This window comes from Daucus carota, chromosome 2 (genome assembly GCF_001625215.2).
Source record: "Daucus carota subsp. sativus chromosome 2, DH1 v3.0, whole genome shotgun sequence".
NCBI classification, from domain to species: Eukaryota; Viridiplantae; Streptophyta; class Magnoliopsida; order Apiales; family Apiaceae; genus Daucus; species Daucus carota.
In genome coordinates, this window is record NC_030382.2 from 4,838,927 (window position 1) to 4,911,015 (window position 72,089).

Genomic DNA, 72,089 nt, shown 5'->3' on the forward strand with positions numbered 1-72,089 from the left:
TATATATATATATATATAGGGTTAATTATCAAACTCATCACTGAAGTGGACAAATGGTATCAACTTCATCACTGATCTCCACGGGGTCTCAAGTTGCTCACTAAACTCGCTTAATGGTATCAAACTCATCACTGCCGTTAAAAAAAGTAACGGAGGTTAGACACGGAGTGACAGATTGGCGGTTGACGTGGCACATTAATAAAAAAAGACTGAAGAAAAACAAATGAAAGAAAATAAAAAAAAAATAGAAAATAGAAATACCACATAATTTGAAGTTTATATGGAAATAAAGTATGCAAACTTTTTATTAAATTAATTTTAGAATATAATTATCTAAATAAATGTATGAAACTAAATTTTAATATATAATTAACTAAACAATTAAGATTAACTTTTATGTTTTTCATTAGATTATAATTATTTTTGAATAATATTGAATTGTTTTCTCTTTTAATAAATTTTATTTATGTGAATATTATTGTTGGTAAAAAATATTTTTAAATTTTTTTTATATCACCAACATTTTAAAATTTTGAGAAAAATCTAGAGATAGAACATAAAGAAATTCATTTCGATTTTTAACAATTCTATTTCTTTTGGAGTTTCTTATACCAAACAAAAACATGGAAATATATATATATATATATATATATATATATATATATATATGTATATATATATATATGTATATATATATATATATATATATTTAACATATGAAACAGCACACATTGTCCAAATCTTCAAAAACAACACATAATGTTTAAAAATATTTTTTTGCCAACAATAATATTCACATAAATAAAATTTATTAAAAAAGAAAACATTTCAATATTATTCAAAAATAATTATAATCTAATAAAAAAACATAAAAGTTAATCTTAATTGTTTAGTTAATTATATATTAAAATTTAGTTCCATACATTTATTTAGATAACTATATCCTAAAATTAATTTAACAAAAAGTTTGCATACTTTATTTCCATATAAACTTCAAATTATGTGGCATTTCTATTTTTTATTTTTTTTTCTTTCATTTGTTATTCTTCAGTCTTTTTTATTAATGTGCCACGTCAACCGCCAATCTGTCACTCTGTCTAACCTCTGTTACTTTTTTAACGGCAGTGATGAGTTTGATACCATTAAGCGAGTTTAGTGAGCAACTTGAGACCCCGTGGAGATCAGTGATGAAGTTGATACCATTTGTCCACTTCAGTGATGAGTTTGATAATTAACCCTATATATATATATATTTAATTTGACTATTTTCATGTCCACTTTTTTCGAGAGCCAAGAAAGTTCAGGGCAAGAAAACAAAGAAAACTTTTTAAATGCAGATGTTGAACCTGAGCTTGTAGTTCAGATGGGTGAAAATTATCCGTCGGCATTGAAACGCTTGTGGACATGGGAAAAAGATGCGTTGACTGATGGCCGAACAGTTTCATTCGAGTCAAGCGAAGAAGCCTTTGGCTTTACAAAGAAGCAAGTTGTTTACTTATCAGATATACATGCAATTTGCTCTATAGGGGAAATGGCAGGGTCAATCATTTGCCTTTATATTCAATTAGTTCAAATTTAACCAAATAATTTTTTTATTTTTCTCATAGAATTGTGGTGGAATTAATATAAGAATCTTTGCTCACTACTGCTTAATAATATGTGTAGCTTCTTGAATGATCATGTCAAAAAGAACAAGATGACGAGCATGATAAGCTTTGTAGAATGAAGCACAATTGGTGCCATTGGATGTGGTAATGCAGCGTAGAGGTCACATGCACTGGCTATACGATTCATGGATGCTACGAAGGGTCAATACTTTATCATGCCTTATAATGATGTGTGAGTATATATACAATTGATAGCTACGGTATATAACTTCCAAATTCTAAATGCAATGGTTGAAATATTGCTGTCAAATCTAATAATATTTCTTTCCATTTAAATGTTGAATTTTACTGAAATTCATGTTTCCGTATATAGGAAGCACTGGACCTTGACAGTTGTCAATCCCGACGCTAAGACAGTCTACTATATGGACCCACTTAAACGTCGCATTGCAAATGGGGAGTGGGTGGATGTTGTCGACAAGTAAGAACAACTTCCGTAGTTTGTGTGTTAAGTATTGTACCTTTGTGATCGACCGTACTTTGCAATGCTATATTAGTTTGGTGTATCTTCTTTTCTTTACGGTGGCATTAACTTGTATAAGGAGGATGAGAACAAGGTTCCCAATAAAAAAGTGTTATGGAAAAATAGGCAGTACTAATGCATACTTCTAGTTATTTAATTTCACTTTCTTTAGTTTGGATATTCTCACCCATTCTGTATTTAATCATACACTGGTAAAACCATTGACTTATAAAAATTATTATATTTTTCACTGGCTACGTAGGTTGAACATGGTTTATAGTGAAGATCATATTAATGAGGTCCGGACTGATCTTGCCAAATACTTTATGAAACATCATGAAAGTTAGGTTCTATTGTGGCCATTTATTTTGAACTAGTTATAAATTAAGCTTGCAAAGTTGAATGTTTGGTATTTTGCTCATCAGACTTGTATTTTGATGATGATGATGCTTGGTTTGTGGTTGATGAACTTAGGCTAGACGTTGGTTGTTTAGTTTGTGGATTACTCATTGGTCGGATTGTGTGGATTACTGCTCGGTCGGTTTTCATGTTTTGATATTTTGATTGTGGATTGTGGTTGGTTTATATATATGTTTAAGAAGTTGGTTTACATGTGTTTTCAACAGGTGGTTAATATATACATGCTTGAGCATGTGGTTTATAGAAATTGAGAAATTTATATATAAAAAGTTTACATATTAACACATAATGGGTTCGGAAATAAAAAGCAACCATTGTGCCCACGACAATCTAATAACTGGTAAAATACTAAAAACTTATTGCTCGATCAACATTACAACAACTAGGAAATATAACAAAGACTTGTCTCAAAAGCTAAACAACTATGATGGATAACCAAAACATTTTTCTGAACAACTCTCAAATAAATGGACAAAATGATAAAAAGAAGTGGTTGCTTGAAGGACCTCTCACAATGGTACTTGCTCCAACTGTTGTCTACAACATGCTATAACAAAGCTTTGTTTTACAAAGTAGTTGTTGTCATGCTTTGACACTACGGGGAAAGAAGTTACCATTGTTTAAAGAAATATAAAAGAAAATAGATAGCTTTGGTTGACACTAATTAAACGTTGTGTGTAAGTTAGAAAACTATTGTTTCAAAACCTCTTGCATACATGTTTTTGTCTTAAACCGTCGTCTACAAAAAGCTACTACAAGGCGTCTTTTTCAGACCTGTTGTTGCCATGTTTTCCGACCACAGGGAAGTCGATGTAATGTTGTTTAACATAAAAATATAAAAAAAAAATAGAATGCCTTACTTGACATGTATACCCCGTTGTTTGTCACTTAAAAACCGTTGTATTATATGTTTTTTAACAATTGTCCTTTATAAGACAATGTTGTTCATAAGTAAATTTAACAAGTAACACGAAACTATTTTGCTATATTGTTCTAGCAATGGTTAAACCGGACTTGTTTGATATAAATGAGAGGGCGGTCCCATAGTCAAGGGGAAATTTCAGAGACATCGGTGAAAAATAGTTGTGGGAACCTGTTTTCCTTGTAGTGATAACTATAAACAATCACTATTGAGAAAACTAGGATTTAAAACACAACATTAATACCTATTTTTGGGCTCGGGCCATATAACATAACCAATTTTAAACCTCAATCTATGGATAGTGGATAATCCCCGCTAGTTAACCTACATGACGAGTCTAAAAGTGTTTTTAATTATACCTAAAATATAAGTTGGGGGTAAGCTGGACTTTCCTCTAAATAATTGACAGGGGCTTTCTTATGAGTAATGGGCTGTCGTCTGAGTTATTTTGTACAACTACCGCAGTAGATATGACTGTTTACCGCCTCAAATTTACTAGCTATAATAAAATAATGAAAACAAACATGCAATTACTAGGTTAGCAAAAAAAGAGAGCATGCCATTATTAAATGATAAGGAGATTTTGAAAATATATAGATAGCATTATATAGTATATCTTGTTCTACCATACATCTTTGTAAATAATCTAATGAATATACTTTTTATGTTTTCAATGAAATATAAATATAAATCATGGAAATTAGATCGTCTTGATTCATCATACAATCAGTTGTGTGTATGCTAATTCTATCACGATTAATATTTTATTAAAAATATTCTTGAAAAGTTAGGGGTGTGTTAGTATAATAATGGAGGTGAACTATACTGTATATCTTTTTCAGATTTTAATAATTGAATGGAAAATCTAATTTTCAAAATCTTGTAATATATATATTCTAATTTAATGGGATATCGGTTTTAACAGGAGGAAAAATAGGATTCAATAAATTCAAAGTAATTACGTATATTCAAGTTTAGTTTATAAATTACTATTTAATTTAAGTAGTGTTTAATTCATTCCCGTAAATATTTATGATTTGATTAGCATCGTCTTTTTTTTTTAAATTAATTAGTGGCATCTTTATAATATTAATTTTAACTTTAAAATCTATAAACATGTTTCTTTCTAAAAAGAAGTTTATTTCAACATCATAGAAAATATAATTCAATTCACCTATTAGTTCTCAAAAAAAATATATTTACTTTTACTATCCCCATAAAAGGATATTTAATAACCTAGTAAGGGATCAAAGAGTACCATGAATAATACTTAGTGCTGACTTAAAAGTTATTTACATGATAGCCAAAACACTGTATATTATATCAAATCTACACAACCTGACCATGTGAAATCATGATTCTTTGAAGTCATATATGTAGATCAACCTAGAACTAGAACATTCTTTTGGCAAATTTTCAGTAGTCAAAACGGTGCTTCAATGCAGATTTACCAACACTATGAAAGAGGCATTAAGACCACATTAGACTCTTGTTCTAAATAATAATAGAGACAAGGGTGTTCAATATGGAAAATTTAATTTGTAAAGGCTACTGCATTTTGTAAGTACTAGATAACATTCACAGATGATGAAGATTCCAATGCTAACATACACCATTCAAAAATTCTACAAAATTTCTCCATCTCTTCACCAAAACAAATCAATATAAAAATAGATACGTCAAATCTAAACAAATCATGACCCAATATGTAAAGAGTATGCAAGTCCTTATTTAACAAATTCTTCATCAAACAACAGAGAAGTGATGGAAGAAGAAAGAGGAGGATCATGTCATAATATCCATGCAAACCAAGATGTTGAGAATACTGTTTGAGGAGAAATATAAGGAAGCAGTCCACCATCTGGTAGACAACGTGAGGACCCTATCCTATAGAAATAGAATGAAAAAAGCAAGGAGATTGTGGAAATTAGAAAGCTGAACGTTACAGTTGAGAAAAAGGTGAAAAATCTTTTGGATGAGAACCTCGCTTGGACAAAATATGCAATATCTTTTGAAATGAAGGCAACATCTCTCAGTCAGTAAGCAGGGTGCATGGGCTTTTGCCACCAATGGTGCTTTAGTAGCCCCCGCTGAAGAGCAAAATGTTGCTTCTTTTGTCGATACTAGTGTTCTAAAAAGAACACAAACACACAAGGAAAAGCATAGGTAGTAGCACTGCAAGATGTTCATGAAACTGAGGCCGAAAAGGTGAAGGCTGGAGCTGCTGAGACGGGGGAAGGTAGTGGGGAGAAGAAAAAGGGCATGATCTGCGGTGAGTTGGAAATGAGCTTTTTGGCCTAGCCAGGCTGGCATCTGTGCTTTTGCATCATTTGTGGGAACCAAACCATGAATACAGGATTCACCGGTCCCACAAACACTGCAAAAGCATCGATGCCAGCATGCCTAGGCTAAATTGCTCATTTCCAACTCAGCGCAGATCATGCCCTTTTTATTCTCTCCACTACCTTCCCCCGTCTCAATAGCTCTAGTCTTCACCTACTCGGCCTCAGTTTCCTGAATATCTTGCACTGCTACTACCTGAGCTTTTCCTTGTGTGTTTATGATCTTTTCATAGAAATTAGTATCGAGAAAAGAAGCAAAATTTTGCTGTTGAGCGGGGGCTGCCAAAGCACCATTTGGTGGCAAAAGCCCCTGCAACCTGCTTACTTTAGCCATGGCAGTTTCCAATTTGTGACTGCGAGATGCATCCTTGATTTCACAAGATATTGCATATTTTGTCCAAGACAGGTTTCATCCAAAAGAATCTTCACATTTTTCTGAACTGCCACGTTCAGCTTTCTAATCTCCACAATATGCTTGTTTTTCCAGTTCAATTTCTATAGGATAGGGAATGCTCGACTGCTTCTTTCTGTTTCTCCTCAAACAGTATTCTCAACCTCTTACTCTGAATCAATTACCTTATTTGAGCTCGTATAGTCAGAACTTGGATAGTCGATAAACAAGCATGAAAGTTAAAATCCTAGTTCTGAACAAAGTCTAGTACTCCAAATGGAGGTAAAAATACTGATGTATCTTGAAGTATCCGATCTCGATTATCTTGACAAGATCTAAGATGGTCTATTCATTTCCACAAAGACGGTGCCAAAGAATGATATAGTTCCTCAACACTATGTCAAGAAAACAAAATGAGAGATGGCACCAAAAGAAAAGAATGAATTACGCAGCGATGCCAAGGTGAAAAATATACTCCACAATGGTCTTGACACTATCATGTCAAATTGGATAATTACTTGTAAAAAAACAAAGGAAATATAGGATACACTCGAGATTCAATGTCAAGGAACAAACTTAATCAAGAAGAATAGAAGGGATCTCTTAATTTAGAAAATATGAACAATTTGAGGCTAAAGCTTATGAAAGCCTTTCAGATATATTTGACATGTTCCTTACTTTACTTAATAACTTGTATTTAGTTGATAAAGAATATGATTGTGAAGATTAGAATCCTAATTTTTTGAGAGCTGAGGAAGGCGATACAAAATCGTGTATGATGGCCTAAATCTAACGATCTTGATATTGTGTCATTAGTTGAAGTTTATAGATTGGTGAGAACCAAGATCTCGATGTTCAAACAAAAAGAACAAGAGGAGTAGAAGGGCAAATTCTAATGCCTTTAATGTTGAAAGAAAATTTTAAAGTCAAAGATTGTGAATTCCTATAGGAGGAAAGCTTAAAAAGTTGAGTCAAATATTCATGGTGAAATTGATGACTCTAAAATTCAAGAAATGAGTGTTATGCTAGTTAAGGGCTTCAATAAAATGAAGTTGAGAAGAGCTCAAACCCAAGGCAACTTCCAAAAGAGGTCTTTGGATGTTCACAAGCAAAGGTACTAGAAGAAAAACACTAGTGATGCAAAGAAGGGTAATATAAATTATTCCAAGGTGAAGTGTTATAAATGTGAAAAGAAAGGCAAGAGAAAAGCACGTATTTCTTCTAGCATGAATAAGGTGGATTCATTACAAAGAGTAAAATGTGAATTATACTCGCACCTCTACTATAATGACCATGTAACACTTGCTTCATCACCTACTAATAAGGTACCTAATACCATCTTTAATTTTATGCAAATAATATCTTTTAGTTAAATCTTAACTAAAGATTATTACGACCAAGTATTTAATCCAACCAACCTCATTAGTTTGGGCATTACTGACAAGAAAGTCAAAGTTCTTCTTATTGCCCAAATGAATCTGCAATATACAGAATACAAAATATTTTAGTCGAAATTAACCAGATATCGGGAATAAAGAAAAAAGAATTTGGAATTTTTTAGGTATTGGTGTCACATGCAAATAATGAAGGTCATTACAAATTGTTATTATCGGCTCATAAATTTCAAGCCTCAAGAGACCAGAACTATATTATTAGAATATTAGGTAGGTCATCAGTTGGCGATACATCATTATTTGTTGCAAAAAGGAATGTCCATTATATTACTATGCAACCTACGTTAGCCCCCTCAATGTAAGCTCTACAAGCTAATAACATAGAAGGGCCGCCAGTATGAAAATGACAAAATACAAAATCTTTGAAATGCTGCATTAATTCATAAGAAAAGGATAAATACACTTGATAAGTTTTAAAAAACAACCAATGATCATTACATATACAAAGGTAGTCAATAATTCATATATGAAGCATATAACTGATCACACATAATATTGGAAGAGGCATTGAAAAACATATCCACGGGGCTTTGTAGGGAATGAATCATTGCTTTCAAGAATAAAATGAAGATTTCTTCATTGTACAAATTGGATCTTCTCTCTCCCCTCACTCGCGGTATAGGTGTTACCGTACAGAGGCTCATTAAAGAATTATTTTTCATTTAGTACTAAAACTTGTATTGACACCAAAACCTGCGGTACTTGAGCCTCTTTGGCAACCAATTCTCATTCCAACAACCTATCCAAGAGTTTAGAAGGCTGATGCAGACTCTTCAATAGCCGTACTAGTTTGGATTAATTTGAAGCACTCTAGAGTATTAATGAATCTCTTGAATGAAAAACTTTGACACAATAATCGTTAGTAGTGCCACATTTGAAAATAGTCAATAAATTAAATTCATAATAACAAATTAAATGCAGTAACCCATCATGGTACGGCGGGTTGGTGCAAGTCCAATGATGACAAGTCGCAAAAGCTCCATCCTACTCTCGGACAATCGAACGTATATTGTATATATTGAGAAATACTGTAAGAATCACATAGAAAGTTTCTATCCGAAAATCTCCTTTCCTTATTAATAATCTTTGTCTAAGCATGTGTAGGCTACAAAGAGAATAATGCTATAAATTAGGGCAACAATAAGTAGTAATCCTGCATACTAAAACAACAGTAATAATGATCCCAGAAATAATCTATAATATTAAATGTCTTAAAGTTTTGATAATTTTCATAACAATTATTTATTTATAATTATTTCTAGACTTTTTACTTAATTTATCATTATTACTTGAAAATTACGATAATCGATCTACTACTCCTATTTATCAAAAATTCTACCATAAATCACCGTAAATCCTGATAGGTCAATCGATTATTAGTTGAAATTTCGGATTTCTGCAACCATGACCGAAACTACTAGACGTATATTAATGCTTCAAAAAGCTATGAGACATAATTACTGCGATAGAATAACATAAAAGTGTTGATAAAAAAGAACATATAGTTGAGAATATATATATATATATATATATGTATGTATATATATATGTATGTATATATATATATAAACTGAGTTAAGTTCTATGGAGACAAAAAAAAATTGGAGTATTGGAGTACAAAGTTTGATAAAATGTAATCTAGTCATCTAAATTCCAATTTTTTTTGTCCAATAATATTTGTAAATATTTGACAACCTGCACATTATGTTCTGCAACATAAACATCGTGATCAAATGATAGAATAATTACTTTTATAAATCATAGGACTCTATGTTCTGCAATATAACTAATAAGCAGAACAATAATCTTAATACATGTTAAAGTTGAAAGATATTAATGATTAATTGATAATTATGTGCAAGACAACTTATAAATGATAGATTATATCAAAATTTGGATAATCAAAGATATTATATAGGATCAAACTAAAAAATTATGATTTGTAATCCAATACTCCAATGTTTTTTTATGTACTCCATAGAACTTAACACTCTCTCTCTCTCTATATATATATATATATATACCTGATGCTTGAGCAAATATTTAGAGTGCCATATAGTAATAGAAAGGAAGTAGATGCTTAGCCACCTAAACAAATCAAAATCTCTAAAAAATTGGTCAAATTGGGCACCTAAACAATTTCAACGAAAATTTGTAGAAAATTGGTAAATTATGAAAAAAAATATTCTGGAGTGGGAATCCATCCTATGTCATCATACACATGAATTATAAACTTTAAAAAGGTCAAAAAAATAAATGGATATGTGATAAGGAATACATATTCAGATTCAACTACTAGGAAAATAGTTATCTACACTTCCAGCTTTCAACTTGGTTCTTCGGATTTCAGCTCATCTTCACAGTACAGGTATGAAACCCTAAACACTCATCAAGTTTATGAAACCTTCCTGTAATTTGTGACTACGAGATACATATGACATGTGTGATCAGATATATATGACATGTTCCTTACTTTACTTAATAACTTGTATTTAGTTGATAGATAATATGATTGTGAAGATTCGAATCCAAATTTTTTAAGAGCTAAGAAACGCGATACAAAATCGTGCATGTTCGCCTAAATCTAATGATCTGGATATTGTGTCATTAGTTGAAGTTTATAGATTACAGAGAACCAAGATCTCAAGGTTCAAAGAAAAAGAACAAGAGGAGTAGAAGGGCATAATCTAATGCCTTTAATGTTGAAAGAAAATTTTAAAGTCAAAGATTGTGAATTCCTATAGGAGGAAAGCTTAAAAAGTTGAGTCAAATATTCATGGTGAAATTGATGACTCTAAAATTCAAAAAATGAGTGCTATGCTAGTTAAGGGCTTCAATAAAATGAAGTTGAGAAGAGCTCAAACCCAAGGCAACTTCCAAAAGAGGTCTTTAGATGCTCACAAGAAAAGGTGGATTCATTATAAAGAGTAAAATATGAATTATACTCACACCTCTACTATAATGACCATGTAACACTTGCTTCATCACCTACTAATAAGGTACCTAACACCATCTTTAATTTTATGCAAATAATATCTTTTAGTTAAAGCTTAACTAAAGATTATTATGGCCAAGTATAAAATCCAACCAACCTCATTAGTTTGGGCATTGCTGACAAGAAAGTCAAAGTTCTTCTTATTGCCCAAATGAATCTGCAATATACACAATACAAAATATTTTAGTCGAAATTAACCAGATATCGGGAATAAAGAAAAAAGAATTTGAAATTTTTTAGGTATTGGTGTCACATGCAAATAATGAATGTCATTACAAATTTTTATTATCAGCTCATAAAGTTCAAGCCTCAAGAGACCAGAACCTATATTATTAGAATATTAGGTGATCAGTTGGCGATACATCATTGTTTGTTGCAAAAAGGAATGTCCATTATATTACTATACAACCTACGTTAGCCCCCTCCATGTAAGCTCTACAAACTGATAACATAGAACAGCCGCCAGTATGAAAATGACCAAATACAAAATCTTTGAAATGCTGCATTAATTCATAAGAAAAGGATAAATACACTTGATAAGTTTTAAAAAATAACCAATGATCATTACATATATAAAGGTAGGTAATAATTCATATATGAAGCATATAACTGATCACACATAATATTGGAAGAGGCATTGAAAAACATATCCATGGGGCTTCGTAGGGAATGAATCATTGCTTTCAAGTAGAAAATGAAAATTTCTTCATTGGACAAATTGGATCTTCTCTCTCCCCTCACTCCCAGTATAGGTGTTACGGTACAGAGGCTCATTAAAGAATGATTTTTCATTTAGTACTAAAACGTGTATTGACACCAAAACCTGCGGTACTTGAGCCTCTTTGGCAACCAATTCTCATTCCAACAACCTATCCAAGTGTTTAGAAGGCTGATGCAGACTCTTCAATAGCTGTACTAGTTTGGATTAATTTGAAGCACTCTAGAGTGCTAATGAATCTCTTGAATGAAAAACTTTGACACAACAATCGTTAGTAGTGCCACATTTGAAAATAGTCAATAAATTAAATTCATAATAACAAATGAAATGCAGTAACCCATCATGGTAAGGCGGGTTGGTGCAAGTCCAATGATGACAACTCGCAAAAGCTCCATCCTACTTTCGGACAATCGAACATATATAGTATATATTGAGATACTGTAAGAACTCACATAGTAAGTTTCTATCCGAAAATCTCCTTTCCTTATTAATAATCTTTGTCCAACCATGTGTAGGCCACAAAGAGAATAATGATATAAATTAGGGCAACAATAAGTAGTAATCCTGAAAAGAACACAAACACACAAGGAAAAGCATAGGTAGTAGCAGTGCAAGATGTTTAAGAAACTGAGGCCGAAAAGGTGAAGACGGGAGCTCCAGAGACCGGGGAGGGTGGTCAGGAGAACAAAAAGGGCATGATCTGCCGTGAGTTAGAAATGAGCATTTTGGCCTAACCATGCTGGCATCTGCGCTTTTGCATGGTTTGTGGGAACCAAACCATGAATACAGGATTCACGGGTCTCACAAACCATGCAAAAGCACGGATCCTAGCATTCCTAGGCCAAAATTCTCATTTCCAACTCAGCGCACATCATGTAGTTTTTATTCTCTCCATTACCCTCCCCTGTCTCAATAGCTCTAGTCTTCACCTTCTCGGCCTCAGTATCCTGAAAATCATGCAGTGCTACTACCTGAGCTTTTTCTTGTGTTTTTGTGTTATTTTTAGAGACATTAGTATCGACAAAAGAAGCAACATTTTGCTCTTCAGCGGGGGCTACCAAAGCACCATTTGGTGGCAAAAGCCACGGCAGCCTGCTTACTTCAGCCATGGCAGCTTCTAATTTGTGACTGCGAGATGCACCCTTGATTTCACAATGCATATTTTGTCCAAGACACGTTCTCAACCAAAAGGATCTTCACATTTTTCTGAGGCGCCTTGTTCAACTTTCTAATTTCCACAATCTCCTTATTTTTCGATTCAATTGAACGTGACGGTGTCTAACGGATGATCTAGACTTAAATCTAACACCACCTTCAATTTTGTTGCAAATAATATATTTTAGTTAAATCTTTCCTAAAGTCTTTGCATGTTAGCTTTAGGATTGATCCCTTCCAAACACTAGACTTTTAACTTAGATATGTGATTAAAAGAAAAGGAATCATTATATAGAAGCTGAGTTAATGCTTTTGTTAGAGGTTAAAAGGGATTGTGAACAAGCTAAGTACAATGAACTCAAATACAAAAAGATGTGCGACCTTTAACTTGAGTTAGAATGGGAGAAAGAAAAGATTAAAATATGGACTATCTCTAGTAGGAAAGTTCATGAAATTCTTACTTATAAGAATTAAAAAGAGGGTCTAGGATATAAAAACAATGAAAAATGAATTTAGTTCCTGTGAGAAACTAATCAAGATCATTAAATCTAAGATGACTATAATTAAATTTGTACATAGTGCTAATAATGATTCCAAATCTACTTTTGAAAATGAACCTACATTGAAAGTAGATTCAAATAGTGATGTCAAGATAAATAAGTAAGCAGGCTGCAAGGGCTTTTGCCACCAAATGGTGTTTTATTAGCCCCCACTAAAGAGCAAAATGTTGTTTCTTTTGTCGATACTAATGTTCTAAAAAGAACACAAACATACAAGGAAAAGCATAGGTAGTAGCACTGCAAGATGTTCATGAAACTGAGGCCGAAAAGGTCAAGGCTGGAGCTGCTGAGACGGGGGAAGGTAGTGGGGAGAAGAAAAAGGGCATGATCTGCGGTGAGTTGGAAATGAGCGTTTTGGCCTAGCCATGGTGGCATCTGTGCTTTTGCATCATTTGTGGGAACCAAACCATGAATACAGGATTCACCGGTCCCACAAACACTGCAAAAGCATCGATGCCAGCATGCATAGGCCAAATTGCTCATTTCCAACTCAGCGCAGATCATGCCCTTTTTATTCACTCCACTACCTTCCCCCGTCTCAATAGCTCTAGTCTTCACCTACTCGGCCTCAGTTTCCTGAATATCTTGCACTGCTACTACCTGTGCTTTTCCTTGTGTGTTTATGTTCTTTTTATAGAAATTAGTATCGAGAAAAGAAGCAAAATTTTGCTGTTGTGCGGGGGCTGCCAAAGCACCATTTGGTGGCGAAAGCCCCTGCAACTTGCTTACTTGAGCCATGGCAGCTTCCAATTTGTTACTGCGAGATGCATCCTTGATTTCACAAGATATTGCATATTTTGTCCAAGACAAGTTCCATCCAAAAGAATCTTCACATTTTCCTGAACTCCCACGCTCAGCTTTCTAATTTCCACAATATGTTTGTTTTTCCAGTTCAATTTCTATAATATAGGGAATGCTCGACTGCTTCTTTTAGTTTCTCCTCAAACAGTATTCTCAACCTCTTACTCTGAATCAATTACCTTATTTGAGCTCGTATAGTTAGAACTTGGATAGTCGATAAACAAGCATGAAAGTTATAATCCTAGTTCTGAACAATCCCAAGAAGAACAATCACCTCACCAATCATCTAACCAATCATCATATCACTCCCCTCTTCATCAACAACAACCTGACTTTTCATTTGAAGATCAACCACTAGAATATGATTTCTTCGAGAATCAACCATCTTCATCTGAACCACTACCACACCAGACACACTCCCAAATCATACCACAAACACAATCTACCTCACAACCTCTTCATTCTGACTCTCCTATCAACCAGGAGCTGCAGTCCTTTCGTCAGGACCTACAGGTAGCTCAGGTACTTACTAACATCTCATCTAATTTTAATGTTGATACATCAGATTATGGTTGTGACCTTGATTTTGTTTACCAGCATGCCAGCATTGAACCTGAGAACACACAGGTTCATAACCAAGCTGATGATTTTCTTCGACCAACTCTCGCTTCTCCAAACACATCAACCAACACTTCTATGCAACCGGCTCGTAAAGTTGCCAGGAAACGGAGTATGAGTAGTTTACTGGGTCAACCCGCAGCTCTGTCTCCCTCAAAGAAGCAAAGAGTGGAAGCCGTGGAGACAACCGCAGCCTCATCTTTACCTTCCCAACAAGGTTTAGATTTTGAAATGGCAATAAAACAGTCTCTGGACCCATTCTCTCTACAGAATGAGGCCATTAAAATTGACCGTCCTGCCGCGGTACCTTGTACAGAGTCAAGCACTGCGCTAGCACTCACGCTAGTGCAAGCCCAAACAGATTCACAGGTTAATATGTTTACTGAGTGCATAGATTTTCAAAATCAATGTCTTATGTATGAAAACTTTTCTGATCACTCTTTCTTTTCTGATCAGGCGGAACTTGGCAGCGTGCAAGTTAATCTGCCTTCACAGGCTTCCGGAGGACAATTTGTTCCTCCACTACTTTTGAACCCATCTCAGGGGACATTGGTAGTATATACATGTACAGCAGGAAGAGTGAATGAACAGAGTGATGTAAAGCAAACACCGAGCGATACACATGCACGTGAGGCTAGTGAAACAGCTTTGAGTGTACGTGAGGTGAGTGCACACACTGATCCTGCTCTGTTCGAGGAACAAATGGCAAAGCTAAGAGCTGAGCTTGCCAGAATGATAGCTGAAAATGAGAAGTTGAAGGGTGCACAGTTGGTGACCCTAGCAGAGAAAGCTGAGGAAAGGCCATCCAGTTCTTACAGGAATGAGCTTAAAGAGGAAATTCATGAGTTAGCTGTTTAAATGAGATCCAATCATGAACATTACATGGTTAAATTTGATTCTATCGACAGCAAACTTGATCAACTCCTAAGGAATTCAAAGTCTGATGATCAACCCTCGAGAGAGGATCCCTCAACTAAGGGGGAGAATAGAGGAGACTAAGGGGGAGAATAGCTCAAATCAAATTAACAAGGGAAATACCACTTCTGGCTCTGCCCCTGACAAGGAATATGAAAAGTCTAAAGGCAAAGAACCGTTACATCAGTCCGACAATGTCTTCAACGCTGATAGTTATGATGACTATCCAAATGATATGGATGATGATGACGTCTTCGATGCTACTTACCGTCAAGCAGAAGAAGAAGGTAAATTTGATGAGAGTTACTTGTTTCAGGAAGAACCTGTTGATCTAGAGCATGAGGAGAATGTCCGGAAGTTCAAAGCTGAAAATGAAGCTAGGAAGTGTAAGCTTCGTGATTATTAGAAACTTCTAGAGGACAAGCTGATCACAGAAGAGCAAATCAAGATCGAGAAACAAGAAATCTATGATGCTGCGTGCAAACAGAAGAATCTTGATATTAAAAGAAAAGAAGGAAAAAGTTGGGACATTGCAAGAAGAATCTTTAACGGACCTCAAAGGGAATCTTTCGATGACAGAAAGTTCTTATCTCTGATCTATGATCTCCGAGAGGTAAACCCTGACGAGGATGTCTTTATGCATGCCTTTGCTTTAGAATTGGAATATGTAACTGTTGCAGTTAAGGGATTGCTAGAAGAATGGGAGCTGATTGTCTATACACAAAGGAATGGTTCATTCAGACTATCTGTTGAATTTCTCAAATCATTCTCTGTATCTGAGCTCTGGGTACTTCGCAACAAGGTTAAGCGTTGCTCCAACCTGAGCGAACTCCTTCGAGACAAACTACTGGATTGTGATGTCTTCAATGGTCCTCAGGTTGTTAAGAATCCTTACTGTGTCAAGTTCGTTCACAAGGAAGTCTTCTGCACTGTCTATCTCAACGAAGAAGCCTTGCCAAAGTATCCTGCCAAGCGTCTGGCTCTAGCATCCACTTTACTAAGAACCAAGGGCTTCGCTTCTAAAGCCAAGTCTGATGCTGATGATGTAATCCTATCCTACTGCAACCGAAGAAATATTTCTCAGTACTTTCGGAGGATGAAGGGTGTCACTAAATCTCAGCCATCAAACTTCCGCGAAGACCCTGTGGAATTGGAAGTACTGCATCACCTGGCTCTGGCAAGGGAACGAAAGAAGCGTGGTGAATCCACTACATCTGATGTGCCAACCAGGGAAGAACCGTCAACTCCTATCCTTCACAATTCTGATATCGAAGAAGGGGAAGTTTATCTTTAGATTCATTAGGGAATTGTAATATATGTTCAGTATGAAGATCCTTTTGTAATCTAATGTAATCTTTTGAATTCTGGTGAATGTTTAATTAAATACCAGAAACTTTTTGCTATTTACAATTCATGTTTAATCCTTTGTCTTATCAGTTAGTTGAGTTATCCTCTCGATAATTTGCATGTTATATTAACAAACAAATAGGGGGAGATTGAAAGGCACATGTTTAGCCTAGTTGTAATAAAAGAGGTACCAACTCAACTCTGATAAAAAAGCAAAGTAAATAGCAAGTACTGTTGAAGGAATCCGTACGAAAAACGTCAAGTAATTTATTGAAATTATATGTCTGAAGAATTATGCTGCTGCACACCACTGGAAGAAGTTCATTAATATGTTCAAGCCTCAGTGTACAAATAATCTTTTGTAGCACGTCCAGAAGTCCAGAAGGTATAAAGTTTTAATACTTTATTTATTCAGAAGATTCCATATTGTTACTTATGAAGAAGAACTACGGAGACAAAGACTCGACGAACAAGCCACATCTCAAATGTTTATTTGATAAAGAATATTTAATTCAGCTAGATACAGATGAACCAGACAGTACATTTGTGTGTCAGCTACTCAGATTAAGTGTTCAGCATCAACTATAAGTGGCCGTTCAATCAAGACAAAGATCTACAACGTTCAACAAAGTCAGAAGTCTCTGCTGCTGAAGAAATATAATTTTATAAGTATTTATTTAATTATTTCACTTATCAAAATAATTACATTAGTTGTATAATTTATTTATTAAATTGATTCACCTTTGAATTAATTTAATTTATGAATTCATATGATTAATATAATTAAGTGAGTAATTATTGAATATTTATATAATTAATAAAACTGATTTTATGCACTAAAAGACTCGGTATGACATTATCAAAGAATGTCATACCGTGTCCACCTATATGACTTTCCATGCCATGACATTTAAATGTCATTCTGATGCATTTAACATGGTTTATTCAGTCGGTATGACTTTCTGAATGAAAGTCATACCGTGTGCTTGCATATGACATTCACTGGTATGACATAAAATGTCATACCGTGTCCTAGATTTAGGAATTCTCTTTGTGTGTTTATGACTTGTGTTTTATGACTTTAAAATGTCATACAAAGCTCAACCGAATGACTTTATTTGGTTAAGTCATGCCAAAAGAAGAGTAGTGACCAAGGAAAAATGTCATACCGCCCCCAGCAGTATGACATTCCTTAAATATGTCATTCCTTCTTTGTTTTATGGAATGACTTTGTGTAAAAATGTCATATCTTCCATTGTAATGTCATTCCTAAGCTAGAAAGTCATTCCTTTCAATGTCATACCTAGTTTCCAAGTGATTTGCCTATAAATATGGCTTCACTTCTTCATTTATAAAGTGTTCAAGCATTGTAAAAGCTTTCAAGTTGTTTGTAACTTGCAATAGTTATATCCACAGTCTTCTGTGCTTTGATCACTCGGTTGTTTTAATCACTAAGCTAGAATACATCCTGTCGAATTTATTCTACAAACTCTAGTGGACATTAAAACGAACCATATTAATTATATAACGACTTAAAACATTGTTATATTAATTAATTAAAATCTGATTAACAAGTTTAATTCAAATTAGATTATTCCGCCGTGATTTTTAGTGACGATAGTATTCAACCCCCTTCTACAATCGTTTCAGGACCTAACAGAATTAGTGTAAGAACTCGCATAGTAAGTTTCTATTCGAAAATCTCCTTTCCCTATTAATAATCTTTGTCCAAGCATGTGTAGGCTACAAAGAGAATATATATATACCTCATGCTTGAGCAAATATTTAGAGCACTACTAGAAAAATGGGCATTTCCGACCAAAATTTCCGACCAAAATTTCCGACCGACCAAAGTGGTCGGAAAAAAAGCGGACATTTCCGACCGACTTACCGACCAAACGTGATCGGTCGTAAAAAATGGCGTCATTTACGACCGCCATTACCGACCACACCAAATCGGTCGGTTATAATGGGCGTGGGTCCCGCTCAACACCGTTCCTTCAGCTGACATGGACGCCACGTCGGTAAAACCGACCGACACATTTCCGACCGCCTATCGTCATTTCCGACCACCTTGGCTGGTTTAAAATAATTGGTCAGCTTTGAACTTGTTGTCGACTTGTGATTGGCTGAGTGGGGACAAGGTGGAGCCCAGATTATTTCCGACCGATTTTGGCGGTCGGAAATGGCCTGCTTCGTTTCCGACCGAATTAAAACCCGGGCGGTTGGTTTTGACTTCTTAAAAAAACAATAAATTCTATTCGACTAAGTAAACTATTTAAAAAAAACTAAAAACATTGTACATCCGGAAAACCGACCACATTCAATATATTCCCGACCAAACTCATAATATTAACACAGAAAACCGACCACATGCAACCCATTTCCGACCAAACTCATAATTTTAACACAGAAAACCGACCAAATTTAACTCATTTCCGACCACAAACTCAAGTGCAGAAAACCGACCATTTCGTTCTGTCATTTCCGACTGATTTACTACTATGGCGGTCGGTTTTGACTTGTGAGAAAAACAAAAAAAAATTATCCAGCTAAGTAAACTTAAAAAAAATTAAAAAAATTGAAGCTAACTTTTAGTCAGTTAATAAATTAATAAAATATTATTCATCAGTTAATATTTGATTTTTAAAATTTTAGTATTTCTATAACAAAAAATAAATACTGACTAACTAATTTCAAATTAATTATGCAAACAGCAGAAAAATGTAGAATCTTTGTGATATGGTCTAATTTAAGGTACTAATCATGATAGCAAAAGAAGAAAAATATAAAAAAATTATAAAGACACTATTATGTTACGAATCACGCATTGCAGTGAATGTCGGAGTTCAGGGTTTGGATTTATCAGAAGTTATCCTAGGTTGTATACTTTCGAAATATCAATTTGTTTTTTAGGTGATCCAACCGTACGGATCGTAAATTAAGTAGTCATAGCAGTTGTATACCAAAAATCAAATCAATACGATTTTATCCGCTGAGATATTATAACGAAAATATTATGTTATACTTAAATATAGACGTAGGGTTATTTTTTTACAAAAAAATAAATTTGTTTTTTAGGCGATCCAACCGTACGGATCGTAAATTAAGTACTCATCGTACTTATATACCAAAAATCAAGTCAATAGGATTTAATGTGTTGAGATATTATAGCAAAAATGTTATGTTATTCTTAAATATGGATGTAGGGTTATTTTTTTTACAAAAAAATAAATTTGTTTTTTAGGCGATCCAACCGTACGGATCGTAAATTAAGTACTAATCGTAGTTATATACCAAAATTCAAGTCAATAGAATTTTATTTTTTGACATATTATAGCGAAAATATTAGGTTATAGTACTTATTTATTGACGGAAGGTTATTTTTTTTAAAAAAATAAATAACTTATTTAAATAATCCAACCGTACGGATATGAATATAATTACTCAACTTATATTGGTCCTTAAAATCAATAGTTTTGAACATTAGTTGAAGGAATATTATAATGAAAAATTGATTTTCTAGTTATATAATTTTGTAAAATAGGTGTAGGTTTATATTTAAGTTCCATTGTTTTTATAACAATGTTGTAGCTGGTCAGGTGGTTGAACACTCTACGCACAAGGCTGAGGTCGCGGGTTCGATTCAGGGAGCTGTGTGTTCGTTTTTTTTTCACAAAAGTTAAATCACGCGCTCTCCCAAAATGCAGCTTTTCACTCCCTACACGACGTCGTTTCCTTAGTTTTCAGTATTATCTCAATCATAACATTCATCTCTCCCAACTCTCCCATGACTCTCTCCCTTATACGTGCTTTTGATCGCTCCTACTCTCTCTCAACACTCTCTCGAATCTCTCTCTGTAAGTGCTTTTCACCCTCTCTCGATTCTCCGTCTCTCTATCTCTGTCTCCCTCTCTCGATTCTCCGTCTCTCTATCTCTGTCTCCCTCTCTCTCCCCCCCTCTATCTCTCTCGCTCTCTCTTTCTCTCTCTCTCTCCCTCCCTCCCTCTTTCTTTCTCTCTGTACTATGCTCATTTTAGGGTTTCGTATCTCTCTGTATATCATCAGTTAGGGTTTTGATTTTTTATGGCTCAAATTTGTTCAAAGATGCTTTAATCTGGTTTATATATGTTTATATGTCCTTTAATCCGGCTCTATTTTAGTTGTCTTAGTTGTTTGATCTGTTTTATGAGATTTTGTGTAAATTAGTTTGTGTTTGTGTTTTTGTTTGTGTAAAGTATAGCAAATTAGCTTGTGTTTGTGTTTGTAAAATGCGTATGCATGGATTTTCTGGGTGTATCAGTTAGGGTTTTGATTTTCTTATGCTCAGTGGTTTGGATTTTATTAAGTCTGGTTTATTGTGCAAGCACCCCTGCATAAGTCTGGTGTTATTAAGTTTGTGATTCCGTTAAATGATCAAGAATGGTTGCGCGTTGTCTAGTACGTACATTTTGAGTTCTCTGCATATATATAGTGCAGAGGGTTGGTGCAAAAGACATTTGGGTATGGATTGGTTTGATCATTAGTAGAGATTTTATGCCACTGTCATTTAAAACAATTTCTAGTCCACCATCCTCAGCTGTTCTTAGCCTCCCAGCTAGCATTGGCTTCTCCGATAATGCAATTTCCATCGATGTCTTGGCCCAACCAGCTACTATCCAACCAGAATCTTCATCAGAAGCCTTCTCATAACATAAAAACATATGGACAAGACTAACTTGTGTTGATTTGTAGTGCACATCTCCTCTAAACCTTTGATTATTAAACCTTTGATCTGCACAAAAAGTTTGTTAAGATGTGGTTACTCTTTACTCTATTATCTGACAGAAATATTTGGGATCAGATTTTCCTTTGTAGAATAGTCTGCTGCATACTATATGAAGTCATTCACTAGAGCTAATTAAGTATCAGTCAGAGTCTACACAGAACAATGCCCTCTATTTGGTATGTGGATCTTCAACATATATTTACATACCGAAAGTTGCAAGAATCATAACATACCATGATATAATAATTATTTTGTAGCTTACAAAGATATTTTGCTAATATATTAAGTTACTAATAGTAGTGCTGCTAATGTAATATCAGTACCTATAATAGTAGTTGGTATTTTGATAGCGTTGGCTTTAGGTCAATTAAACAAAACATGGAGCAGCTTTGTACTTGAGAAAATATATATATTTCATTCTGTTGGGTATGAATTTTGGTGAAGATATAATTTTGCTAGTCTCTAGATGCATGCTTCTACTATTCTTGTTCTTTTATGTAGTGTATCTTTTCTGTTCTTTTTTGACTAGGCATCCAGAGAACACTCCTATAAATACTGATCCATAGCTCCAAGTTATTCACAAATCTTCTCAACCTCATCTGCATCCATTCTTGTTTTACAGTAAAATACAAAGTAAAATATCCATGGCCTCAATCAGTCCCAGATCCCCAATAGTGGCACTAGAGCTTGAGAAGAATAGTTTTGGTCTGATGATATTAATCATGTCAAGAGTACTTTAAATTCTGTCATCTCTACTATTTACATTAGTACTAGGTCTGTGGAATTAGTTATTGAGCTTGAAATATTTTATTTATACATTTTAATTCATAAGAAAGATTCTAGATCCAGTGTATTAAATACTCGGACAGGAACATATAACTACACAACCTTTGTCGAGCTTTTGAGGCATTGAATAGAGTCACACAAGCTAAGATATACAGATACTACATTTAATCGTTGGCTATGTAGGAATTGAATTCCACCAGAAACAGCTGCAGGTCCCTTTCCTTGTATTTTTTATCATCTTATAATTAGGAATTTAGTTTACAGACTCTGTTTTTTGAATTTGACACATAATTTAAGTATCTAGATATTGTTTATTAGAAAACATAACATCTGAATATATGCTTTGTATGTGAGATCTGCGTGAGGTACTGCATTCAATTCGACATCAGTCCTGTATAGTTTATGAATGAATCTGAATAACATCTGAATGTATGCTTTGTATCTGAATAAAAATGTAGTATATGATTACCAGCAGCATCTTTGATTAAGAGTAGTTTAGTATTGGTTTTGTTGTATTCAGCTTGTTTTAAATTGTGAGCAAGTCAATTTGATTAATATATATTTTCTGCATTCACATAATGGTACTTTGAACTTTAGTTAGTCACAGAAAGAAATCAGTCAGAGGTTCAAGTGCAAGTGATAAGACAACCAACAGAATGTATAAAGGCGATAAGTCATCTGTACTTTGAACTTTGTTGATCTATATGTTACAAACTGTAACATTTTAATGAACTTCTGAGCTAAGTTCGGTGCAAGTTAATGTTGTCTTGTGAAAATCTGTGATACTAATGAAACTAACATATATGTCATTGGCTAAGTTGACTAACTATATATATCATTGTTCATGTATAGGCTATGGCGCCAAAAAAAGACAAAGGCAAAAGGAAAATGGCTGTTTCTCAAGGTAGTACGACTCGTGGTAAGAAACGCCGCAACAAATACTTGATATTTGCAACAAATTTGCAACAAATATATATGTTACTTGATATTGTAAAATTTGTTTTGAACTGAATTAAGATTGTAATTTGCAATTTATAAGCTATTGATGGTTTGTGGATATAAATGGCAATGAAAATGAAACTTTTTTGTGTGTTTATATATATATATGTGTGTGTGTGTGCGCGCGCGCGCGCAGTGTATGTATATGTTTCATGTCTATATAAATATTATAGTACTAAATTTTCTAATTTAGTGTGCATATAGATCGACATATATGGTGATGGCATATAAATTTTTAATTATTGCAGGCAATTGCGGAGGCAACTAAAGATGTCACCGATGGTGAGAGTTCGGAGAATGACATTGATGGGGATGATGATGGTGATGGCGATGACGATGAGGAAGATTGAAGTGAAGCTACCTAGCTAGATGCATTATTGGTAGGGATGCTGATTTTGTTAAAACATTGCTTTTGGCTTTTGATTGTTCAGCTGTAACGTATATGATTGTTGGCTTTTGCTGGCTTTTGGGTGATTGTTCAGCTGTAACATTTATGTCGTACTGAATTTTATAACTGTTCTTGTTTAAATATATGAATGCTTGTTGGCTTTTAAATTGTGTCGTACTGAATTTTGATGGATATGATTCTTGATTTTGGTTTTGAAATTGGATATTGTATGTGCATTGTTGGTTTGGTAAAATAACAGGGATATGGTATAGTTTACAATGTAAATACTGCATTTTTTTGAAATTTTATCTCCAGAAAATCGACCAAATTTGCTCATTTCCGACCAAGAATGGTAAAAAAAAACCAGAAAACCGACTAGATGTATACATTTCCGACCAAATTCATATCTTAAAACCCAGAAAAACGACCAACTCATTTCTGACCAACTCATTTCCGACCATATGTATGCAATTTGGGTGGTCGGTTTTAGACCAGAAGCTCCCCCAATTGACCTGAAAGCCATTTCCGACCAACTTATTTCCGACCACTGTGTGGTCGATTTTAGACCAGAAGCTCATCCAATGGTTCCTGAAAAAGGCATTTCCGACCAACTCATTTCCGACCACTGTGTGGTCGGTTTTAGACCAGGTGCTCATCCAATGGGCCCTGAAAAGGCATTTCCGACCGACTCATTTCCGACCACAATGTGGTCGTTTTTACAACTGGGCCCCACAGCTGAGCCCTGAACTTCTTTACCGACCAACACATTTCCGACCGTCATTGGTCGGTTTTGAGGCAATCCACGTGTATGACACGTCAACGGTGGGCCAGATTTATCTGATACAATCCACGTGTATATTGACATGGAAACACATTTCCGACCGATAGAAGCGGTCGGTTTTATAACTCATTTCGGACCGATACGTCATTTCCGACTCGGTTTAAAGGGACCGACGTGGTCGGTCGGTCGGTGGTCGGAAATGACCTCAAAACCGACCGATTTTGCTTATTTCCGACCGATTTGGGCGGTCGGAAATGCCCGCTTTTCTTGTAGTGGAGTGCCATGTAGTAATAGAAAGGAAGTAGATGCTTCTTCTCATCATTGATAAAAATTCTCATGCATGGTCGTTCTCCAAATTTTTTTTCATTATTTGAAGGAAGAAATTAACAATGTTATTTGCTCTCTCTGACACATCTAATCATTCACCACTCAATACATTTATATGGATTCATATACACATGATTTAGCACTAACCTGATTGATTGATACCCTAACCTAATGGAGGAGGCGCCCCCTAACCTCAGGCATAGTTGTGTGTAATTGTAAATCCTAATTTAATATACAAGTTAGCGGTAAGTGAAGGACATGGGCCTCCTAATGGGCTCTAACCAGAAAAGTAATGGGCTTTAAGGAGAAAGGTATATGATTAAGCTAGTTTAGGATAAAACAATGAAAACAAAAATATCATCATTGATTGAAAAAGAAAAGTAAGTATTAATCTCAATAGCCTAAAAAGCTTTTTTAGTTATGGACAATTTGTCAAATATTCTTTTCTAGAATGTTTTGAATATTTTAAAATATTTTTCTTAGAAAACCAATTAAGAAAACATATTTCATAGATATTAATAAAGCAAATTTTTTTCCATTTTTTATTTGACAATTTATATTTTTAATTATATCAACATAGAGAGAAATATTCATTAACAAATAATTTTGTTTGACATTATTTATCTAATTTAACATTTTTTAGATATTAAGACAACAAAATTGGATTTGTTTAATTACTGATCGGTTTATTTTTATAATAGATCTATACGCCATTTTAGTGTTTCATATAAAAATGTTTGATTCTTCTCTAGACATACCACAAAATATGTATTTTTAATATTAATTTCCTAATTTTTCATAATTAAAATATTTATCAAATCACCGTTTCATACCAATACTACCACAATATTATAATAAAAATTACTTTCATGAATTCCTTGTACATTCATCAATCAATAAAATGTTTTCTATTTTTCCACCAATAACATTACCAAAACATCAACTTAGCCACCTAAACAAATCAAAATCTATAAAAAAATTCATCAAATTGGGCACCTAAACAATTCCAACAAAAATTTGTAGAAAATTGGTAAATTATGAAAAAAATATTCCGTACTGGGAATCCCTCCTATGTCATCATACACACGAATTATAAACTTTAAACATGTCAAAAAAATAAACGGATATGTGATAAGGAATGCATATTTAAGTTCTAACTACTAGGAAAATAGTTATCTACACTTTCCGCTCCTCTTCACAGTACAGGTATGAAACCCTAAACCCTCATCAAGTTTATGAAACCTTCCTGTAATTTGGGTTTTTTGAGTTTTACACAAATTTTGGTTTATACATGCTATATTAAGCTGTATTATGCTGGATTATGCAATGAGTTTCATATTATCTCGGTTTCAATTTCTGGATTTTTAGTTCATATATTATTTGGGGGTTTCATATTTATTTGCATGCACTGAGTTTGTGGGTTTCATATTTGTTGTATGCACTGAGTATGTAGGAGTATGTATGAGTGTGTATTAGTTGATATGTATGTTTGGATTATGTACCATTTAGGGTTTCAACGTTTGGATTATGTTTTAGTTATGGATTATTTATGAGTATGCTTTTATGGATTATGTTTTATTATGCAGTGATTTAGTAGTGATTATAGATTTGTAGTGTGGATTATTTTACGAATTTTGAGTCATTAGTTTGTTTATGATACTTTATTTGTTGATTTTGGGGAGGATGTTGAGCAAGATAACAGGGTAGTTCTTGAGGATGATAAGGGTGGGTATGAAAAAAAAGATAAAGGTCGGGTAGTGACTGAGGATGCATCTTAGAGTCATGTAGCCAAATTGATTGTTAGATCATTGAGCAACATTGTTGCGATGGGAAAGATTGATGAAGTCCCTACTGTTCAAGGACATGAGCGATTCATGGAGTCAGACTTGGAGGAGAGAATACAAGAGTGTCAATCACTCAACGATGAGAAATATTGGTGAAGTCCTTGCTGTTCAATGACATAAGCAGACGATTCATGGAGTCAGACTTGGAGGAGAGAATACAAGAGTGTCAATCACTCAGCGATGGGAAAGATTGGTGAAGTCCCTGCTGTTCAAGGACATAAGCAGACGATTCATGGAGTCAGACTTGGAGGAGAGAATACAAGAGTGTCAATCACTCAACTCATTGATGGTAGTGCAAAGATTTCATTCCCGGTAGGTGATGAGATTATGACTGTGCAGCAGGCCTTGGGAACTTTTATAGCATGCCCAAGACACCTGATAGCGGTTGGAAACAATGACATTGTCAAAGTTCTGTCTGTCTGCTCCAAAGGTTAGAAGGGTATTTTTAAATTTTTTTAGCATCTTCAGTAAATCTAGCATGTGTGTATTATATATATATATATATATATATATATATATATATATATATATAATTTGACTATTTTCATGTCCACTTTTTTCGAGAGCCAAGAAAGTTCAGGGCAAGAAAACAAAGAAAACTTTTTAAATGCAGATGTTGAACCTGAGCTTGTAGTTCAGATGGGTGAAAATTATCCGTCGGCATTGAAACGCTTGTGGACATGGGAAAAAGATGCGTTGACTGATGGCCGAACAGTTTCATTCGAGTCAAGCGAAGAAGCCTTTGGCTTTACAAAGAAGCAAGTTGTTTACTTATCAGATATACATGCAATTTGCTCTATAGGGGAAATGGCAGGGTCAATCATTTGCCTTTATATTCAATTAGTTCAAATTTAACCAAATAATTTTTTTTATTTTTCTCATAGAATTGTGGTGGAATTAATATAAGAATCTTTGCTCACTACTGCTCAATAATATGTGTAGCTTCTTAAATGATCATGTCAAAAAGAACAAGATGACGAGCATGATAAGCTTTGTAGATTGAAGCACAATTGGTGCCATTGGATGTGGTAATGCAGCGTAGAGGTCACATGCACTGGCTATACGATTCATGGATGCTACGAAGGGTCAATACTTTATCATGCCTTATAATGATGTGTGAGTATATATACAATTGATAGCTACGGTATATAACTTCCAAATTCTAAATGCAATGGTTGAAATATTGCTGTCAAATCTAATAATATTTCTTTCCATTTAAATGTTGAATTTTTACTAAAATTTATGTTTCCGTATATAGGAAGCACTGGACCTTGACAATTGTCAATCCCGACGCTAAGACAGTCTACTATATGGACCCACTTAAACGTCGCATTGCAAATGGGGAGTGGGTGGATGTTGTCGACAAGTAAGAACAACTTCCGTAGTTTGTGTGTTAAGTATTGTACCTTTGTGATCGACCGTACTTTGCAATGCTATATTAGTTTGGTGTATCTTCTTTTCTTTACGGTGGCATTAACTTGTATAAGGAGGATGAGAACAAGGTTCCCAATAAAAAAGTGTTATGGGAAAATAGGCAGTAGTAATGCATACTTCTAGTTATTTAATTTCACTTTCTTTAATTTGGATATTCTCACCCATTCTGTATTTAATCATACACTAGTAAAACCATTGATTTTTAAAATTATTATATTTTTCACTGGCTGCGTAGGTTGAACATGGTTTATAGTGAAGATCATATTGATGAGGTCCGGACTGATCTTGCCAAATACTTTATGAAACGTCATACAAGTTAGGTTCTATTGTGGCCATTTATTTTGAACTAGTTATAAATTAAGCTTGCAAAGTTGAATGTTTGGTATTTTGCTCATCAGACTTGTATTTTGATGATGATGATGCTTGGTTTGTGGTTGATAAACTTAGGCTAGACGTTGGTTGTTTAGTTTGTGTGTAATATCCCTACTTTATTTTATTTGAAAATACATAAATTATATGAATTTTGAAGAATATTATTATATTTTCTTCCATCTCGTAAAATTGCGTCCAATCTCAAAAATAAAATTTGGACTTTTTGACCCAACAGTTTTGGTTTAGATGTTAGATGGGCCTAGGCAAGTAGCCAATCCCAATTTTTAATTATTTGTGCATATGCTCAACCTCAATATATGGTGGAGGCAAGAGCCTTGTACTCACATCTTCTCGATGTGGGACAAGTTGCCAATACAAATCTTGAGTTTTATAGCTTGTCAATGTGTAACTTGATGATTAATTTTCATCTTTACTTCCATATTTATAAGAAGTGAAATTTTTGCCTTTCATGTCATATTTATGAACTTATTTTTCTTATCAGGCTAAGTAAAGCCAAGTGAAGGAATATGTTTTTACTTATATTTTAATATTTTAATTATATAGAACTTTGTGAGTTCATATGCAGAACTCGCGAGTTCTATGCTCAACTTCTATTATGGAAAGGGTGAGTTCCCTTTAATCACTTAAGAAGTGAGACTTGTTGGCTTTATAAAGAGTTGAGAAAGAGATCTATTTAAAACTATCTCGATGTGGGATAAAATATAATTATCCACAAACCAAGCTACAAGTTGTAGCCGGGTTATTTGCAAGGATTGGCTCTATAGCCTTGAATTATATAAAGGAGGACATAATGTACCTTCTATACCTCCTCGATGTGGGACTAATTATAGTCCAAGTTAAACAACTAACTTGGGTTCATAGTATTAATTTAGAGAAAGAGATGATTACATCTCTTATGTCTCAGCAATGTGTCTTCCACATGATTTTGAGAAATTTATCTATTTCTCTTCGTATGAAACTATATTAATTAAAATTTTTAAACTGAATTTAATTGGCTATAACGGAGCCAAGAGAAAGCTAGAAACTTTCTTAAGTAAAGAGTAAGGTGAGTGGGATTTATATAGACATGGGATGGAGGGGAGTTGCTTTATCTTTTCAATGTGGTACATAGTAACTTGTAAATGGGATAGAAATCTCCCAACCCACATCTTCAAAAGAAAGGAGCAAGGATGGATATATATAGCAAGAGGCAAGGCATTAATTAATAAAATTTGGAGATTTCAACAAGACATGCATCTCTTGTGCACCTAGGCATCTTGCTAGCTTCTTTGAAGTTCTTTTCTTTTAATCATTATTTTTGTACCACATTGATAGCAATATGCTATATTCTTGTGAATATAACCAATGACCTAGTATCTATGCTAAGAAAATTAGAGAAGCAAGGCAAGCACAGCTTGGCGCCAAGGCAAGCACCACCCTAACGCCAACCTATTTTATTTTCTCAAACCTATATTCACCATACCATATCGAGAGGGAGAAAAAGGAAAGTAGTGACTTTCCTTATATAAACACATACATGTCTAAGCTTACTAAATAGGAAGCTCTTGGCTAAATCTAGTAAGTCTCCTTACTTAGTATTTTCATAGTTTTATTAGTTATTATTTAATTATTGATTTATTTGATTTGATTAGTAGTAATTAGAGATTTATTATAAGCATGACTCGATAATAATAAAATAAACGTGTGAATATTTTAGGGAACGAAGTTGTTGGACTTGAGACTTAAATTAGGACATTGTGCACTGTAAGTATATACTGTACTTATTCGCTGTTGATGTTTAATATTTAAATGATGATTTGATTTTGAAAATCATGTTTTACTGATGAAAAACGAGTATTCTTGCATTGATATTTGATGAACTGATGAAGATGCTTCCTTTTTGGAAGTAAAGCTAAACCGATTGTTTAGCTGGCCGGGATCCCAACTTGATGAATTGATGAACTAATCATGTTTGAATACTCGGTTTTAATCTTATGTGAACTATTTTGCTGTGATGAACCTTTGATGATATTGATAAATTCTTGATGATTATTTTATTGAAAGATTGTTTTAGTTTTTGGATAAACCTCAGTTGAATCGTACAATATATGCTTACTGAGCTTTATGAGCTCACTCTTTTATGTCACTAACTTTCTCAGGAAAGAATTTTGGAGAAGGATGTTCTGGAAAGGATAAGAATGTGATGAACTAAGGTTTTAGTGGCAACGAGAGGCATGTAGCAAGTAAAGGAAGATGCTAGTGTAATATGTTTGTGTTTGTGTTAGGAGCTTACGATGTAATCTTTTGTTACAAACTTGAAGACGTTGTAAGAGCTTTATCTTATTAATTGTTGTTAAGATTGTGTAAGCATATATTGAGTTAGTTAGTTTGTTTGGCATCGCTGGGCCGGGTTGCTGAGGTCATCCCGAGTCGGGGGCATCACAGGTGGTATCAGAGCTATAGGTTCGAGTATCGGCGGAAATGGGTTCAAGATTCTAGACTAGTGTGATCTTAAGTTAGGAGGATAGGTCTAAGGAATATGTGGACCTTAGTTGTGAATATGTGGTGTAAACTATGTGTGCCTACTATAGTTCTCGTATGATTTGTGGATTAGAATAAGTTCTAATATATATTATATGATTTTTAGGTGACGATGAATGAAGAAAATAGTAGTGGCGCTGGACCTAGCGTTCAAATTAGTCCTGAGATGAAGTTTGTTTTTGGAGGAAATGAGGAATATGTTGAAGACTATTAGGGGAGATCAAGAAAATACGAATACAACTAAGGTAAACACTGATCGTGTAGAAGAACAAGATAATTCGGAGCGAGAAGGTGAGAATAAACGAAGGTGAACTTACAAGACATTTAAGGATGCTGATCCCCCGATATTTAAAGGAGATTTGGATCCACATGTTGCGAATACATGGATAAAGGAAATGGAGAAAGTGACACTACTAGAAAAAGTAGATATAACATCGCGGCTTCCACATCGGTCTTAAAAACCACCGATGTTAAAAATGTTTTTAACATCAAAAATGAAAAAACTGATGTTAAAAAGCATTTTAGACATCGGTATTTATAATCACCGATATCTTTTCTTCAGTTTGAAAATTAAAAAAACACGGGACTTTTGTTTCCCCCTTTTAACACACTAAAACATACCGCCTTTCTTACAAACATTCCCCTTGACCAGATTTTTATTTTTCCTCTTTCTCTCTATCGGATCTCATCTCATCTCAATCTCTTCTCTCTTAATCTCCTTCAATCTCTCTCTCTCCCTCCGTCCATCTCCCTCCCCCGTCTTTCTCTCACCATCAATATCAAACACACTAACTCACCAATATGAATCTGTTTTATTTAACCCTGATTGCAGTACTAGCTCGAAGAAGATCCATTGGATTTACAAGGTAACTTGGAGGATCTCAATTAGTTCGAATGGATTTCAGATTTGTGATGGGGTCAATTCGATTTTTTGGTTTGGAACGGTTCAATTGGGTTTTAGGGTTTCAATTAGCAAAGCAGGTCTCTTGTTCTCTATATCTATCTTCTTCTTCTTCATGGTATATATCTTATTGTATCTTCTTCTTTATCTCAATTGATTTTTGTTCGTATTTTTGTGATCTTTTCAAATAAAACATTATTATTTGTAAGTGTTTGTGCAGCATATGTTATCTTGTTAGCTACATAGTTTTATATATGACTATTGTTGTTACAAGTATTTTTTGTGTTATAGGTTTTAGTTAAGTGACATCTTTATTAAGCAAATCGATTATAGAATGTTAAGTAAACTATAACGCCCACTGAAACTGCATCTCAAACTGCAATTAAGCAGGGTTCATTTCCATGTTTTTATTATGAATAGTTCCATGGTCTTATTTAGTCAGTTTTGATATTGTTGTTATTTCCAAGTGCCCCCCTCTCTCTGAGTTAAAACAGGTTTGATATTTAGTCAGTTTTGATATTGTTTTTATTATATGAAAAAAACTAAAGAGTATCATTCTTGCTCTGTTCTTAGAAAAATTTGTGTTGCAGTATAGAAGTCCCCCAGTAAAAGTATGTCGAGATGTGGTGAGTTTTAGTTGCTAACTAATTGTATTTTATTATGTGAACATATACAGACTTTCATTTCAGTCAGACTTGTGCATAAAATAGTTAAAGAATTTTGTAAGCCAGGAGGGGGGCTTCCTTTATTGGAGCAAGTTTCGATCCCTACTGCCTCATTGAAACTCTGGAAGGAAAGATATGACTGATGCATTGTCTTCCAATAGCCAATGAGAAGGGAACTTAGCGGGTGATGTCACCAATACATATAAGGAGGTGAGAATTTTAAGTACTCTATAATGTTTTCTATGACTTTGCTAAGAGCAAAGGTGATGTCGCCAAATGTAATTTTGTTTGGAAAGTTGCAGGTCCTTCTCTCTGCCAGTTTTATACAACGAAGGCACTATAGCCCTCATATTGCTCTATTGGCAGTCTGGAGTTCTTCCTCAGTGTTAGGTGAGTTCTTGCAACTTGTAATCTTTCTTGAGTGGATCATTACATGAGGCAGTTAGTTGTTTTCCTCTAATATTCAGCACTTGACCCTTACACAAGCAATTATAATTCTTTTTGGTAAATCTGCTTCAGAAAACTCGATTTTTGTTTGATTTGTTGAATGCAGGCAAACCATAGGATCCTTGATGTAGATGCTACTTGTTTAGAAGTCCCATTGGAGCATGTTGCCTCCAATTTGGAAAATTATGGTAATACAAGTTGCAATTTATCTTAAGTTATATTTAACAAAAATATACATCTTTTCTGTCTATTTTATACACCTCCCTTGTTCTAAGACACACACACACATATTTTTATTATAAGAATTAAAATTTTTACTGTATTTCTAAATAATTGAAATTAAATATATATTGAATTATTTGCACTGCATTTTTACTCTGTAACAGACCTTGTTGTTGAAGATAGTGAACGAGCGGTGTCTGAATCTGCATGCGTATCTATTGTTGTGCTTGGTGCTTCTGGTGATCTTGCAAAAAAGACTCTCCCTGAACTCTTGCACATCTAAATTTCGTTGTGATAGTTGGCTTGTGTTGATGGTTTCATGTCATTATAGAACTAGCTCTCTTCATTTTGATATTGGACATGTATTTTGTACTATGAGGCGATAAATTTATGCTAATATTTTTATGATTAATGTTCTATAATATTTCTCTTTGGATATTATGGTATAATAAAATAGATCAAGTGATGTTTTAAGGATATTTTTAACATTAGTTGCTTCTTAGCAAGTGATGTCGTAAGAAACTTTGATATCATTTGTGTATAAGAAAAACGATATCTTTTAGATTTTTAACTATCAAGACGATGTCTTATATACTTTTGATTACACTATCGTATACTAAGACGATGTTTGAGGTATTATTAACATCAGTTCTAACCTTTTAGACGATGCTAAAAGGTTGCTAAACATCAGTCCTAATTTGTTAAACGATGTTAACATGATATTTGACATCAGTTCCAACCGTTAAAATGATGTTAAAGATATTATTCACATCAGCCAACTTTTGTAGATGATGTCTAATGTGTCTCTAACATCACTTTTTTATAAAAAACGATGCATATGGTTCATTTTACGTTGTGATGTATGTGTTGAAGGGGCTTCATATATCATAATAATATATTATTTGTGTTGAAACCAAGCAATATATTTGTAATATTTCAGCAAAAGACATCAAATTTTTTGTGAAATTTGATGTCTGATCATGCAATTGACATCGGGTTATGACTGATGTCTAAAGACCATACATATAACATCACACGCGAAGACATCGGTCGAATTTTACACAGACATCGGTGTTTGACCGGTGTCTAATGCAATATTTGTAGTAGTGTGATAGAAATTTCTGAATGCTTGGATGAACAAAAGGTGAAATTCGCAACACACTCTTTAAGGGGGGAAGCTGTATTTTGGTGGGACACTGTTAAACAGACAGAAGATTGCTCAACGATGACTTGGACGAGGTTTAAGGAGTTGTTCTTTGATAAATATTTTCCTACGTGTATGAAAAATGAGATGGAGATGAAGTTTTTAGGATTGAAGCAAGAAGGAATGTTTGTGTCAGAATATTTGTCTAAGTTTTTGGAGCTTTCTAGGTTTGCCCCTCATCAGGTTAATACTGAAGCTAGAAAATGTCAGAGATTTCAGGAGGGACTGAAACCTCAAATTAGAGAAAGGGTTTCTTTGTTGGAATTAGAGCAATTTGATAAATTGGTTGGAAAAGCTAGGATTGCAGAAAGGGAGTATGAAGCTCGCACTCAATTTTTCAACAACAAGAAAAGAGGAAGAGACACAGATTTCGGCGGTAACTTAGGATATAAGAAGGATGACAAGAAGTTTCAAAAGACAAAGAAAGAGAGTTTCCGGGGAAATGATAGGAAGACCACTATACCGGAGTGTAAGAAGTGTGGACTGAAGCATGGTGGTGACATTTGTTACCGAGCAGATGGGTTGTGCTATAATTGTGGAGAGAAGGGGCATATAGCGACTCAATGCCCAAAGCCGAAAGTGATTTCTTGCTATAGCTGCGGAAAATCGGGACATGTATCAAGGGACTGCCCACAAAAAGGAGTCAAGCAAGGAGTTGAAACTAAAGAAAATAGGACTACTACATCAAGACCTTTTCAGCAATCAGCACCTAGGGCAGTGGCAAGAACCTACGCAATGACGACTCAGGATGCCGAAATATCGAATGAGGTGGTGTCAGGTACGCTCCAACTTTGTTCTCAAGATGTTCATGTTCTATTTGATTCTGGATCAACTCATTCTTTTGTGGATTTGAAGTATGTGGATAAGTTGAATACTCCTGCGCAAAGTTTAGATAATGCCCTACTAGTAAAACTCCCAAATGGTAGGAATTTGTTTGTGAACAAAGTTTATAAAGATTGCACCCTTATAGTTAGCGGGCATACTTTTCTAATAGACTTGTTACCTTTAGAATTGAAGGATTTTGGAGTGATTTTGGGAATGGATTGGTTAACAAAGTATAAAGCCAATTTGGATTGTAGTAAAAAGCGAATATGTTTAAGGAGGCCAGATAAAAAGAAAGTTTATTTTAAAGGAGACAGGTCAGAAAAACCTAGTGTCATGATATAGTTCTGAAGGCTTATAAGATGTTAAGAAAAGGATGTGAAGGATTTTTAGCTTATGTGATTGGTGAGGAGGAAGTTAAAAATAAACTGGAGAATACCCATGTGGTTAGAGAGTTTCTAGATGTTTTTCCCGAGGATTTGCCAGGATTGCCACCCGAAAGAGAGGTTGAGTTTGGTATTGAATTGGTTCCGGAGGCACAACCAGTATCGAAAGCACCGTATATGATGGCACCAACCGAGTTAGCGGAACTCAAGATACAACTACAAGAGTTGTTGGATAAAAAGTATATTAGACCAAGTGTTTCTTCTTGGGGAGCACCAGTGTTATTTGTAAAGAAGAAGGATGGTTCTCTACGATTATGTATTGATTATAGAGAACTAAATAAGTTAACGGTAAAGAATAAATACCCACTTCCACGAATAGACGATCTTTTCGATCAATTACAAGGAGCCACTTACTTTTCGAAGATAGATTTGAACTCGGGTTATCATCAATTGAGAGTAAAGAAAGAAAGCATTCCATTGACGGCATTTAGGACTAGATATGGTCATTATGAGTTTGTAGTAATGCCGTTTGGGGTGACAAATGCACATGCGGTATTTATGGATTTGATGAATCGAGTATTTAGGAATTATTTGGATAAGTTTGTAATTGTGTTTATCGACGATATTCTTATTTACTCAAGAACTAAGAAGGAACATGAAGAACATTTAAGGATAGTTTTAGAAACTTTGAGGAAAGAGCAATTGTATGCTAAGTTTTAAAAATGTGAGTTTTGGTTAAGGAGAGTAAGTTTTCTTGGACATGTAGTTTCAGAAGAAGGGATTTCGGTTGATCCTTCAAAGATTGAGGTGATCATGAATTGGGAAAGGCCAAGTACAGTGACAGAGATTCGAAGTTTCTTAGGTTTGGACGGGTATTATAGGAAGTTTGTTCAAAATTTCTCTAAGATAGCTGGACCATTAACAAATCTCACAAGGAAAGACGTTAAGTTTGTTTGGTCGGAGGAATAAAAGACTAACGTCTACTCCAGTACTTGGATTACCAGATGGAACTGAAGATTTTGTTATTTATAGTGATGCGTCAAGGAAAGGATTAGGATGTGTGTTAATGCAACGTGATAAGGTAATTGCTTATGCATCTCGACAATTAAGAAATCATGAGAAGAATTACCCCACCCACGATTTAGAATTGGCTGCAGTAATTTTCGCGCTTAAAATCTGGAGGCATTACTTGTATGGAGGAAAGTGTAAAATTTGTACAGATCATCAAAGTTTAAAGTACCTCTTTTCACAAAAAGATTTAAATATGAGGCAGAGAAGATGGCTGGAGTTGTTAAAGGATTATGATTGTGAAATTTTATATCACCTTGGTAAGGCGAATGTTGTAGCTGATGCGTTAAGTAGGAAGGAAGGCGGGCATTGTGCGCGTGTCATAGTAGATTCACTAGATGTTCAAGAACAAAGACTTGGAATGGAATTTGGTATGCAAAAGAAGGATGAGAGCTTATTATGTCAAATTAAGGTCAAACCGATGTTATTAGAAAAGATAAAGGCAAGTCAAAGACAAGATGAACGCCTAAAGGAAATTTTGAATAATTCTAATTCAGAACTGGGTAAAAAGGATTTTAGGAAAGGAAACGACAACATCGTGAGGTTCCGCAATCGAATATGTGTACCATCTGATATAGAGATTAAGAAAGAAATATTGTCTGACGCACATTCATCATCTTTTTCGGTACATCCTGGATCTACGAAGATGTATAAGGATTTAAAACAACATTTTTGGTGGCCTAAGATGAACAGAGAAATTGCAGAATGGGTGGCGAGATGTTTAGTTTGTCAACAAGTGAAAGCGGAGCATCAAAGGCCAGGAGGATTATTACAATCGCTACCTGTCCCTGAATGGAAATGGGAACACATCACTATGGATTTTGTATTAGGATTGCCAAGGACACAAAGAGGAAATGATGTCATCTGGGTTATCGTGGATAGACTAACAAAGAGTGCCCACTTTCTGGCTATATCAGAATCATCACCTTTAGAGAAGTTAGCAAAGTTGTATATACGAGAAATAGTTAGACTGCATGGAGTAGCTGTTTCAATTGTGTCTGACAGAGATCCCATATTTACTTCAAGATTTTGGAATAGTTTTCAAGAAGAGATGGGTACAAAACTAAGCATGAGCACGGCATTTCACCCTCAAACTGATGGGCAATCGGAACGTACAATTCAAATCTTAGAAGACATGTTAAGAGCTTGTGTATTGGATTTTAAAGGAAGTTGGGAAGAACATTTGCCTTTAATAGAATTTGCGTATAATAATAGTTATCAAGCGACAATTGGAATGGCTCCATATGAAGCTCTTTATGGACGTCGATGTAGAACGCCGTTATGTTGGGATGAAGTTGGAGAAAGAAGATTGTTGGGGCCTGAGTTAATTCGTGTTACTACAGAAAAAGTGAAATTGATACAACAAAGGGTCTTAACAGCCCAGAGTAGACAAAAGAGTTATGCAGATAAAGATCGCCCAGATGTGATGTTTAAGGAGGGAGATTTTGTATTTCTTAAAATTTCTCCATGGAAAGGTGTTATGAGGTTCGGGAAGAAAGGAAAGTTAAGTCCTCGTTATATCGGACCATTCGAGGTTCTTAGAAGAATTGGAGAAGTGGCATACGAGTTAGCACTACCACCAAGTTTAGGACATATTCACAATGTGTTTCATGTGTCATATCTGCGAAAGTATATCTCGGATCCATCACATATTATAGATTATGAACCGATAGAAATTCAGGAAAATATGTAGTACGAAGAACTCCCAGTAGAAATAGTAGATCGCCACGAGCAGAAGTTAAGAACAAAGGTCATACCACTAGTGAAAGTGATTTGGAGAAATCATAATATAGAGGAAGCAACTTGGGAACCCGAGGAAATGATGAAGGCGAAATATCCCCACTTATTCGATAAATCAGGTATAATTAAATTTTAAATTTCGAGGACGAAATTCTTTTAAGGGGGGAAGGATGTAATATCCCTACTTTATTTTATTTGAAAATACATAAATTATATGAATTTTGAAGAATAGTATTATATTTTCTTCCATCTCGTAAAATTGCGTCCAATCTCAAAAATAAAATTTGGACTTTTTGACCCAACAGTTTTGGTTTAGATGTTAGATGGGCCTAGGCAAGTAGCCAATCCCAATTTTTAATTATTTGTGCATATGCTCAACCTCAATATATGGTGGAGGCAAGAGCCTTGTACTCACATCTTCTGGATGTGGGACAAGTTGCCAATACAAATCTTGAGTTTTATAGCTTGTCAATGTGTAACTTGATGATTAATTTTCATCTTTACTTCCATATTTATAAGAAGTGAAATTTTAGCCTTTCATGTCATATTTATGAACTTATTTTTCTTATCAGGCTAAGTAAAGCCAAGTGAAGGAATATGTTTTTACTTATATTTTAATATTTTAATTATATAGAACTTTGTGAGTTCATATGCAGAACTCGCGAGTTCTATGCTCAACTTCTATTATGGAAAGGGTGAGTTCCCTTTAATCACTTAAGAAGTGAGACTTGTTGGCTTTATAAAGAGTTGAGAAAGAGATCTATTTAAAACTATCTCAATGTGGGATAAAATATAATTATCCACAAACCAAGCTACAAGTTGTAGCCGGGTTATTTGCAAGGATTGGCTCTATAGCCTTGAATTATATAAAGGAGGACATAATGTACCTTCTATACCTCCTCGATGTGGGACTAATTATAGTCCAAGTTAAACAACTAACTTGGGTTCATAGTATTAATTTAGAGAAAGAGATGATTACATCTCTTATGTCTCAGCAATGTATCTTCCACATGATTTTGAGAAATTTATCTATTTCTCTTCGCATGAAACTATATTATTTAAAATTTTAAACTGAATTTAATTGGCTATAACGGAGCCAAGAGAAAGCTAGAAACTTTCTTAAGTAAAGAGTAAGGTGAGTGGGATTTATATAGACATGGGATGGAGGGGAGTTGCTTTATCTTTTCAATGTGGTACATAGTAACTTGTAAATGGGATAGAAATCTCCCAACCCACATCTTCAAAAGAAAGGAGCAAGGATGGATATATATAGCAAGAGGCAAGGCATTAATTAATAAAATTTGGAGATTTCAACAAGACATGCATCTCTTGTGCACCTAGGCATCTTGCTAGCTTCTTTGAAGTTCTTTTCTTTTAATCATTATTTTTGTACCACATTGATAGCAATATGCTATATTCTTGTGAATATAACCAATGACCTAGTATCTATGCTAAGAAAATTAGAGAAGCAAGGCAAGTACAGCTTGGCGCCAAGGCAAGCACCACCCTAACGCCAACCTATTTTATTTTCTCAAACCTATATTCACCATACCATATCGAGAGGGAGAAAAAGGAAAGTAGTGACTTTCCTTATATAAACACATACATGTCTAAGCTTACTAAATAGGAAGCTCTTGGCTAAATCTAGTAAGTCTCCTTACTTAGTATTTTCATAGTTTTATTAGTTATTATTTAATTATTGATTTATTTGATTTGATTAGTAGTAATTAGAGATTTATTATAAGCATGACTCGATAATAATAAAATAAACGTGTGAATATTTTAGGGAACGAAGTTGTTGGACTTGAGACTTAAATTAGGACATTGTGCACTGTAAGTATATACTGTACTTATTCGCTGTTGATGTTTAATATTTAAATGATGATTTGATTTTGAAAATCATGTTTTACTGATGAAAAACGAGTATTCTTGCATTGATATTTGATGAACTGATGAAGATGCTTCCTTTTTGGAAGTAAAGCTAAACCGATTGTTTAGCTGGCTGGGATCCCAACTTGATGAACTAATCATGTTTGAATACTCGGTTTTAATCTTATGTGAACTATTTTGCTGTGATGAACCTTTGATGATATTGATAAATTCTTGATGATTATTTTATCGAAAGATTGTTTTAGTTTTTGGATAAACCTCAGTTGAATCGTACAATATATGCTTACTGAGCTTTATGAGCTCACTCTTTTATGTCACTAACTTTCTCAGGAAACAATTTTGGAGAAGGATGTTCTGGAAAGGATAAGAATGTGATGAACTAAGGTTTTAGTGGCAACGAGAGGCATGTAGCAAGTAAAGGAAGATGCTAGTGTAATATGTTTGTGTTTGTGTTAGGAGCTTACGATGTAATCTTTTGTTACAAACTTGAAGACGTTGTAAGAGCTTTATATTATTAAGTGTTGTTAAGATTGTGTAAGCATATATTGAGTTAGTTAGTTTGTTTGGCATCCCCGGGCCGGGTTGCTGAGGTCATCCCGAGTCGGGGGCGTCACATTGTGGATTACTCATTGGTCGGATTGTGTGGATTAGTGCTCGGTCGGTTTTCATGTTTTGATATTTTGATTGTGGATTGTGGTTGGTTTATATATATGTTTAAGAAGTTGGTTTACATGTGTTTTCAACAGGTGGTGAATATATACATGCTTGAGCATGTGGTTTATAGAAATTGTGAAATTTATATATAAAAAGTTTACATATTAACACATAATGGGTTCGGAAATAAAAAGCAACCATTGTGCCCACGACAATCTAATAACTGGTAAAATACTAAAAACTTATTGCTCGATCAACATTCCAACAACTAGGAAATATAACAAAGACTTGTCTCAAAAGCTAAACAACTATGATGGATAACCAAAACATTTTTCTGAACAACTCTCAAATAAATGGACAAAATGATAAAAAGAAGTGGTTGCTTGAAGGACCTCTCACAATGGTACTTGCTCCAACTGTTGTCTACAACATACTATAACAAAGCTTTGTTTTACAAAGTAGTTGTTGTCATGCTTTGACACTACGGGGAAAGAAGTTACTATTGTTTAAGGAAATATAAAAGAAAATAGACAGCTTTGGTTGACACTAATAAAACGTTGTGTGTAAGTTAGAAAACTATTGTTTCAAAACCTCTTGCATAAATGTTCTTGCCTTAAACCGTCGTCTACAAAAAGCTACTACAAGGCGTCTTTTTTCAGACCTGTTGTTGCCATGTTTTCCGACCACAGGGAAGTCGATGTAATGTTGTTTAACAGAAAAATATAAAAAAGAATAGAATGCCTTACTTGACATGTATACCCTGTTGTTTGTCACTTAAAAACGGTTGTATTATATGTTTTTTAACAATTGTCCTTTATAAGACAATGTTGTTCATAAGTAAATTTAAAAAGTAACACGAAACTATTTTGCTATATTGTTCTAGCAATGGTTAAACCGGACTTGTTTGATATAAATGAGAGGGCGGTCCCATAGTCAAGGGGAAATTTCAGAGACATGGGTGAAAAATAGTTGTGGGAACCTGTTTTCCTTGTAGTGATAACTATAAACAATTACTATTGAGAAAACTAGGATTTAAAACACAACATTAATACCTGTTTTTAGGCTCCGGAACCAATTTTTAACCTCAATCTATGGATAGTGCTCGTTAACCTACATGACGAGTCTAAAAGTGTTTTTAATTATACCTAAAATATAAGTTGGGGGTAAGCCTGGACTTTCCTCTAAATAGTTGACAGGGGCTTTCTTATGAGTAATGGGTTGTCGTCTGAGTTATTTTGTACAACTACCGCCAGTAGATATGACTGTTTACCGCCTCAAATTTACTAGCTAGAATAAAATAATGAAAACAAACATGCAATTACTAGGTTAGCAAAAAAAAAAGAGCATGCCATTATTAAATGATAAGGAGATTTTGAAGATATATAGATAGCATTATATAGTATATCTTGTTCTACCATACATCTTTGTAAATAATCTAATGAATATACTTTTTATGTTTTCAATGAAATATAAATATAAATCATGGAAATTAGATCGTCTTGATTCATTATACAATCAGTTGTGTGTATGCTAATTCTATCACGATTAATATTTTATTAAAAATATTCTTGAAAAGTTAGGGGTGTGTTAGTATAATAATGGAGGTGAACTATACTGTATATCTTTTTCAGATTTTAATAATTGAATGGAAAATCTAATTTTCAAAATCTTGTAATATATATATTCTAATTTAGTGGGATATCGGTTTTAACACGAGGAAAAATAGGATTCAATAAATTCAAAGTATTTACGTATATTCAGGTTTAGTTTATAAATTACTATTTAATTTAAGTGGAGTTTAATTCATTCCCGTAAATAATTATGATTTGATTAGCATCGTCTTTTTTTTAAAATTAATTAGTGGCATATTTATAATATTAATTTTAACTTTAAATTCTATAAACATGTTCCTTTCTAAAAAGAAGTTTATTTCAACATCATAGAAAATATAATTCAATTCACCTATTAGTTCTAAAAAAAAAACATATTTACTATTACTATCTCCATAAAAGGATATTTAATAGGAAAATGCCTGGTGCACATAATTGTGTACAAAAACATGTACATAATGACATGTGGTGGATTTTAATTGGTTGGCCCCCTGCATTTACACCAACCACCCCAATTGCACTACTCTATTTAATAACCTAGTAAGGGATGAAAGAGTACCATGAATAATACTTAGTGCTGACTTAAAAATTATTTACATGATAGCCAAAACACTGTATATTATATCAAATCTACACAACCTGACCATGTGAAATCATGATTCTTTGAAGTCATATATGTAGATCAACCTAGAACTAGAACATTCTTTTGGCAAATTTTCAGTAGTCAAAAAGGTGCTTCAATGCAGATTTACCAACACTATGAAAGAGGCATTAAGACCACATTAGACTCTTGTTCTAAATAATAATAGAGACAAGGGTGTTCAATATGGAAAATTTAATTTGTAAAGGCTACTGCATTTTGTAAGTACTAGATAACCTTCACAGATGATGAAGATTCCAATGCTAACATACACCATTCAAAAATTCTACAAAATTTCTCCATCTCTTCATCAACACAAATCAATATAAAAATAGATACGTCAAATCTAAACAAATCGTGACCCAATATGTAAAGAGTATGCAAGTCCTTATTTAACAAATTCTTCATCAAACAACAGAGAAGTGATGGAACAAGAAAGAGGAGGATCATGTCATAATATCCATGCAAACCAAGATGTTGAGAATATTGTTTGAGGAGAAACATAAGGAAGCAGTCCACCATCTGGTAGACAACGTGAGGACCCTATCCTATAGAAATTGAATGAAAAAAGCAAGGAGATTGTGGAAATTAGAAAGCTGAACGTTACAGTTGAGAAAAATGTGAAGAATCTTTTGGATGAGAACCTCGCTTGGACAAAATATGAAATATCTTGTGAAATAAAGGCAACCTCTCTCAGTCAGTAAAATGTGAATTATACTCACACCTCTACTATAATGACCATGTAACACTTGCTTCATCACCTACTAATAAGGTACCTAACACCATCTTTAATTTTATGAAAATAATATCTTTTAGTTAAATCTTAACTAAAGATTATTATGGCCAAGTATAAAATCCAACCAACCTCATTAGTTTGGGCATTGCTGACAAAAAGTCAAAGTTCTTCTTATTGCCCAAATGAATCTGCAATATACACAATACAAAATATTTTAGTCGAAATTTACCAGATATCGGGAATAAAGAAAAAAGAATTTGAAATTTTTTAGGTATTGGTGTCACATGCAAATAATGAATGTCATTACAAATTTTTATTATCGGCTCATAAATTTCAAGCCTCAAGAGACCAGAACCTATATTATTAGAATATTAGGTGATCAGTTGGCGATACATCATTGTTTGTTGCAAAAAGGAATGTCACATAGAACAGCCGCCAGAATGAAAATGACCAAATACAAAATCTTTGAAATGCTGCATTAATTCATAAGAAAAGGATAAATACACTTGATAAGTTTTAAAAAATAACCAATGATCATTACATATATAAAGGTAGTCAATAATTCATATATGAAGCATATAACTGATCACACATAATATTGGAAGAGGCATCGGAAAACATATCCATGGGGCTTTGTAAGGAATGAATCATTGCTTTCAAGAATAAAATGAAAATTTCTTCATTGGACAAATTGGATCTTCTCTCTCCCCTCACTCCCACTATAGGTGTTACGGTACAGAGGCTCATTAAAGAATGATTTTTCATTTGGTACTAAAATGTGTATTGACACCAAAACCTGCGTTACTTGAGCCTCTTTGGCAACCAATTCTCATTCCAACAACCTATCCAAGAGTTTAGAAGGCAGAGGCAGACTCTTCAATAGCCATACTAGTTTGGATTAATTTGAAGCACTCTAGAGTGCTAATGAATCTCTTGAATGAAAAATTTTGACACAACAATCGTTAGTAGTGCCACATTTGAAAATAGTCAATAAATTAAATTCATAATAACAAATGAAATGCAGTAACCCATCATGGTAAGGCGGGTTGGTGCAAGTCCAATGATGACAACTCGCAAAATCTCCATCCTACTCTCGGACAATCGAACATATATTGTATATATTGAGCAATACTGTAAGAACTCACATAGTAAGTTTCTATCCAAAAATCTCCTTTCCTTATTAATAATCTTTGTCCAACCATGTGTAGGCTACAAAGAGAATAATGCTATAAATTAGGGCAACAATAAATAGTAATCCTGAAAAGAACACAAACACACAAGGAAAAGCATAGGTAGTAGAGACCGGGGAGGGTAGTCAGGAGAACAAAAAGGGCATGATCTGCCGTGAGTTAGAAATGAGCATTTTGGCCTAACCGTGCTGGCATCTATGCTTTTGCATGGTTTGTGGGAACCAAACCATGAATACAGGATTCACTGGTCCCACAAACCATGCAAAAGCACGGATCCTAGCATTCCTAGGCCAAAATGCTCATTTCCAACTCAGCACACATCATGTAGTTTTTATTCTCTCCACTACCCTCCCCTGTCTCAATAGCTCTAGTCTTCACCTTCTCGGCCTCAGTATCCTGAAAATCTTGCAGTGCTACTACCTGAGCTTTTCCTTGTGTGTTTGTGTTATTTTTAGAGACATTAGTATCGACAAAAGAAGCAACATTTTGCTCTTCAGCGGGGGCTACCAAAGCATCGTTTGGTGGCAAAAGCCGCGGCAGCCTGCTTACTTCAGCCATGGCAGCTTCTAATTTGTGACTGCGAGATGCACCCTTGATTTTACAAGATATTGCATATTTTGTCCAAGACACGTTCTCAACCAAAAGGATCTTCACATTTTTCTGAGGTGCCTTGTTCAACTTTCTAATTTCCACAATCTCCTTATTTTTCGATTCAATTGAACGTGACGGTGTCTAACGGATGATCTAGACTTAAATCTAACACCATCTTCAATTTTGTTGCAAATAATATATTTTAGTTAAATCTTTCCTAAAGTCTTTGCATGTTAGCTTTAGGATTGATCCCTTCCAAACTCTAGACTTTTAACTTAGATATGTGATTAAAAGAAAAGGAATCATTATATAGAAGCTGAGTTAATGCTTTTGTTAGAGGTTAAAAGGGATTGTGAAAAAGCTAAGTACAATGAACTCAAATACAAAAAGATGTGCGACCTTTAACTTGAGTTAGTTAGGGAGAAAGAAATGATTAAAATATGGACTATCTCTAGTAGGAAAGTTCAAGAAATTCTTACTTATAAGAATTAAAAAAAGGGTCTAGGATATAAAAACAATGAAAAATGAATCTAGTTCCTATGAGAAACTAATCAAGATCATTTAATCTAAGATGACTATAATTAAATTTGTACATAGTGCTAATAATGATTCCAAATCTACTTTTGAAAATGAACCTTCATCGAAAGTAGATTCAAATAGTGATGTCAAGATAAATAAGTAAGCAGGCTGCAAGGGCTTTTGCCACCAAATGGTGTTTTATTAGCCCCCACTAAAGAGCAAAATATTGCTTCTTTTGTCGATACAAATGTTCTAAAAAGAACACAAACATACAAGGAAAAGCATAGGTAGTAGCACTGCATGATGTTCATGAAACTGAGACCGAAAAGGTGAAGGCTGGAGCTGCTGAGACGGGGGAAGGTAGTGGGGAGAAGAAAAAGGCCATGATCTGCGGTGAGTTGGAAATGAGCGTTTTGGCCTAGCCATGCTGGCATCTGTGCTTTTGCATCATTTGTGGGAACCAAACCATGAATACAGGATTCACCGGTCCCACAAACACTGCAAAAGCATCGATGCCAGCATGCCTAGGCCAAATTGCTCATTTCCAACTCAGCGCAGATCATGCCCTTTTTATTCTCTCCACTACCTTCCCCCGTCTCAATAGCTCTAGTCTTCACCTTCTCGGCCTCAGTTTCCTGAATATCTTACACTGCTACTACCTGAGCTTTTCCTTGTGTGTTTATGTTCTTTTTATAGAAATTGGTATCGAGAAAAGAAGCAAAATTTTGCTGTTGAGCGGGGGCTGCCAAAGCACCATTTGGAGGCAAAAGCTCCAGCAACCTGCTTACTTCAGCCATGGCAGCTTCCAATTTGTGACTGCGAGATGCATCTTTGATTTCACAAGATATTGCATATTTTGTCCAAGACAGGTTGCATCCAAAAGAATCTTCACATTTTTCTGAACTGCCACGTTCAGCTTTCTAATTTCCACAATATGCTTGTTTTTCCAGTTCAATTTCGATAGGATAGGGAAGGCTCGACTGCTTCTTTCTGTTTCTCCTCAAACAGTGTTCTCAACCTCTTACTCTGAATCAATTACCTTATTTGAGCTCGTATAGTCAGAACTTGGATAGTCGATAAACAAGCATGAAAGTTAAAATCCTAGTTCTGAACAAAGTCTAGTACTCCAAATAGAGGTAAAAATACTTACGTATGTTGAAGTATCCGATCTCGATTATCTTGACAAGATCTAAGATGGTCTATTTATTTCCACAAAGACGGTGCCAAAGAATGATATAGTTCTTCAACACTATATCAGGAAAACAAAACGAGAGATGGCACCAAAAGAAAAGAATGCATTACGCAGCAATTGGATAATTACTTGTAAAAAAAACAAAAGAAATATAGGATACACTCGAAATTCAATGTCAAGGAACAAAGTAAATCAAGAAGAATAGAAGGGATCTCTTAATTTAGAAAATATGAACAATTTGAGGCTAAAGCTTATGAAAGCCTTTCAGATATATATGACATGTTCCTTACTTTACTTAATAACTTGTATTTAGTTGATAAAGAATATGATTGTGAAGATTCGAATCCCAATTTTTTGCGAGCTGAGGAAGGCGATACAAAATCGTGTATGATGGCCTAAATCTAACGATCTTGATATTGTGTCATTAGTTGAAGTTTATAGATTGCTGACAACCAAGATCTCGATGTTCAAACAAAAAGAACAAGAGGAGTAGAAGGGCAAATTCTAATGCCTTTAATGTTGAAAGAAAATTTTAAAGTCAAAGATTGTGAATTCCTATAGGAGGAAAGCTTTAAAAGTTGAGTCAAATATTCATGGTGAAATTGATGACTCTACAATACAAGAAATGAGTGTTATGCTAGTTAAGGGCTTTAATAAAATGAAGTTGGGAAGAGCTCAAACCCAAGGCAACTTCCAAAAGAGGTCTTTGGATGTTCACAAGCAAAGGTACTAGAAGAAAAAGTCTAGTGATGAAAAGAAGGGTAATATAAATTATTCCAAGGTGAAGTGTTATAAATGTGAAAAGAAAGGCAAGAGAAAAGCACGTATTTCTTCTAGCATGAATAAGGTGGATTCATTATAAAGAGTAAAATGTGAATTATACTCGCACCTCTACTATAATGACCATGTAACACTTGCTTCATCACCTACTAATAAGGTACCTAACACCATCTTTAATTTTATGCAAATAATATCTTTTAGTTAAATCTTAACTAAAGATTATTACGACCAAGTATTTACCAGATATCGGGGAATAAAGAAAAAAGAATTTGGAATTTTTTAGGTATTGGTGTCACATGCAAATAATGAAGGTCATTACAAATTGTTATTATCGGCTCATAAAGTTCAAGCCTCAAGAGACCAGAACCTATATTATTAGAATATTAGGTAGGTGATTTGTTGGCGATACATCATTGTTTGTTGCAAAAAAGAATGTCCATTATATTACTATGCAACCTACGTTAGCCCCCTCCATGTAAGCTCTACAAGCTAATAACATAGAACGGCCGCCAGTATGAAAATGACCAAATACAAAATCTTTGAAATGCTGCATTAATTTATAAGAAAAGGATAAATACACTTGATAAGTTTTAAAAAATAACCAATGATCATTACATATATAAAGGTAGTCAATAATTCATATATGAAGCATATAACTGATCACACATAATATTGGAAGAGGCATTGAAAAACATATCCATGGGGCTTTGTAGGGAATGAATCATTGCTTTCAAGTTGGACAAGTTGGATCTTCTCTCTCCCCTCACTCCGGGTATAGGTGTTACGGTAAAGAGGCTCATTAAAGAATGATTTTTCATTTAGTACTAAAACTTGTATTGACACCAAAGCCTGCGGTACTTGAGCCTCTTTGGCAACAAATTCTCATTCCAACAACCTATCCAAGATTTTAGAAGGCTGAGGCAGACTCTTCAATAGCCGTACTAGTTTGGATTAATTTGAAGCACTCTGGAGTATTAATGAATCTCTGGAGTATTAATTAAATTCATAATAACAAATGAAATGCAGTAACCCATCATGGTACGGCGGGTTGGTGCAAGTCCAATTATGACAAGTTGCAAAAGCTCCATCCTACTCTCGGACAATCGAATATTGTATATATTGAGAAATACTGTAAGAACTCACATAGTAAGTTTCTATCCGAAAATCTCCTTTCCTTATTAATAATCTTTGTCCAAGAATGTGTAGGCTACAAAGAGAATAATGCTATAAATTAGGGCAACAATAAGTAGTAATCCTGCATATAAAGCAACAGTAATAATGATCCTAGAAATAATCAATAATATTAAATGTCTTAAAGTTTTGATAATTTTCATAACAATACTTTATTTATAATTATATTTTGATTTTTTTACGTAATTTATCATTATTATTTTAAAATTACGATAATCGATCTACTGCAATCGGTGTTTTAAAGATCCTCAATTAATCATTAAAAAAATATTTTACCACTCCTATTTATCAAAAATTCTCCCATAAATCACAGTAAATCCTGATAGGTCAATCGATTATTAGTTGAAATTTCTGATTTCTGCAACCATGATCGAAACTACGAGACATATATTAATCGTTCAAGAAGATACGAGACATAATTATGGCGATTGAATATAATAAAAGTGTTAATAAAAAAGAACATATAGTTGAGAATTGATATATATATATATACCTGATGCGTGAGCAAATATTTAGAGTGCCATATAGTAATAGAAAGGAAGTAGATGCTTCTTCCAAACCTTGAAAAAAAGTCTCAGGCATGGTCTTTCTGGAGAATTTTCTTCATTATTTGAAGGAAGAATTAACAATGTTATTTGCTCCCTTTGAAACATCTAATCATTCACCACTCAATACACTTGTATGGATTCATATACACATGATTTAGCAATAACTTGATTGATTGATGCTCTAACCTAATGGAGGAGACGCCCCCTAACATCAGGCATAGATGTGTGTAATTGTAATTAAATCCTAATTTAATATACAAGTTAGGGGTAAGTGAAGGACATGGGCCTCCTAATGGGCTCTAACGAGAAAAGTAATGGACTTTAAGGAGAAAGGTAATATGACTAGACTAGTTCAGGATAAAACAATGAAAACAAAAATATCATCATTGATTGAAAATGATAAGTAAGTATTAATCTCAATAGCCTAAAAGCTTTTTTAGTTATAGACAATTTATCATCTAGAATTTTTGAATATTTTAAAATATTTTTCTTAGAAAACCAATTAAGAAAACATATTTCATACATATTAAGAGAGCAAATTTGTTTTCCATTTTTTTATTTGACAATTTATATTTATAACTATATCAACATAGAGGGCAATAATCATTAACAAATAATTTTGTTTGACATTATTTTTCTAATTCAACTTTATTTAGATATCAAGACAAAAAAATTGGATTTGTTTAATTAATGATCAATTTATTTTTATGATAGATCTATACGCCATTTTACTGTTTCATATAAAAATGTTTGATTCTTGTGCAGACATACCAAAATATTATATTTTAATATTAATTTCCTAATTTATCATAATTAAAATATTTATCAAATCACCGTTTTATACCAATACTACCACCATATTATAATAAAAATTACTTTCATGAATTTCTTGTACATTTATCAATCAATAAAATGTTTTCTATTTTTCCACCAAAAACATTATCAAAACATCAACTTAGCTACCTAAACAAATCAAAATTGTAAAAAATTCATCAACTTGGGCACCTAAACAATTCCAAGGAAAATTTGTAGAAAATTGGTAAATTATGAAAAAAATATTCCTGAGTGGGAATCCATCCTATGTCATCATACACAGGAATTATAAAGTTCAAGCCTCAAGAGACCAAACTATATTATTAGAATGTTAGGTGATCAGTTGGCGAAAGATCATTGTTTGCTGCAAGAAGGAATGTCCATTATTTTACTATGCAACCTACGTTAGCCCCCTCCATGTAAGATGTACAAGCTAATAACATAGAACGGCCGCCAGTATGAAAACGACCCAATACAAAATCTTTGAAATGATGCACTAATTCATAAGAAAAGGATAAGTTTTAAAAAATAACCAATGATCATTACATATATAAAGGTAGTCAATTAATTCATATATGAAGCATATAACTGATCACGGATAATATTGGAAGAGGCATTGGAAAACATATCCATGGGGCTTTGTAGGGAATGCATCATTGCTTTCAAGAATAAAATGAAGATTTCTTCATTGTACATATTGGATCTTCTCTCTCCCCTCACTCCCTGTAGAGGTGTTATAGTACAGATGCACATTAAAGAAAGATTTTTCATTCAGTACTAAAACTTGTATTGACACCAAAACCTGCCATACTTGAGCCTCTTTGGCAACCGATTCTCATTCCAACAACCTATCCAAGAGTTTAGAAGGCTGAGGCAAACTCTTCAATAGCAGTACTAGTTTGGATTAATTTGAAGCACTCTAGAGTGGTAATGAATCTCTTGAATGAAAAACTTTGACACAACAATCGTTAGTAGCGCCACATTTGAAAATAGTCAATAAATTAAATTCATAATAACAAATGAAATACAGTAACACGTACCGGTGGTACAACACGATATTTAGGGGTGAAGCGAACATCAAAGACACATAACCCATCATGGTACGTCCGGTTGGTGCAAGTCCAATGATGACAACTTGAAAAATCTCCATCCTACTCTCGGACAATCGAACATATATTGTATATGTTGAGAATTAGTGTAAGAACTCACATAGTAAGTTTCTATCCGAAAATTTCCTTTCCTTATTAATAATCTTTGTAAGCATGTGTAGGCTACAAAGAGAATAATGCTATAAATTAGAGCAACAATAAGTAGTAATCCTGCATACTAAAACAACAGTAATAATGATCCCAGAAATAATCTATAATATTAAATGTCTTAAAGTTTTGATAATTTTCATAACAATTATTTATTTATAATTATTTCTAGACTTTTTACTTAATTTATCATTATTACTTGAAAATTACGATAATCGATCTACTACTCCTATTTATCAAAAATTCTCCCATAAATCACCATAAATCCTGATAGGTCAATCGATTATTAGTTGAAATTTCGGATTTCTGCAACCATGACCGAAACTACTAGACGTATATTAATCCTTCAAGAAGCTATGAGACATAATTACTGCCATTGAATAACATAAAAATGTTGATAAAAAAGAACATATAGTTGAGAATTGATATATATATATATATATATATATATATATATATATATATATATAGGCCATTGCTCAAAACAGAACACTGTTAAAAAAAGAACAACACAGAACACTTTAGAATCAAATATAGAATCTCATCTAAAACTTGAAGCAAATTCAAACTTTAAGCTGAATAACGTTTTATTATGAATGATAATAGTATCCACCATGTTTAATAATAAATTTTTATTAAAAATAACATGATTCTATGTGAAATAATCGTGCAAAAAATATATTTATATGATTCTATTCTGGATTCTGTTCTGGATTCTATAATATTTCATATTAGTAATTTGGATGAGTTTGGATGTTAGATTTCATATATTAAGTTTAATTAGTGTTTAGCTATGTAGTTATAACCTTAACAAATAATTATTCATGAAAAATGAAGTGTTACGACTGTGTTGTTCTTTTTTTAAAGTGTTATGTGTGGAGTGCAACCCTATATATATATATATATATATATATATATATATATATATATATATATATATATATATATATATAGTTAAGTTATATGGAGTACATATAAACATTGGAAGTATTGGAGTACAAATCATAATTTTTTAGTTTAATCATAAATAATATATCTGATTATCCAAATTTATATATAATTTATCATTTATTAGTAGTATTAAACACAATTATCAATTAATCATTAATATTTTTCAACTTTAACAAGCAGGATTGTTGTTCTGCTTATAAGTTATATTGCAGAACATAATGTCCTAGGATTTATAAAAGTAATTGTTCTATCTTTTGATTACAATGTTTATGTTGTAGAACATAATCTGCAGGTTATCGGATGTTTAAAAATATTATAGAAAAAAAATTAAAATTTAAATGACTAGATTATATTCTATTAATCTTGTACTCCAATACTCCAATATTTTTTGTACTGCATAGAACCTGACTATATATATATATATATATAGGGCTTCTCAAGATCCAACTAAAAAGTAACCTAGTAACTCTTCTAAGAGTTAAAAAAGACACGGCGCCAAAGACGGATGCATGAGCCAAAAAAACACGGCGTTAAAACACTTAAAACAGGAACACGCGTGCTTGTCTTCAAAATTAAAAAAATTAATAAGTTCTTGTTTTTACCAAAATTTGTAGGGTTAAAAGCCAAGCCTATTTAATTTCTATAACAATGGAGTAAGTATTTTATGTATGAATAATTAAAAGATCGAATGGAAAAATATCTAAAAGAAAATAAGAGACAAGAACACGAACAATTTTGGTGACGCGGAAAACCCCTTGTAAAAGGTTAAAAACCGCGGGTGGGAATGTCCCAGCCAAATATCCACTATAATGATGAAGTATGAGCTTACAAGCATGATAAAAGCAAGATACAAGTACAAAAATACGCAGACGTCGGCTTCAGAAGTAGTTCATGTCCGACAGCAGCATGCACCCGTCCGACAGCAGTGTGCACCCTTCCACACCTCTATGTACCCGTCGGCAGAATGATTTGAGGGAGATGGAGATGTGTAACTTAGCTGATATAAGTTGAAGAAGAGAAATCCTTGTATGTTAATATATGTATATATGTGTGTGTATCAATTTGTATATCTTGGGCTTGGTTTGGGGTTTATGCGTAAGAAAAATAATGGTATTAGGTAGAAGAAGAAGTTGTAGGCGTGTAGAAGTCTCTTGATGATAATCTCTTAGAGTTGCACTACAATGTAATGAGTAGAAGATAACTCAGGGTCTATTATGCAGCATGTAGAGATAACCTAGAAGTAGTGTAATGTGCCCTCCGTATATATACTTGTCTTCCAAGAGTCCTATCCCATATGCAACTCCTATTTTCTCTCCACTTAACTCCCACGTGCATGTAACTTCCTCCTATATTGCTGGCACCTCTCTGACTTCCATTTGAATTCTCCCCCTAAAAAGGTGGGTTTGTTAAGACCCAGTCTTCATGCTTATCCATCTGCCACTACATGTCTTGTCGCCAGTACTTCCCGTCGTGTCAGTGCAGATCACGTCGTGTCCTGACGCCTGTAAAATCTGGGTACAAACATTAGCCCCTAATTTTATTGGGTGGAGGCATGCAACCAATGAAATTACGTCTAGAATACTCCACTTGAGATTTATTCCTTCGCCTAAGGAGCAACCAGAGTGGACGATGACTTGTAGCGTCGAGGCTCGTGACTAGATGACCAAGCAGTTACTATCAACTTGAAGTCGAGATGATGTTTCAAAGTTCACTAAAGACGTCATTTGCTTCGAGGATTTTGGCTTGTTTTTTTTTTTTTTAGAGAGGCGATCTCAAGTTGACGTCGACGTCGTCTCTTTCTTTGTAATAAAAGGAACGCCGATGCTATGTTAAACTACTGACGCTTGCAACACGTGATCGTGTCACGTTGATTTGTCTTGTTCATTGTTGTCATGTATCAAGTCTCAATCTCGTTGTGTCGTTACAAAGTTGTCTCGAGTTGTCATTGTGGTCCAAATTTTCTAATGATAAAAACATCGATGAATAGCTGTTTTGTTGTTGTTAGTTTTTCGTTCTAATTATGAGAACGCTTTGTATTTGCTCTATCGTAGTTACCTGTAGGCTTGGACATAATTACAATCAGCCCCATAGTATTAACATGTCAAGTCGTGATGTCGCTTTGCGTCATATGCGTAAAGCCCCTTGTAGATGTTTTCCGACATCTGCAATATGTTGTATATAATATCGTTATTGTCGGCTGCATATTCTTATGCGTCCATGACTTGAAATTGGTTCATGTGACCCCTTAATTTGGAGTGATCGTGACGTAATGAACAAGAGTACGACACGTAAAGTGTTTTGTAACATGTCTTCGTCCGTCATGTGTAACTTGTAGACATGATGTGTATCTCGTCATCATAACGTGATATGTAGAAATCGTGCCACGTCAGACGTCAATGCAATCTGTCATGACTCGTGTAAATCATGACATGTAGAAATGTACGTTGTAATTCATGTGTCCGACCAAGGGTCGTGACTTGCGTGATTTTGTGGAGTTTTCGTCGACATGTATGTTAAATACGTCAATTATTTCAACTTGTAATATCCGTAATTGTAGTTGACAAATTTATTTTTTATAACGTTGATGCACGTAGTATATGTATTCGACAAATATATATATTCGATGAATATATAATTTTCAGACGTTGATGCATGTAGTATAAGTATTCGACAAATATATAATTTTCAAACGTTGATGTATTCGACAAATTTGTTTATTTTCAAACGTCGATGCATGCATTCGTAGGCTAGTTAAAAGGCCTTTCCCTCTTGAAACTTAGCTCGTAATTGTAATTGTGATTATGTAATGTTTAAATACATAATATTGAAATGCATCATTATTAATGGCATCGTAAGTTATTTGTGTAGTGTGTAGTATTGTCGTCATCATCTTTTGATAATGATCAACCGTAGTAGGATGGGTGATCAGCCCTCCTTGCCTATTAAATATGCATCTAATTTATACTCATGCAATATCATGTCACAATAAACATTATGATGAAGACGTCAACTTTAAGTAGTTAAACATGAAGACAGTTTGGAACAACTTGCATAACATATTTCAATATACATATCAATCAAGTAGAGTAGCAAGTCATGTAAGAAATAAGCACATGTGTCATTATGCTTAGATCATGAATCATTCAAGCAAACATTCATTGGAAGCATGAAATATCATTAAAATAGCATAAGCCCAAGTAAAGATCGTTATCAACTTATTATCATATTGCTAAAGACTAAGAGAATAAAGAGGATGAGTTCACTTACATGTGATAAAGTTCCAAAAGTAGCATGTTCGAGCCCCTGGGGACTTGTAGTTCGTAATTCGTAATGTATCGTTGGAGTCGTCGGACACTTCTAGAGGTTTCACGTCATGTTGTTGACCGTTATGTCCCTTGTCATCAAGCTGACCTTAATCAACTTTTTTGGACTTGTCGCAACAAGTAGTCTCTTTTTGACTATTTCTTCTATGTTTATCCTTCCTGGTCATGTCGTGTCTTCTTCCTTTTCATCATGTCGAACGCGTTCATCACGTCGTGTCTAGACAGGTGAAGATTTTGGATATGACATCAGCCCCATGTCTTCTGACTCATGTCGTCATGTTGTTGGTTTCTTCTTACTGGGAGGTTGTTGTTAACTCAGGTTGGAGTTGGATACTTCTAGAATTGTCGGCAATCGTGTCGTCGAAATGTGTCCATCTACTTCAACATGTCTTTGGTTCGCATGTCGTTCATTGTCGCCGTTCTCTATTGTATTCACATTTTTTCGTAACTTAGAATTCTCAAGGTTGATGACATGAATTTTCTCCTTGTGGCGTTGTTTATCGTTGCGTAGATGTCATTCATGTCTTGTTGTTCGTGTCGCGTTACATGTTGTTTACTAGTACCCATCAGACGTGATGAGATGAGTGTAACTTATTCCTGTCGTACATGTCATGGTCGTTTGTGGTCACTTCCGCTCTGTTTAACCTTGACAAGTGCCTTCTTAGAGTCATTGTGTACCACCGAACGATGTGACACATGTATGTCGTCGTCTTCTCAAACTATCATGTGTTGTAGGTTGAAGGCGTCGGCGATATATGGACAGCTTGATCACCTCGTCGGGTAGTCCCCTGAACCATTGTCATGTTGGACGTGTCAGTGTAATTTTGACATCTTTACTCATAAATGGCTTCTTCAATGCGTTAAAGATCAGTACATAGACATCCATTGTGTGTGTTGGGCGACGTGTTCTTCAACTCAGCCAACCCGTTGGACAGCCCCTAGCCAACCCGTCAGCTACATGTTTGTAAACAGAATTCTTTTTGCTATGTCAACCAAAATGATGTGATACAGAAAATCAGTGTATCCATGACGCCTATCTCTTGTAGCCCCTTTTGAACCGATTAGTATGCGCGTCGACGTGAACTCCATTGCCATAGAAATCATGTAAGTGCTTCGCTAGTTTCCCACAGACGGCGCCAATTGTTTTTACCAAAATTTGTAGGGTTAAAAGCCAAGCCTATTTAATTTCTATAACAATGGAGTAAGTATTTTATGTATGAATAATTAAAAGATCGAATGGAAAAATATCTAAAAGAAAATAAGAGACAAGAACACGAACAATTTTGGTGACGCGGAAAACCCCTTGTAAAAGGTTAAAAACCGCGGGTGGGAATGTCCCAGCCAAATATCCACTATAATGATGAAGTATGAGCTTACAAGCATGATAAAAGCAAGATACAAGTACAAAAATACGCAGACGTCGGCTTCAGAAGTAGTTCATGTCCGACAGCAGCATGCACCCGTCCGACAGCAGTGTGCACCCTTCCACACCTCTATGTACCCGTCGGCAGAATGATTTGAGGGAGATGGAGATGTGTAACTTAGCTGATATAAGTTGAAGAAGAGAAATCCTTGTATGTTAATATATGTATATATGTGTGTGTATCAATTTGTATATCTTGGGCTTGGTTTGGGGTTTATGCGTAAGAAAAATAATGGTATTAGGTAGAAGAAGAAGTTGTAGGCGTGTAGAAGTCTCTTGATGATAATCTCTTAGAGTTGCACTACAATGTAATGAGTAGAAGATAACTCAGGGTCTATTATGCAGCATGTAGAGATAACCTAGAAGTAGTGTAATGTGCCCTCCGTATATATACTTGTCTTCCAAGAGTCCTATCCCATATGCAACTCCTATTTTCTCTCCACTTAACTCCCACGTGCATGTAACTTCCTCCTATATTGCTGGCACCTCTCTGACTTCCATTTGAATTCTCCCCCTAAAAAGGTGGGTTTGTTAAGACCCAGTCTTCATGCTTATCCATCTGCCACTACATGTCTTGTCGCCAGTACTTCCCGTCGTGTCAGTGCAGATCACGTCGTGTCCTGACGCCTGTAAAATCTGGGTACAAACAGTTCTGTAAACACTTATTACAAGTTCTGTAGACACATACTTATAAAAAATAAAAAAAGAAGAAGAATAAAAAAAATACCCAATACCACAAATACATTGTCCTGTATTATTTTCTACTTTTACATTTCCATGACATGTTTATTTACTGATTTATAATATTTCATATTTTTTATTTGGTTATATAAATTAATTTGTAAGTATTTTAAATAAAAAAATATTTATATTTATATTGTAAATATAATTTTTTAAATAAAGTAGTTAAAGCTAAAAAAACAAAGAACATAATTTTTTTTCAAATATTATAAAAAAGAATAAAAACAACAAATACAATATTCTGTATTTTTCATAATTATACTTTCTCACTTATTCTGTATTTATATTTTGTGTTTTGTTATACGAAATATGTTGTAAGGTTTCAGAACACATTTTTCTCTATTTTGTAAAATATCATATAATTATGTTATGTTTTGTAAATTTGAAATTCATTCATTTTAGGTGTTTTATGTTTCACCAATTTCATATTGCTATCTATTATATTAATGTTTTAGTATTATTTATATTTGTCTTTGATAATGTTTGTGTTTTATAATTTTATTTTGTTGTCTTTAATATTTTAAATTTTTTAGTTCGGTATTTTCAGTACAAATATACATATTTCATAAAATCACAATAAAGAAAGATTTGAAAAATCCAAATAAATATAAATGAATTTTAAAATTTACATATTAAATATAAGAAATAAGAATAAATTTGTACTATTTTTGTATAAAAATTAAGAACAAAAAAAATCAATACAATGTCATGTATTTTTTTTATATATTTGGTATTTTATAAAAAAAACCAAAAAATATCCTGTATTTTTTTGTTCTGTATTTTGTTATATATTTGATATTTTATAAGAAAAACCAATACAATGTCCTGTATTTTTTTGTCCTGTATTTTGTCTTCAAAGCTAAAGTTCTGTAAACAGGTACTACAAGTTCTGTACACAAGTATGAAATAATTATATTCAAAATAAAAATTAAAGAATAAAATATAAAAAATATGCACAATACAACTAATAGAGTGTCCGGTACTTTCTTACACTGTATTTTTCTCAAATGTTTATTCATAATTTGTAATTTATTATGTTTTATGTTTTGTTATATAAATATGTTGTAATTTTGTTACTTAGATAACATATGTTTATATATTTTATAAACATAAATTTTAAAATAGTGTATTTAAAATTATTTAAAATTTAGAACATATGTTTTTCAGATATATACATTTAAAATAAACGAGCACCACTTTTGTTTAAAATATTAAAGAATAAGAAAAACATAAAAAAAATAACAAATACAATGTCCTGTATTTCTAATACAGTTTTTTCCTCACATTTTCGGTATTTTATTTATATATAATTTTTGTAGCATGTTAGGTATTTTTTTTCAATACAATTCTTTATGTATTTTTAATATAGTTAGTATAATACACACTCAGAAACTAAAAATATGCATCACAAAAAATATAATATAAAAAAAATAAAAAATATTAATAATATGAAATATATAACCATGATAAAAAAAACTACCTGACTAAGTACTTAACGTGTGAGTACTAGGTTTGCAGTTACAGGCTTCCACATACATGCATATATTCTACGGTCCAGATGCTTGAGCAAATATTTAGAGTGCCATATAGTAATAGAAAGAAAGTAGATGCTTCTTCTCATCCTTGATATAAACTCTCATGCATTGTCTTTCTCCCTAATTTTCTTCATTATTTGAAGGAGGAATTAACAATGTTATTTGCTCTCTTTGAAACATCTAATCATTCACCACTCAATACACTTGTATGGATTCATATACACATGATTTAGCACTACCCTGATTGATTGATACCCTAACCTAATGGAGGAGGCGCCCCCTAACCTCAGGCATAGATGTGTGTAATTGTAAATCCTAATTTAATATACAAGTTAGGGGTAAGTGAAGGACATGGGCCTCCTAATGGCTCTGACGCGAAAAGTAATGGGCTTTCAGGAGAAAGGTATATGATTAAGCTAGTTTAGGATAAGACAATGAAAACAAAAAAATCATCATTGATTGAAAAAAAAAGTAAGTATTAACATAGAGGGCAATATTCATTAACAAATAATTTTGTTTTACATTATTTATATAATTTAACATTTTTTAGATATTAAGACAACAAAATTGGATTTGTTTAATTAATGATTGAATTACTTTTACAATAGATTTATACGCCATTTTACTATTTCATATAAAATTTTTTGATTCTTCTCTAGACGTAAATATATATATATATATATATATATATATATATAATATTAATTTCCTAATTTTTCATAATTAAAATATTTATCAAATTACCGTTTCATACCAATACTACCACGATATTATAATAAAAATTAATTGCTTGTACATTTATCAATCAATAAAATGTTTTCTATTTTTCCACCAATAACATTACCAAAACATCAACTTAGCCACCTAAGCAAATCAAAATCTCTAAAAAATTCGTCAAATTGGGCACCTAAACAATTGCAACGAAAATTTGTAGAAAATTGGTAAATTATGAAAAAAATTATTCCGGAGTGGGAATCTGATATGGGTCAGAAATAATATTTAATTATTATTGGATATTAAAAGCCCAAGAATACTAAAGCCCAGTTAAATAGGGCCTGAGGCTCTTAAATATTAATTAATTTCATAATTAATTAATAGAGGCCCAGTCAGAGGTCCAGTAACAAGTCCGAATTCTATAACACATCTGATTCTAGCAGATAAATATTCAGAAGTTCGGATAAACGTCAACAACAAGAGAATAAGAGTTCTATCTTATCTCTTGCTTCAAGGCATACTTCGATAAGAAGTCTGATACACGGAATCATACTTCCGTCCCACTTCTAACTCCGAAGCGCCTATATATAGGGCTCTACCCCTCATAACTAGAACTACGTTTTGGACTTGATTCTTCTCCACTCAGAAGATACGTAGGCATCTCGCACCGAGACCAGTCCAAAGCACGAATCGCTCACCCCCTTTGTTTTCTATTCTATAACATTTGGCGCCGTCTGTGGGAACATAACAATAACCATGACGAACCCAACCGGAATACGTTCTGAAATCCATGTTCCACGCAGTCGGACCACCACCGGGGTCTCGACTGAGTCAACCCCTGTAACTACCACCCTCCCGCTTGGTACGACCATTGCTCAAACTACTACTCCCCTGACTTTTGGCTCGCTGCCCCCTCTGACTCGAGTAATTGCAACCGTCACCGACGCCGGCACACATTACTCAACGGTCACTACAACCACCCGTGGAGGCACAAGAGATGACTATGTGCATGTCACTGACTACGACTCTTCCGAATCGGAGCAGGAGCATGATACACCCCCTCGAAGGAGGAGAGATGCTGATCGACATCGTCGACGCCGCCATAGGCAAGAAACTAATGAGCCCCGGGGGCCAATAACTTATGAGGAAAGGATCCGGGCCTATGAAGAGGAAATCGCGCGGTTAAAAAGAGACCAGGCAAGGATGCAACCCCCAGAATCTAGGGATGAAAACCCTCGTCAAACCGTGATGAATCAAATTCACCTGTTACCAGCAGGCGATCCTGATAACCCGGTTCCCCCTTTTACGCAAGAAATCATGGGTGCAAGGATTTCCCGAAAATTCAAGCTCCCAACTATTAAAGCTTACGATGGCACGGGTGATCCCGCTAATCATGTTCGGACTTTCATGAACGCTCTGTTACTCCAGCCCGTCACTGAAGCAATCAAGTGCCGCGCTTTTCCCCAAACCTTAAGTGGGATGGCCCAACATTGGTATAGTCGCCTACCCCCTAATTCTATCTCCTGTTTCGCTGACTTGAGCAGGGCTTTCATAGGGCAGTTTGTCGGAAGCAAAACACATGCTAAGAGCTCTGCCTCTCTAATGAATTTGCATCAAGGTAAGAACGAATCGCTCCGAGAGTATATGAATCGTTTTACCAAAGAAGCCTTGAAGGTCCCAGATCTAGATCAGAAGGTAGCCATGATTGCACTCCAACAAGGCACCACAGATGACAATTTTCGCCGATCCCTAGCCAAGAGGGCTCCGGACAATATGAACGATTTACAAGAGAGAGCCGGAAAGTATATAAAGGCGGAGGAAAGTTTGAGAAAATCCCAGAACAATCAGGGACCGAATACCAACTTCAAGAAGCATGGGAATGATACGGTGTATAATGCTGAGAATAAGTATTCCCGGAAGGAAGAGGAGGAGAAATCGCCTGCTAAAAAGAAGGTAGGGCCGAGGTTTACTGAGTATGCCAGGCTTAACGCCCCGAGGAGTCAAATCCTGTTGGAAATTGAGAAGGATGAAAGTGTTAGATGGCCGAAGCCAATAAGGACCGATCCGGAGAAACGCAACAAAGATTTATACTGTCGATTCCACAAAGATACAGGACATAAGACCGATGATTGCCGGCAGTTGAAGGATGAGATTGAGTTCTTGATCCGAAGAGGCAAGTTATCCAAATTTACCAAGGACGGAGACAAGAATCATCGAGACAGTGATCATCGCGGAAGAGACAACGATGACAAAAGAACTCAGCCTCGAGGGCCTGTTATTAATGTAATCTCCGGAGGGCCTACAGCTGCTGGTACTTCAAGTAATTCACGGAAAGCTTATGCGAGGGAGGTAATGAGTATAGTTGGAGAACCCCCGAAGCGGGCAAAGATTGACTATGCAATGGCATTCGATAACGTCGACCTCGAGAAGGTAAAATTCCCCCATGACGACCCCTTAGTAATTACACCAGTGATCGGGAACTCGTCCGTAAAAAGAGTGCTCATCGATAATGGAGCCTCGGTGGATATTTTGTTCTATGATGCTTATGAAAAGATGGGATACTCCGATAATCAACTCACACTCTCGGACATGCCTATATATGGCTTCAACAATGTGGAAACCAAGATTGAAGGCATGATCCAACTCCCTGTAACTATGGGTACCGAACCCAGACAAGCCACGTGCATGATAAATTTCTTGGTTGTTAAAGCTTCGTCTACCTATAATGCCATCCTTGGAAGGACCGGGATACATGCTTTTAAAGCAATCCCATCTACTTACCACATGAAGATCAAATTCCCGACTAGGAACGGAATTGGGGAAGAATTAGGAGATCAGAAAATGGCCCGAAGCTGCTATATTGGGGCATTAAGATCTGGAGGAGCCGGGGGGCAAGTATTACCTATAGAGGACTTTGATGTCCGAGAAGAAGAGGAAAGGAGAGGCAAGCCTGCCGAAGATTTGGTTCCAATCCAATTGTATACAGAAGAACCTGAAAAGGTCACTTATGTTGGAGCATTACTCCAGGAAGATTTGAAGCAAGAACTTGTGAGGTTCTTAAGGAACAACCGTGATGTTTTTGCTTGGACAGCGGCCGATATGCCAGGTATTGACCCCTCATTCATGACTCATAGGTTGAATGTGAATCCTGATAGGAAACCGATCAAGCAAAAGAAGAGGAATTTCGCTCCCGAAAGGCAGGAAGCCATTAAACAGGAGGTCGATAAGTTGTTGGAAGCCGGGTTTATTGAGGAAATTCAATTCCCAGAATGGCTAGCTAACCCGGTTATGGTCAAGAAGGCCAATGGAAAGTGGAGGATGTGTGTAGACTTCACTGATCTGAATGATGCCTGTCCCAAGGATTGTTTCCCTCTTCCAAGAATTGATACACTGATAGATGCCACTGCTGGCCATGAGATGCTAAGTTTCATGGATGGCTTCAGCGGATATAATCAGATACGGATGGACAAGGACGACGTACCCAAGGTATCGTTTATCACTGACTTTGGCGTATTTTGTTACTTGGTTATGGCCTTTGGACTTAAAAATGCAGGAGCAACATACCAGCGCCTTGCAAACAAGATGTTTAAGCATCTAATTGGTAAGACTATGGAGGTATATGTAGACGATATGTTGGTGAAAAGCTTGAACAAAGCGGATCACCTTGAACACCTTAGAGAGGCCTTTGAAGTCCTGAGGACGCATAAGATGATGTTAAACCCGGCCAAGTGTGCCTTTGGGGTTGGTTCCGGGAAGTTTCTTGGATTAATGGTCTCCAAACGTGGTATCGAGGCCAACCCTGACAAAATAAAAGCTATCCTTGACATGGAACCTCCCAAGAGTATAAGGGATGTACAGAAGCTGACAGGAAGGATTGCGGCCCTGGGAAGGTTTGTATCCAAGTCAGGAGACAAGTGCTTGCCTTTCTTCAAAGCCTTGAAGAAAGTTAAAAATTTCGAATGGACAGAAGAGAGCCAGGTAGCTTTTGAGGAACTAAAGAAGTACATGGCAGAGCCACCTCTTCTATCGAAACCCATTGATGGTGAAACCCTATATGTATACTTAGCTGTCTCGGAACAAGCGCTAAGTGCCGTCTTGGTTCGGGAGGAATCCAAAGTCCAGAAACCAGTATACTATGTGAGCAAGGTTCTGCATGGAGCGGAGCTCAATTACTCAGTGATCGAAAAGTTTGCTTTGGCCATGATTACGGCCTCGAGGAAGTTAAGACCTTACTTTCAGTCTCATAAGATAGAAGTCCTGACAGACCAACCTCTCCGGAATGTTATACACAGCCCTAAGGCTAGTGGAAGATTGATCAAGTGGGCCATTGAGCTTGGAGAATTTGATATCCGATACAAACCTCGAACGGCGATTAAAGCTCAGGCCCTAGCTGACTTCCTAGTTGAATGCACCATTAGCAACCAGGAAGTCGGGGGGCAAGGAGACAAGGTAGAAGAACATACTAAGGAAGAAAAACCTAAAGAATATTGGCTACTATTTTTTGACGGAGCTTCAAAAACAAAAGGTAGTGGTGCAGGACTTGTGCTCCAAAGCCCTGATGGCTTTACTGTGGAATATGCTATTAAGCTAGACTTTCCAACCACTAATAATGAGGCAGAGTATGAGGCATTGATAGCTGGGCTTGGCCTAGCCAGAACCTTGAGGGTAAAGAATTTGAAGGTCTGTGGTGACTCAAAGCTCGTAGTCTTCCAAGTGAATGGTGAGTTTGAAGCCCGTGAGGAGACTATGCTAAAATATCTAAGGATTGTAAAAACCCAGATGGCGCTATTCGAAGAATGCTTGGTAGAGTATGTGCCAAGGGAGGAGAACACCAAGGCTGATGCCCTGTCACAATTTGCATCTTCCGACGATGAGGTATGCTCAGGAAGCGTTTACTATCAGGTTTTGAGAACCCCGAGTATCGAAGCAAAGTTAGTTGCCCCCATTGACACAGGGGCCACTTGGATGGATGAAATTAAGTTGTACTTACGAAGCGGACATCTGCCACCTAATGCTGATGAAGCACGAAAATTACAGGTAAGGGCCCTTAAATATGTACTCATTGAGGGAATCTTATATAGAAAATCGTTTGTGATCCCTTACTTGAGATGTCTGAGGCCTGATGAGGCTCGAGAAGCCCTTAGAGAAGTTCATGAAGGGGTATGTGGCCAACACCTTGGTGGAAGAGCATTGGCTCATAAAGTGACCCGCCTTGGATTCTATTGGCCAGACATGCTGAAGCACGCTCAAGACTATGTGAAAAAGTGTGATCGTTGTCAAAGGTTTGCACCTGTTGTACGACAGCCACCTGAGATGCTGACATCTATCAATACTCCCATCCCCTTCGCAATGTGGGGGATGGACATTCTTGGACCGTTTCCACTTGCTAGCGCGCAGAGAAAGTTTCTATTGGTTGCGATTGATTATTTCACCAAATGGATTGAAGCCAAGCCGTTGGCCAAGATAACCACCAAGCAAGTTGCTCAATTCGTGTGGGAGAACATTATCTGCAGGTACGGAATACCTCGAGTCATGGTTACCGACAATGGGACTCAGTTCAATAATGCTGAGTTTAGAGGATATTGTGAGGATTACTCGATTGAGTTACGCTTCACTTCAGTTGCCCATCCTCAAGCTAATGGACAAGCTGAGGTGGCCAATAGGATAATTCTTGATGGACTGAAGAAAAGAGTTGAGAAAGCCCAGGGATCGTGGGCCGATGAGATACTCCCTATACTATGGGCGTATCGAACCACTTGCAAGGTTTCAACTGGGGCAACCCCCTTTCAACTGGCTTATGGAGCCGAGGCAGTGGTGCCACTTGAAATCACTCATACATCCTCCAGGGTCCAGCAGTATGAGCCAGAAGCCAATGAAGAAGGTATGAGACTTGCACTTGATATGATTGATGAAATTCGTGACGAAGCTCATGCTAAGATCGTGGAAAACCAGAAACGAGCTTCCTACTACTATAACCTACGGGTTAAGGAGCGTCACTTCAGGGAAGGAGATCTGGTACTTAGAAAAGTTGAGGCTTCTGGGGTAGGTCCCAAAGGCAAGATGGCTCCGAATTGGGAAGGGCCCTACCAAGTTAAAGCTGTCACAGGCCATGGCTCATACAAACTTCAAACCCTGGAAGGAGTTGAAGTTCCCAGAAGTTGGCACGCCACCAACTTGAAGATATATTATATCTAATACTTATCACATGAAGGTAGGAGTTAATAGGTATCACAGGAATAAGGTCATGTCGACCATTGCCACGTAATTGAATTCAAGCTTAGTTTATCTCTTTTACTATGGTATTAATAAAAGTCCCGAGGATTTTAGCCTTGATTTTGTTAAAGTATTATGAGTTGATTTGTGCTTAAAATAAAACATCCTGAAAAAGGATACGGGCTTGAAGCTGAGAAAAAGTACTAAGTAAATTCCAAATATGACGATCAAAAGTCAACTAACCCTGAAGGGTCATCTTAAGACACCTTGGAGTTTTGAGATTCTAAGTACGAATCACTTAGATTCATCCCAAGTGGACTATTTCGAGGTTCGAATTAGCGAATCTTATAAAAGATGGCCTAAAATATTCTAAGTACGGAATGTTAAAGGCACAAATTGTAAAGTACGAAACAAAAGCAACTTAAATAAATAAGTTAATAAAGTTAGACCCCGAGGGGCATAAACATTCGGATAATTTAATAATTACAAAATAAGCCGCGCAGGGCTGAAGGAAGGCCTAATCTAGGGAAGCCCGTCATCAAAGATATCATCTTGGGCCTTCTCTTGCCCTTGGGGCTCCTCCTCCCGGGTCTCCTCATCTTGGGCCTCGACCTCCTCCTCGAGACCCTCCTCGATCCGCTTGGGATCCTCGATCACAAGAGTCTCAGTGGGGACCCCACCATCTTGGGAATCGAATGGGTGCGAGTCACCGAGATCCTCTACCGCCATCGGAGAAGGGGTTTCTTCTCCGGGAAGTACAGGAACCGGGAACCGTTCCAGTGTGACCCCCTCGACTTGGGCCCCCACTTCATCTATGATTCTCTCCCAGCAAGATTTGAAGGTCTCGTGGAAGGAAGAGTCGTACTCCGCCGCAAGGAGATCGGCGAACTCCGGCGACGCCTTATAATCGGCGATCGCCTCCCGGCGCACCCTGGCCAGCTCAGCCTCCAACGTGCGCACTTTCTCCTGCTCCGCCACCAACTCAGCCTCCACTTTCCTGAACTGTTCGAAGTTAGCGGCTGAGGTTTCGAAGTAACGATCGCGGTCACGTTCCGCGATCGCCTTCTCCGCCCTCACCGTCTTCAGGTTGTGAACGGCCGCCTGGAGATAAGTGTTCATCTGCGAGAAAGCAAGCAAACAATCCCTAAGTAAGAAAATATCTACTAAGTAAAACAAAAAATTTTTCTAAGTAAAAGAAAGGACATAGAAAGGAAAATGGGCCTTACCGTTGCCACGGCTTGGGCCCCCAGCATCTCTATCTGAAGGTCTTCTGAGGACTCCACAACGTGGGCCCTATCCCGTGGGGTGACCACATTCTTTGACCACTCCGCCGCGGCCCGTGCATCACCCACGATAGTGTCTTTGTTAAGAAGACCCCATTGGACCACATATGGGCTGGGATCCTCGTCCACGGTTGGGGCCCTTGGCGTTAAGAAAGTCGGGACTTTTTCCACGACCTCCTGGACCCCGCTCTTCCTGGGCCTCTTGACCCGTTGGACCTCGGCCGGCACAGCCTTCGCTGCGGCCTTCTCCCTCTTTGCAAAGATGGTGTTCAGCCTTTCTTGGGCTGCAAACACGAAATTAAGAAACAATTAGAACAAATAATCGACAAATAAATGAGGCCCAAATAATTAGGGGTAAAAGCAAATTACCCTCTGGGCCCAAATCGCTTAACCCATGTTCCTGGAGCGAAGCCTCAGAAACGAGAACGGAGCAATGGTGGAGGCAATCCCCGGTCAAAATTCTTATTGCGGCCTCTTCCTCCACCCCCAATTTTAGGGACCTAACAGGCCCATCTTCGGCTCTACTAAAGTCCGAGCGAAAATAATCGGCCCAATTCGCGTCCTCCAGATATATATAAAACCATTGTTTCTTCCATTGAGGAAGAGAATCGGGTGCCGTACCCGAAACAAAAATACTACGGGCCAGGGTCCTGTATTGGATCTTGACCCAACCCTCGTCATTGGGTGCGTTTACGAATTTAAAAAGATACCTAAAAACGGAGACACTGGGCTCGATGCCATGTCTCCTACATTGGACTAAGAAACAGTAAATGAATTTCCAGCCGTTGGGTTGGAGTTGGGTTGGACAAACGCGGGCCTCGGCCAGTAATCTAAAAACAAACTCTGGGGGAGGCAATCTGAAGCCCGCGTAAAAGGTTTCTTTATAGATTCTAATGGCCCCAGGTTTGGGATAGCAGGCTCGGTCATTTGGGCCTGGGGCCACGGCCCTATAAGGCCCGTCGATGCCAAAAAGGTAAGCTATGGCATCAACGTCCTTCTGATCATACTTGGAAGGAAACTTATATGCATCTAAGTGAAGCAAGTTAGGAAAAGCTTGGCCAAATTCACTTAGCAAATCACGAAGAGAAAAAACACTGGCATGAACGAGAGATTTTTTACCTCGATTGGCCTTAGGCTTGGCCGCAGGAGGCTGAGAGAGCTGAGATTGCTGGGATGAAGAAGAATCCGCCATTGATATTCTTCTGATGAAGGTTTGAAGCCCAGAAACTGATGAAGAAGAGATGAAGATTGATCGGAACCTGGGAAATCTTTGAAGATCGCCCGGAAAACTGGAAAATGCCTTGAATGTCGACCGGAATCTGGAAAAGGTTTGAAGATTGCCGGAAATACGCCTAAATATTCGCCGAAAAACTAGAGGATTTTTGAGAGTGTTTGGAAGGGTTTGTGGCTCTTAAAATTTGGAAACTGTTGTGTGAAATGAGAAATGAAATCTCAAGTCACTCATTATATAGGAAACTCTCAACCCGTTCACTTGCCGGTAAACCCTAAAATAAACGGGTTACTACCGGTAGCGTGGGCTTTGGGCCGGTCACAAACCTGTATCACAGGCGGGAAGCCCATAGATTTGAAAAGCTCGAACCTATTCTAGAAGGATCTCGAGAATTCTGGGAGACACACACAAAAATTAAAAGAAAAATACGCTATATAGGCCTGACAAGTCATAGACTAAGGCCCACAGCATATAACACTACTTGACTCCCAAAACACATCTTTTACGCGTGGCACCTACCATGTCTCCTTGGCGGGGCATGCGACGCCTAGGGCACATTTACTTGTGAAACAAAAGCGTCGATTATCTCATAACCACGTACCCTTGGCGTTGGTTAAAAACTATGTTCCCTAGGCGCGGCATGGCACGCCTAGAGAACAACAACTTCTTCAACTTGTGATGGGCATCACCAACCCACGCCCAGGAGACGTATCTCCTAGGCCTGTGAAACAACGTGCCTCCTTGGCGTGTCTAAGCACGCCAAGGAAGCATCATCTCAATTAGCCAGGACAGGCATCACCTATACACGCCACAGGAAACATGTCTCCTAGGCGTACTAGTAAACATGCCTCCTTGGCGTGCCAAGGCACGCCAAGGAAGCATCAACTCGACGAGCTATGATAGGCCTTTCTTGCCAACGCCCAGGAGACATGTCTCCTAGGCGTGGTTAAGAACATGCCTCCTTGGCGTGCCAAAGCACGCCAAGGAAGCATCAACTTGGCAATCCTAAACGGACATCATCCATCCACGCCCAGGAGGCATGCCTCCTAGGCGTGGCACATAACATGTCTCCTTGGCGTGTCTAAGCACGCCTAGGAAGCATCTTAAGAACCAGCGTTGGCCGGCTTAATGCAACCACGCCCAGGAGACATGTCTCCCAGGCGTGGAATTATACATGTCTCCTTGACGTGGCAAGGCACGCCCAGGAGACACATTCCATTCAAGGGCTGATTGATCAAATTAAAGAATTGTTTAATTCTTTAATTAAATTCTGAGAATTCCTAGAAATTGGAAAAATACAGGAAAAATTCCTGAAAAATCAGGAAAAGTAGTAAAATTGGGATTTTAATTTCAAAAAATATTTTGAAAATTCTTTAAAGGCTCAAAAAATTCTAGAAAATTGGAAATTAACCGCAGAAATTCCAATTTAATTGAATTAAGGCCTGGAAAAATACGAAAGTGCTCGAAAGTACCATTACGAACGTAATTTTGAAGGACGCTTGTTATACCAATAAAAAAGACTCGTAAGTGTCATGAAAACGACTCGAGAAGTCAAAAGAAAGACTCGTGTCTTCCGATACTCCAATCGAAAATGAAGTACGATCCCGAAGGATACGAAACAGAGCTATCTTTACTCTACAGTCAATTCAAGTCATCTCTCGAATTGTTCCAAAGTAATCAAGATCGGTGAGATCCTTGCGCTATTTATGGAACTTCAGACCTTGGACGATGGGAATTTGCAGAAGTTAGCTTTCTCGCATGATATGCGAATCAGGAGCTCAGAAAGCCAATAAGAACTCAGCAACTTTTGAAAAGTTTTTACAAAACTTGTCGAAAGTTGGGGGGCAAATGATATGGGTCAGAAATAATATTTAATTATTATTGGATATTAAAAGCCCAAGAATACTAAAGCCCAGTTAAATAGGGCCTGAGGCTCTTAAATATTAATTAATTTCATAATTAATTAATAGAGGCCCAGTCAGAGGTCCAGTAACAAGTCCGAATTCTATAACACATCTGATTCTAGCAGATAAATATTCAGAAGTTCGGATAAACGTCAACAACAAGAGAATAAGAGTTCTATCTTATCTCTTGCTTCAAGGCATACTTCGATAAGAAGTCTGATACACGGAATCATACTTCCGTCCCACTTCTAACTCCGAAGCGCCTATATATAGGGCTCTACCCCTCATAACTAGAACTACGTTTTGGACTTGATTCTTCTCCACTCAGAAGATACGTAGGCATCTCGCACCGAGACCAGTCCAAAGCACGAATCGCTCACCCCTTTGTTTTCTATTCTATAACAGAATCCATCCTATGTCATCATACACACTAATTATAAAGTTCAAGCCTCAAGAGACCAAACTATATTATTAGAATGTTAGGTGATTAGTTGGCGAAAGATCATTGTTTGCTGCAAGAAGGAATGTCCATTATTTTACTATGCAACCTACGTTAGCCCCTCCATGTAAGATGTACACGCTATTAACATAGAACGGCCGCAGTATGAAAACGACCCAATACAAAATCTTTGAAATGATGCACTAATTCATAAGAAAAGGATAAATACCGTTGATAAGTTTTAAAAAATAACCAATGA

At 35.5% G+C, this 72,089-nt stretch overlaps 1 protein-coding gene and 3 long non-coding RNA genes across 4 annotated transcripts; all 4 read left to right on the plus strand.

Moving 5' to 3' along the window:
* The first annotated feature begins 29,765 nt into the window (after nucleotides 1-29,765).
* LOC135150096 (uncharacterized) lies at nucleotides 29,766-30,814 on the plus strand. The gene is made up of 3 exons (XR_010288404.1): nucleotides 29,766-30,045; nucleotides 30,185-30,231; nucleotides 30,627-30,814. It is a non-coding gene; the product is annotated as an uncharacterized LOC135150096 (long non-coding RNA).
* Nucleotides 30,815-31,437: 623 nt separating this feature from the next.
* LOC135150899 (uncharacterized) lies at nucleotides 31,438-33,687 on the plus strand. Its single transcript, XR_010289358.1, has 4 exons — nucleotides 31,438-32,784; nucleotides 32,877-32,964; nucleotides 33,128-33,209; nucleotides 33,408-33,687. It is a non-coding gene; the product is annotated as an uncharacterized LOC135150899 (long non-coding RNA).
* A 781-nt stretch (nucleotides 33,688-34,468) lies between these two features.
* LOC135150319 (uncharacterized) lies at nucleotides 34,469-35,614 on the plus strand. Its single transcript, XM_064086582.1, has one exon. The coding sequence runs from the start codon at nucleotides 34,469-34,471 to the stop codon at nucleotides 35,612-35,614; it is 1,146 nt and encodes a 381-aa protein (XP_063942652.1).
* Nucleotides 35,615-39,975: 4,361 nt separating this feature from the next.
* LOC135150151 (uncharacterized) lies at nucleotides 39,976-40,881 on the plus strand. The gene is made up of 3 exons (XR_010288448.1): nucleotides 39,976-40,110; nucleotides 40,250-40,296; nucleotides 40,684-40,881. It is a non-coding gene; the product is annotated as an uncharacterized LOC135150151 (long non-coding RNA).
* Nucleotides 40,882-72,089: the final 31,208 nt, after the last annotated feature.

What these genes read in the sequence shown, in the direction of transcription:
- LOC135150319 (XM_064086582.1), top strand. Translation starts at nt 34,469, where the DNA reads ATGACTTGGACGAGGTTTAAGGAGTTGTTCTTTGATAAATATTTTCCT.